Source organism: Mugil cephalus, chromosome 2 (genome assembly GCF_022458985.1).
Source record: "Mugil cephalus isolate CIBA_MC_2020 chromosome 2, CIBA_Mcephalus_1.1, whole genome shotgun sequence".
Classification (NCBI taxonomy): Eukaryota; Metazoa; Chordata; class Actinopteri; order Mugiliformes; family Mugilidae; genus Mugil; species Mugil cephalus.
The window spans coordinates 30,263,789-30,330,374 of record NC_061771.1 but is presented as its reverse complement, the minus strand read 5'-3'; the positions used below and the strand labels follow the sequence as shown (position 1 = coordinate 30,330,374).

The 66,586-nt window shown below is 45.9% G+C and overlaps 7 protein-coding genes across 11 annotated transcripts in view; 2 read left to right on the top strand and 5 right to left on the bottom strand.

The window, feature by feature from the left end:
* aars2 (alanyl-tRNA synthetase 2, mitochondrial (putative)) overlaps nucleotides 1–9,171 on the bottom strand; it is a 10,979-nt gene extending 1,808 nt beyond the window's left edge. Inside the window, exons 1-20 of the mRNA XM_047579286.1 lie at nucleotides 8,833–9,171; nucleotides 8,139–8,327; nucleotides 7,922–8,067; nucleotides 7,654–7,845; nucleotides 6,725–6,869; nucleotides 6,496–6,641; nucleotides 6,306–6,414; nucleotides 5,885–5,923; nucleotides 5,675–5,789; nucleotides 5,459–5,586; nucleotides 5,001–5,142; nucleotides 4,755–4,924; nucleotides 3,632–3,748; nucleotides 3,341–3,481; nucleotides 3,119–3,256; nucleotides 2,921–3,027; nucleotides 2,209–2,317; nucleotides 1,962–2,084; nucleotides 1,345–1,455; nucleotides 1,178–1,261 (exon numbers count right to left, since the gene is read on the bottom strand). Coding sequence (XP_047435242.1) covers nucleotides 1,178–1,261; nucleotides 1,345–1,455; nucleotides 1,962–2,084; nucleotides 2,209–2,317; nucleotides 2,921–3,027; nucleotides 3,119–3,256; nucleotides 3,341–3,481; nucleotides 3,632–3,748; nucleotides 4,755–4,924; nucleotides 5,001–5,142; nucleotides 5,459–5,586; nucleotides 5,675–5,789; nucleotides 5,885–5,923; nucleotides 6,306–6,414; nucleotides 6,496–6,641; nucleotides 6,725–6,869; nucleotides 7,654–7,845; nucleotides 7,922–8,067; nucleotides 8,139–8,327; nucleotides 8,833–9,066 — 2,685 coding nt within the window. The 5' untranslated portion in view covers nucleotides 9,067–9,171. The remainder of the gene's footprint in view (nucleotides 1–1,177; nucleotides 1,262–1,344; nucleotides 1,456–1,961; nucleotides 2,085–2,208; nucleotides 2,318–2,920; nucleotides 3,028–3,118; nucleotides 3,257–3,340; nucleotides 3,482–3,631; nucleotides 3,749–4,754; nucleotides 4,925–5,000; nucleotides 5,143–5,458; nucleotides 5,587–5,674; nucleotides 5,790–5,884; nucleotides 5,924–6,305; nucleotides 6,415–6,495; nucleotides 6,642–6,724; nucleotides 6,870–7,653; nucleotides 7,846–7,921; nucleotides 8,068–8,138; nucleotides 8,328–8,832) is intronic.
* A 1,532-nt stretch (nucleotides 9,172–10,703) lies between these two features.
* Nucleotides 10,704–23,268, top strand: alg13 (ALG13 UDP-N-acetylglucosaminyltransferase subunit). 3 transcript variants are annotated; one of them, XM_047575806.1, is made up of 25 exons: nucleotides 10,704–10,896; nucleotides 12,585–12,668; nucleotides 12,746–12,796; nucleotides 12,864–12,910; nucleotides 13,152–13,224; nucleotides 13,336–13,417; nucleotides 13,796–13,961; nucleotides 14,078–14,120; nucleotides 14,326–14,443; nucleotides 14,553–14,617; nucleotides 15,567–15,667; nucleotides 15,750–15,835; nucleotides 15,910–16,168; nucleotides 16,763–16,867; nucleotides 19,252–19,402; nucleotides 19,467–19,638; nucleotides 21,120–21,167; nucleotides 21,239–21,294; nucleotides 21,379–21,447; nucleotides 21,546–21,672; nucleotides 21,740–21,859; nucleotides 21,954–21,994; nucleotides 22,209–22,326; nucleotides 22,411–22,506; nucleotides 22,591–23,268. In XM_047575806.1, the coding sequence occupies exons 1-25, from the start codon at nucleotides 10,777–10,779 to the stop codon at nucleotides 22,965–22,967; spliced, it is 2,775 nt and encodes a 924-aa protein (XP_047431762.1). In that variant the 5' UTR covers nucleotides 10,704–10,776; the 3' UTR covers nucleotides 22,968–23,268. The 3 variants fall into 3 exon arrangements, with proteins under 3 accessions (XP_047431762.1, XP_047431770.1, XP_047431753.1); XM_047575814.1 differs by having other exon boundaries at nucleotides 16,760–16,867; nucleotides 21,135–21,167; XM_047575797.1 differs by having other exon boundaries at nucleotides 16,760–16,867.
* A 348-nt stretch (nucleotides 23,269–23,616) lies between these two features.
* Nucleotides 23,617–25,302, bottom strand: zgc:110222 (uncharacterized protein LOC550336 homolog). Its single transcript, XM_047575829.1, has 3 exons — nucleotides 25,251–25,302; nucleotides 24,406–24,666; nucleotides 23,617–23,968 (listed from the first exon to the last, which is right to left on the bottom strand). Exons 2-3 carry the CDS (start codon nucleotides 24,662–24,664, stop codon nucleotides 23,751–23,753), a joined length of 477 nt encoding a protein of 158 aa, XP_047431785.1. The 5' UTR covers nucleotides 24,665–24,666; nucleotides 25,251–25,302; the 3' UTR covers nucleotides 23,617–23,750.
* A 433-nt stretch (nucleotides 25,303–25,735) lies between these two features.
* LOC125004796 (wiskott-Aldrich syndrome protein family member 3-like) lies at nucleotides 25,736–34,466 on the bottom strand. The gene is made up of 11 exons (XM_047579697.1): nucleotides 34,318–34,466; nucleotides 32,373–32,512; nucleotides 32,016–32,150; nucleotides 31,318–31,471; nucleotides 30,901–31,018; nucleotides 30,780–30,824; nucleotides 29,157–29,281; nucleotides 28,792–29,085; nucleotides 28,125–28,243; nucleotides 27,830–28,036; nucleotides 25,736–27,031 (listed from the first exon to the last, which is right to left on the bottom strand). Exons 2-11 carry the CDS (start codon nucleotides 32,503–32,505, stop codon nucleotides 26,868–26,870), a joined length of 1,494 nt encoding a protein of 497 aa, XP_047435653.1. The 5' UTR covers nucleotides 32,506–32,512; nucleotides 34,318–34,466; the 3' UTR covers nucleotides 25,736–26,867.
* A 224-nt stretch (nucleotides 34,467–34,690) lies between these two features.
* Nucleotides 34,691–40,786, bottom strand: LOC125004797 (opsin-5-like). Of its 2 annotated transcripts, XM_047579699.1 has the most exons (6): nucleotides 40,358–40,786; nucleotides 38,742–38,947; nucleotides 38,261–38,360; nucleotides 38,072–38,176; nucleotides 37,769–37,992; nucleotides 34,691–36,727 (listed from the first exon to the last, which is right to left on the bottom strand). In XM_047579699.1, the coding sequence occupies exons 1-6, from the start codon at nucleotides 40,485–40,487 to the stop codon at nucleotides 36,257–36,259; spliced, it is 1,236 nt and encodes a 411-aa protein (XP_047435655.1). In that variant the 5' UTR covers nucleotides 40,488–40,786; the 3' UTR covers nucleotides 34,691–36,256. The 2 variants fall into 2 exon arrangements, with proteins under 2 accessions (XP_047435655.1, XP_047435654.1); XM_047579698.1 differs by having other exon boundaries at nucleotides 38,072–38,360.
* Nucleotides 40,787–42,925: 2,139 nt separating this feature from the next.
* Nucleotides 42,926–54,297, top strand: LOC125003923. Its single transcript, XM_047578191.1, has 20 exons — nucleotides 42,926–43,667; nucleotides 44,021–44,290; nucleotides 45,224–45,371; nucleotides 45,476–45,640; nucleotides 45,723–45,830; nucleotides 46,362–46,556; nucleotides 46,654–46,733; nucleotides 46,830–46,910; nucleotides 48,249–48,474; nucleotides 50,155–50,227; nucleotides 50,307–50,373; nucleotides 50,451–50,513; nucleotides 51,705–51,837; nucleotides 51,968–52,048; nucleotides 52,196–52,337; nucleotides 52,416–52,554; nucleotides 52,874–52,989; nucleotides 53,083–53,190; nucleotides 53,268–53,395; nucleotides 54,135–54,297. Exons 1-20 carry the CDS (start codon nucleotides 43,284–43,286, stop codon nucleotides 54,149–54,151), a joined length of 2,724 nt encoding a protein of 907 aa, XP_047434147.1. The 5' UTR covers nucleotides 42,926–43,283; the 3' UTR covers nucleotides 54,152–54,297.
* A 56-nt stretch (nucleotides 54,298–54,353) lies between these two features.
* soul4 (heme-binding protein soul4) lies at nucleotides 54,354–58,459 on the bottom strand. Of its 2 annotated transcripts, none has more exons than XM_047577941.1 (6): nucleotides 58,348–58,459; nucleotides 57,458–57,685; nucleotides 56,811–56,896; nucleotides 56,567–56,708; nucleotides 55,781–55,964; nucleotides 54,354–55,032 (listed from the first exon to the last, which is right to left on the bottom strand). In XM_047577941.1, the coding sequence occupies exons 2-6, from the start codon at nucleotides 57,615–57,617 to the stop codon at nucleotides 54,858–54,860; spliced, it is 747 nt and encodes a 248-aa protein (XP_047433897.1). In that variant the 5' UTR covers nucleotides 57,618–57,685; nucleotides 58,348–58,459; the 3' UTR covers nucleotides 54,354–54,857. The 2 variants fall into 2 exon arrangements, with proteins under 2 accessions (XP_047433897.1, XP_047433896.1); XM_047577940.1 differs by lacking the exon at nucleotides 58,348–58,459 and adding an exon at nucleotides 57,879–58,133.
* Nucleotides 58,460–66,586: the final 8,127 nt, after the last annotated feature.

The window sequence follows — 66,586 nt, the reverse complement described above, 5'->3', positions numbered from 1 at the left end:
AACACAGCTAGCGATGTTAGCAGAAGAGAAGCTAACAACACAGCTAGCGATGTTAGTAGAAGAGAAGCTAACAACACAGCTAGCGATGTTAGCGGAAGAGAAGCTAACAACACAGCTAGCGATGTTAGCAGAAGAGAAGCTAACAGCGCAGCGTGCAATGTTAGCGGAAGAGAAGCTAACAGCGCAGCTAGCAATGTTAGCAGAAGAGAAGCTAATAGCGCAGCTAGCAATGTAAGCAGAAGAGAAGCTAGCAGCGCAGCTAGCAGTGTTAGCAGAAGAGAAGCTAGCAATGTTAGCAGAAGAGAAGCTAGAAACACAGCTAGCGATGTTAGCAGAAGAGAAGCTAACAGCGCAGCTAGCAATGTTAGCAGAAGAGAAGCTAGCAGCGCAGCTAGCAGTGTTAGCAGAAGAGAAGCTAGCAATGTTAGCAGAAGAGAAGCTAGCAGCGCAGCTAGCGATGTTAGCAGAAGAGAAGCTAACAGCGCAGCTAGCAATGTTAGCAGAAGAGAAGCCAGCAATGTTAGCAGAAGAGAAGCTAGCAGCGCAGCTAGCAATGTTAGCAGAAGAGAAGCTAGCAGCGCAGCTAGAGATTTTAGCAGAAGAGAAGCTAGCAGCGCAGCTAGCGATGTTAGCGGAAGAGAAGCTAGCAGCGCAGCTAGCGATGTTAGCAGAAGAGAAGCTAGCAGCGCAGCTAGCGATGTTAGCAGAAGAGAAGCTAGCAGCGCAGCTCGAGATGTTAGCAGAAGAGAAGCTAGCGATGTTAGCGGAAGAGAAGCTAACAGCGCAGCTAGCTATGTTAGCGGAAGAGAAGCTAACAGCGCAGCTAGCTATGTTAGCGGAAGAGAAGCTAGCAGCTCCCATCAACATCCGTTAATGAGACAAGTTGTGTGTTTCTGAACAGGGTCAAACATCTAAACATGTCTCAGGTTCGTTTAAAGCAGAAACCTGAATCTGTCACTTTATTTATCTGCCAGTTACACACGCGGCCGCTCTACTGTGGTAAAAAAATAACATTTGAACCTTAGTATTATTTGAATAGCTTCATACTGGATGTAAAACTGATAATAATATGTATTTATAGTTTAATACAGAACATATATAGCTGGTGGGGGGCGGGGCTCCTGCGCTAAGGATTCATCAGGAATCAGCTGATCTGTTAACGGGTGCGTTTACGTACCGACAGAGAGTCCGTGTCCACCAGCTCCACCACAACCTCCTTCCCTCCGCTCCTCTCCAGCAAAGCCTGAGCTCTGGCTGCAGCCTGAGCGAAGCATGATGGGAAATCACGTCAGAGCGGAACCTCACCTTTGTCAGGTGTGTGTGTTTGTCAGGTGTGCGCTTCACCTCTCTGGTCTCCAGTTTCCTGACCGTCGTGTTGCTGGTCCTCTGCAGAGCTTTGAGTCGACTCTGCAGTTCCCTGCGCTGCCACTGGGGGATGGGGGTGTTATCTAAAGCCTGCAAGACACAGACCAGGGGCAAACGCCCCCGTTAGGTCCCGCTCAGGTCAGATTTACCTGAGGACGTCCTGCGATTCAGACATGACCTCATTATCCTCCTACGTCTGTGTCACGGTCTGATGGGATAAATAAACTCTGTGTTTTACTTTAGTTACTTTCTAAATTATAATAGATATTAATTAAAAATATATATTTTTGATGCTATTTATCCCGGGGGAAGAAACTACCAACGACCTGTCAGTATTTAAATCAGCTCCTTCTTTATTAATTAATGCTCGATTTGATTCGAACAGCGTCCTAATAATTATTAAGTGAAAATAGTCAGAAAAAGTAACAAAAGTAATTAAGGTTTTTTTTTTACTTTACTAATTACGGACGATTTTAAACAGGGTTTAAATCACTTACGACCTCCGTGATTATGGCTTTTCAGCGCAATAAGTCACGAGTGGAGCTTCAATTAGTGTCTCAGCGGCTGCAGCAGTGCATCGTGGGTAGTGTACTCACGTCAGAGAGGACGCCGACCTCCTTGGCGAGTCTCTGGGCGGAGTCGATGCTGGAGGCGGAGTCTGGGAGTCTGGCTGACAGAGAGTCCACGTCCTGAGACAACACCTGTCCGGCCTCTCGAGCCTGAGGACGCAGAGGACAGAGGTCAGAGGACAGAGGACAGAGGACAGAGGACAGAGGACAGAGGACAGCTAGGGCCAGGACCCCCTGTTGAAGCCCTACGATCCACAGTATTGTGATCTCTGACCCGCGCTGCTTCCCGTCCCGTCACGGCGACGATCCGACTGATCCCTTTCACCATCTGTCTCTCGGAGACAATCACCAGGTCCTGGACGGCTCCGGTCCGCAGTAGGTGACTGGGACAGGGACAGGGACAGGGACAGGGACACGTCCGTTAGTCTCACACGTGGGACAAAAAAAACGAAGCTAAATAATCTTAGATTCAATCAAATCATCTTGTATCAGGAAAAAAAAATAAAATCTCCCAGTGGGTTAATGGTTTTTCTGGACAAAACATAAGACGTGTGTCCTTGATTTGAGGCTTTTATTTTTCTTGAAAGTCGGTTTGTGCAGCGTAGCATCTTTCTTTCTTTCCCGTTACACAACAGTGGAGAAATACTCAGATCTCCATAAAATCTGACTGAGCTTAAAGTGGAAAGAGACGAGTTTAAGTTCATGTGATTTCTACGTTCATATTCTTGTTCTCTGACATTTGGTGTGAAAAACTATTACCAAGTTTTGTAACGTGCATCACGTCCGTGTCAGTTTCCTCATTAAATTAGGAAATTTCATTGATTAAAAAGCAAGAAAAAAGAGACGTTAAACTTTAAAGACAAAAGAGACACAGACGAGAAACAAACCACGGACTCACTGACAACTACAAACGACACGGAAGTTAGACTCTGTCTGTCCCCGCTGACCCCGTCTGAGTAAATGTAAAAGGTGGACAGGTGTCTCACGTTCCACAGCACAGCTCCACGGACGTCTCTTTGTCCAACGTCCGATTGTCCAGCAGCTCAGAGACCGGCACCTCCACGGACACCACCCGGACGGGATCAGGATACACCTGACCGGAGGACACGAGGACAGGACGGTCAGCACGCCCGGAGACAGGCGAGACCATCAGAAAGACAGACAGACGGATGGGGACAGGTCACCTCGTCCACTGTCCTCAGGCCCGTGATGCTCCTGGCTCTCTGCAGAGGGAGCTCCTGGCTGTGGACGATCTGATTGGCTGAGACGATGTCGTTAACACAGCTTTCCACCTGCTGCAGCTGCGGGACAGTCAGAGAACCCTGGGGAGAGACGGAGGGACGGGACGTCAGACAGAGACGGCCGCGGGGCCGTGGCGAGGACAGACGGAGGGGACAGAGACGGACCTTGGCGGTGAAGTCGAAGCGGAGACGTTCGGCCGACACGTGAGATCCTCTCTGCTGAACCGAGGGACCGAGAACTTTCCTCAGAGCAAAGTTCAGGATGTGAGTCGCTGTGTGCTTCACCATACAGGACAGTCTGTGGAGCTGAGGGACAGAGACAGGGACAGAGACAGAGACAGAGGACGTCACATCAGCCGGAAACTAAAAAACAAAATAGTCCTGTAGTTCTGCTAATATTCTTGGGTCGGTCTGAACTAAACCTGGAACAGATCCAGGTTGGAGTCCTGCACTCACCTGGTCCAGATGCAGCTGGACCTGGTCTCCAGTCTTCAGGCTGTCGGCTGCGGTCACCTGGTGGACCACGTAGCCCCCCGCCCTCAGCACCGCCTCCACCGGGTACGGCACCGGGTCCTGAGAGACAGGAAACACCTGGAGTCACCTGGACACTCGCCCAGACACTAGGTGGTGCTGTGTCTGATCTACCAGCCTGGTTTCTACTTCCTGTTTCACCACCAACAGCAGGCTGGGTGTTAATATACATTATTATACATTAATATACATTAATATACATTAATATACTGGCATATTTCATTACACAGTGTTCAGAATGTTACATCGTGAGATCGGAACATTTTCATTGAAGCGCTTCTACACACACGGTGTCACTGAGTCACTGGGAAAAAAGGTGACGCGTTGTTTTTTTTGTTTTTGTTTTTTTTTTTTTTGGGGTGACAAGACGTCCCCGATTTCTGGGGACAGTCCCCGTTTTTGAATGACCTGTCCCCGAAAATGTTCCCATTTTTAGATTCTTGTGAATGAAAAATGTTGCGCGTAGACTACAACTGTTACGGTAGCCGGTCGCTATTGACATCACAGACATAGAAGTTTAAATATGTTTAAATATAAATATGTCAAAATAAAAGAAACCTTATTGTCCATGTTCTTTCATTTGATCTTGATAACATTTCATCCTTTTTTTTTTTTTTTTTTTTTTTTTAATATCGGCAGTCAGTGCTAACATGTGGCCATGCAAACCTGTTTTACTACTAGCGTGGTATTATTTTACAATATTTACTCATCACCACAGTAAAACAGTCCATCCTTAGTCAATCTGTCGCAGCAATTTCTCTCAATCAGTAGAAAATGTTGTGAACAAGTAAAAAGTGATACGGTCAGAATTTTGAAAAATACCGTAATTTACATGTGTGGTCGTGCAGAAACTTTCAACACAAACAGTGCACGTGTAGCTGGACTATTGTTTACTCATCCAAAACAACGAATCGCAGCGATTGGAGGCGGTTCTGCAAATAATAAAGAGGAAACACGCTACTGCCAAGAAGGACCAGTCATAGTGTGGAGGTTAGCTGCGACGTTAGCATGCGTGAAGCATTAATTGCGGGTTAGCGGTTCCGCTGACCTGCAGCCCGTCCCTGGTGAAGTAGCCCCGGTCGTGGGACTGCCCCCCTTGCTCGGAGTAGAAGCAGGTGCGGTCCAGGATGACTCCACATCGCCGGCCCTCAGGGACCTCCGACACCAGGGTCTGGCCGTCGTGCAGCGCCAGGACCGTCGCTCGGCACGCTGGGAACACTGGGAGTGGGTTCAGGTCAGCGGTTAGTGGCGTGGACAGCGTCAGGATACCGGTGATGGCGGAACCGGTCCGTACCGTATCGGTCCTGGTCCAGTCGGTACCGGTATTTGAGGCCGTCGTCGGTGTGAGGAACCCCGAGACGCTGCAGCTCCGCCAGGCTGACGACGTCCAGCACGACCTGGGACTCATCGGCTGACTGAGACGACTCGGACGCCACCTGAGACACAACCAACCATCTGTTACCTCACAGACGATGCATTGTGTTTACTTGCGTTATCTTCGACTAATATTTAAATTAGTTTGATGATCTGAAATAGTGAAGGGTGACAAATATGCAAAAGGACTGGCTCTGATTGGACCAGAGCTCACAGGTGAGCTGACCTGAGAAGACTCCATGTTTGTAGTCTTTCCTGTGGTGTCTATTTCATGTTTTATGTAGGACTACAGATGGAAATTAGCTACTGCTAAATCTGAGACACCCATCTTATCTTTTTTTGTTTGTTTGTTTTTTAAAGGTTTAATGAGGTTGACACCTTCTGGCTCTCTGCCATCAGTCTCTCCAGCTCCGGGCGGTCCACCTGGACCCCCTTCTCCTCCAGCATCAGGTCCACCAGGTCCAGAGGGAAGCCCAGGTCCCTGTGCAGCGACCAGGCCACCGAGGCTAGCACACAGTCAGAGGAGATACTGTTACTCGGCAACGCTACACAGGACAGGCTCTGATTGGACGAGGAGCTCGCAGGTGAACTGACCTGGGAAGACTCCATGTTTGTAGTCCTCCCTGCTGAGCGTGCGCTGGATCAGCCTGCTGCCCTGCTGCAGAGAGGCCAGGAACTGAGCCTCGTTCTCGTTGATGACGTCCACGATCTGGAAGACAAAGACTACCAGCTGATCACTACTTCCCCGTCCATCGTTCACCTGGTTCCACAGGTGAACACACATCTGGATCCCACCAGACTCACCCGGTCCTCCTCCCTGTGCAGCTCCGGATACACGTCACCCTGCGAAAAAAGGGAACAATCAGTTACCCCCCTTTTCCAGCAAAAAGAACCAGGTGCCGGTTCAGTGCTTAACTGGTTCTGATCTGTTTCCTCTGAAGAACCGGTTTACTTTCCAGAGGCCAACAGTCATTGGGTTTCTTCTTTTCTTTTCGATGCGACCTGCTGGTTGTAGTTTTAAAAATGGCGGTTCATAACTTTAGCTGTTCCTGTTTTGGTCTGTAGCCCCGCCCACCTCCTTAGCCCAGCTCGATGCTTGACTGGAACCAATCTGGAACCAGCCTGGCTGGTGCTTATGCGGTTCCAAACCAGGTCTGGAACCTGTTTGGTGGAAAAGTGTGCGTAAGAGTTCCTGGTCAGAGGGATTGTGGGAAATGTATTTTACCAGTATGTGGGTGACGGTAGGAACCAGGCTGGCCAGCGCTCCCTGAGGAGCCTGAAGAACCTCCACACAGAACCGGACCGCCCTCCGCAGGATCCTCCTCAGCACCAGCCTGACCCAGGAACACAAACCGGATCAGATACAACCGAGACACATGGCGTCAGCGCCGGCAGCTGATTGGACGGAGACTCACTCTGCTCCGGACATGCCTGGATGGACTCCGTCAGCGATGCAGACCGACAGCGTTCGGATGTGGTCGGCCACGACTCGGTACGCCAGGTCCACCTTCCCCCCGTCCTCCGTCCCCGTCCTCCCGCCGTACGGCCCCACCCCCGATCTCTGAGGAAAGACACGTCGCCGTGACAACAGAGAAACGCATCGCCATGACGACATAGAGACACACCACGACAACGGACTGGTACCTGGTGGATGGCGTGCAGCAGCGGGGTGAACAGGTCCGTGTCGTAGTTGGACCTTTTGCCCTGCAGGACTCGGACCAGTCTCTCCAGTCCCATCCCAGTGTCCACACTGAACTGGGGCAGCAGCCGAAGACTGTGATCCAGCTCCCTGAGGAGACAGGACCAGACCAGGAACGGGTTTTGGTCTGAATTGGTCTTGACTCGTTTGATCTAATCTGAACTGGTTTAATCCAGTCTGGACTGGTTTAAACTGGTCTGAGCTGGTTTGATTTGGTCTGATCTGGTTTGATCTAATCTGAACTGGTTTAATCTAATCAGAACTGGTTTCAACCTGTCTGAATTGGTTTCATCTAGTTTGAACTGGTTTGATCTGGTCTGATCTGGTTTGATCTAATCTGAACTGGTTTCAACCTGTCTGAATTGGTTTCATCTAGTTTGAACTGGTTTGATCTGGTCTGAACAGGTTTGGTGTAATGTCAATTGGTTTGATCCCACCTGAACTGGTTTAACCTAATCTGAATTGGTTGAATTTGGTACGAACTTGTTCAATCTGGTCTGAACTGGTTTGATCCAGTCTGAACTGGTTTAATCTAATTTGATCTGGTTAGATCTAGTTTGAGCTGGTTTGATGTAATCTCAACTGACTGAGTTGATCTGAGTTGATTTGGTCTGATCTGGTTTGATCTAATCTGAACTAGTTTCAACCTGTCTGAATTGGTTTAACCTAATCTGAATTGGTTGAATCTGGTCTGAACTGATTCAATCTGGTCTGAACTGGTTCGATCCAGTCTGAACTGGTTTAATCTAATGTGAATTGGTTTAATTTAGTCTGAACTGGGTTGATCCAGACTGAACTGGTTTAATCTTAATCTGAATTAGAGTAATCCCATGTGAACCAGTTTGATCCGGTCTAAGCCGGTTTGCATATGAACCTGTTGTACTGCATGAAGACCAGGTTCCAGATCTCCACCACATCTGGATTGTCAGCGTTGACGAGCTTCGCGGCGTCTCGTCCTCCCACGTGGTCGTAGTGGATCTCGGTGCATGGGCCACAGGGGCCGGTGTCCCCCATCTCCCAGAAGTTGTCCTTCAGGCCAAAGGGCAGGACACGTCCAGGAGGAACCCTGTGGGGGGGTGACATTAAGTTAACCCTGAACCCTGAACCAGACGGTGTCCATCTGAGAACTCGTGTGGACTCACCCGACGTCCAACCAGATGTGTCGCGTCTCGTTGTCGGCCGGTAGCCCCGCCCCAGTGTCCCCGCCAAAATAAGACACATAGAGTTTCTCAGCGGGTATCCCATAATGCTCTGTGAGGAGGCTCCAAGCCATGCGACACGCCTCCTCCTGGAAACACACAGAAACTAAATGAGACTCCGCCCCCCTTTTAAACAGGAAGTCCCCGTCCCCTCTCCTACCTTGAAGTAGTCTCCGAAGGACCAGTTCCCCAGCATCTCGAAGAAGGTGTGGTGGTACACGTCCCGGCCCACGTCCTCCAGGTCGTTGTGTTTGCCGCCGGCTCGGACACATTTCTGGCTGTTGACCACTCTGCGGTATGAGGACATTTCACTGCGAGGGTCCGCGGTACCAAGGAAGATGGGCTTGAACTGACACCACAGAAGAAGAGTCAGCTGGAGGTCTGATATTAACACCACGTATGAACCTTCTCTCTTATTAAAGTCGTTTTAAATATTAAACAAGATGTATATAATAATGACAACAACAGCAATAATAATAATAATAATATCAGGTCTAAAGAAACATATAAACAGGAAGTACATGTTCAATGAGTTAAGCTCTGACCTGAGCTGTAAACACTGGTCCAGTCTCATATTAATTAATTCATCTGCCTTTCATGTAGCTGCCTGTGGTTCTTGTATTAATTTTAATTCTAGGTTCTATAGTTCCATCTGTCCTGTAGTTATTGGCTCTATAGTTGTGTCTCGTGTCCTGTCTAGTCTGTAGTTTTTGTCTCTGTAGTTCTACGTTCTGTAGTTCCACCTGTTCCATAGTTCTTGGTTCTATAGTTTTTGTCTCTGTAGTTCCACATTCCATAGATCCACCTGTTCTGTAGTTCTTGGTTCTCTAGTTCGGGACCGGGTCCGCACCCACCTGGTTCATGCCGGCGTTGACGAACAGGAGGCTGGGGTCTCCTCTGGGCCGGACCGGGGAGGACGGAACCAGCAGGTGTCCGTGTTTCTCCCGGAAGAAGTCCAGGAAGGTGCTCCGGACCTGAGCGGCCGGCATCTCCGGAGCGGAGCCGCCGAAGGAGCGGGCTGAGTCCGCAGACCGGAGACCCCGCGGCCCGGGCAGCAGCCGGAGCCTCCGGAGCAGCAGCCGCAACATCTGGATCAGAGTCTGGTAGAGACAAACAGGACCAGAGGAACCAGAACCATGTTGACCCTCAGAGTCCTGGTACTCACGGGGCGCATGCGCACTGTGAGCCGGTTCTTCTTCTTCTATGAGGATGATGAACGGGAAGATTCACCGCCCCCTGGTGGAGACTCATCAATTAACCAACCAATTAATTCACCAATCAATTAGTCAACATTACTGATTAAGTAATAATAATAATGATAAGAAGAAAAGGGATTAGGAGGAATATTTAGAAATAAATGATAGAATAAAGAATTAAAATTATGTTAAAGTCAGTTACAAATAAAAAAGAGTTAAAATATTGTGTTTAAGATAATAATAATAATAATAATAATAATAATAATATCCTTTGAAACACTCAAAGTCACCTTACATAAAATAACCACATGTAAAACACACACACACACACACACACACACACACATATATATATATATTTTATAAGAATAAAACACAGACTGCAATAGTATAAAAGCAGATTTAAGTACATAGCAACGAGGGAGTTAGGTGGAGTAAACTATTTTAAAAAGATGTGTTTGGAATCAAAATATGTCAGAAAGTCTATGTTTCGAAATAAGATAATGATACTAAGATAACATAAGAAGATAAAGCTTAATTTGTCACATGCACAGTCGTACATAGTACGATGCACAGAAAAACCTATCGTTGTACCTGCAGCCATTACAGTAATAATTCCACACAGCACATGATGTAAACGAAAGTATAGGTATAGATGTAGAACTGAGAAAAATAAAATAAAATGTCTGGGGACTAACCTGAGCTTGAAAACAATAAACCTGAATGCCCTTTTCCTCTATTCCATCAGGTTTACTCATTATTACTGTGCTCATTATATTTATATACAATATACAATAATTTGTTTATTTCATGGCTGATTTTTTTTTCTTACTTCACTGTGAATTTCATTTTATACAATACAGTCTACAGTCACAGTCACATTATATCATTGTTCTGTTTTTGTTTGTTTTTCTGTTCTAAATGTGTCAAATAAAAAATAAATAAATAAAATGAACCAGAACCTAATTCTACAGCCTTATCATCATTGCTCCCTCCATAAGTTATTATCATCATTTAATTTATTATTTATTATACAATATTTCACTACACAAATACATTGAAAAGAGCACATAAATCCGAAGTATTTTATATTAGTGGAATGTCTTACAGGATTAATATATTGCTTGACCTTATTTTCAAAGATGAAGAGGGGTATTTTTTGACCTAAAACATTTTCTATGATCCATACATCTCTATTCTTGGCGGGTCATATTTGACCCACAGATGTCACCTTCTTTTAAAGAGACCTTCAGAATTTAGTAAAATGGTAAAAACAAATATTTTGTTGTGTGAAAGTAGCTGTTCTTGGGGATATCATGAAGCCTTGTCCTCATAAAAATAAGGAAAATGTACATTTTACACATTTTAACCAGATAAGATAAGATACGAGTTAAACATAAAAGAAATTAAAAAAATTTAAATCTTTCCTCATTGTGTGTTTTTATTTGAATCCTGGGATGTCTGAGCCTGTGTGGGTCAGTAAACGCCTCACTACCGTTGAGGCCTCTGGGTTAATCAGACCTGATTAATGTCACCTGGGCACGAGGCGGCGCAGTTTACCGAGTCTACCGAGGCCGAGGATCAGCAGTCAGCGGCGGCGGGATGCACAAAGGCCTGAAGAAGTACTTCGTCAACATGGACGAATATCTGTCCAGTCTGGGCCTCTACCGGAAGATGGTGGCCCGGGACGCGTCCAGTCTGTTCCGGGCCGTGTCCGAGCAGGTGAGAACCGGAGGGGGGGAGGGGGAGAATTGGCGGTCAGTGGTGGAAGTTGTCCATTCAAGGCTCACCTGGACCTGGACCTGGACCTGGACCTGGAGTTCTCACCTGGACAGGAAGTTTTCTGCATGGTTCCTGTCATTTAGGTTGGTTCCTATGTTTGAAGTCGGTTTGTACTGATTGTGAATGGTTCCTGTTGTCATTGCGGATGGTTCCTGTCATTAAGGTTGGTTTCTGTGTTTGTAGTCGGTTTGTGTTGGTTGAGGATGGTTCCTGAGGTTGAGGTCAGTTATTATTGTTGAGATTGGTTCCAGTCATTGAGGTCTTTGTTGTTGAGGATGGTTCTTTTGATTTAGTTTGGTTCTTATTATTGAAGTCGGTTTGTGTTGGTTGCGGATGGTTCTTGTTGTTGAGGTCAGTTCTCGTTGAGCTCAGTTCCTGTGGTTTGATGGTTCTTGTTGTTGAGGTCAGTTCTTGTTGAGCTCGGTTCCTGTGGTTTGATGGTTGTTCTTGTTGAGCTCGGTTCCTGTGGTTTGATGGTTCTTGTTGTTGAGGTCAGTCCTCGTTCAGCTCGGTTCCTGTGGTTTGTTGGTTCTTGTTGTGCTCAGTTCCTGTGTTTGAGGATGGTTCCTGTTGTTGAGCTCGGTTCCTGTGGTTTGATGGTTCTTGTTGTTGAGGTCAGTTCTCGTTGAGCTCGGTTCCTGTGGTTTGATGGTTCTTGTTGTTGAGGTCAGTTCTCATTGAGCTCGGTTCCTGTGGTTTGATGGTTCTTGTTGTTGAGGTTAGTTCTCGTTGAGCTCGGTTCCTGTGGTTTGATGGTTCTTGTTGTTGAGGTCAGTTCTTGTTGAGCTCGGTTCCTGTGGTTTGATGGTTCTTGTTGTTGAGGTCAGTTCTCGTTGAGCTTGGTTCCTGTGGTTTGATGGTTCTTGTTGTTGAGGTTAGTTCTCGTTGAGCTCGGTTCCTGTGGTTTGATGGTTCTTGTTGTTGAGGTAAGTTCTTGTTGAGCTCGGTTCCTGTGGTTTGATGGTTCTTGTTGTTGAGGTTAGTTCTCGTTGAGCTCGGTTCCTGTGGTTTGATGGTTCTTGTTGTTGAGGTCAGTTCTTGTTGAGCTCGGTTCCTGTGGTTTGTTGGTTCTTGTTGTTGAGATCAGTCCTTGTTGAGCTCGGTTCCTGTGGTTTGTTGGTTCTTGTTGTGCTCAGTTCCTGTGTTTGAGGATGGTTCCTGTTGTTGAGCTCGGTTCCTGTGGTTTGTTGGTTCTTGTTGTTGAGGTCAGTTCTCGTTGAGCTCGGTTCCTGTGGTTTGATGGTTCTTGTTGTTGAGGTCAGTTCTCGTTGAGCTCGGTTCCTGTGGTTTGATGGTTCTTGTTGTTTTGGTTGGTTGCTGTTGTTGAGCTCAGTTCCTGTGGTTTGATGGTTCTTGTTGTTGAGATCAGTTCTCGTTGAGCTCGGTTCCTGGGGTTTGATGGTTCTTGTTGTTGAGGTCAGTCCTCGTTGAGCTCGGTTCCTGTGGTTTGTTGGTTCTTGTTGTGCTCAGTTCCTGTGTTTGAGGATGGTTCCTGTGGTTGAGCTCAGTTCCCTTTAAAGTTCTAGTTAAGTCGGACTGATCAGAGCTCTGTGTGGATCCAGTTCCGTCTGTAACTTCTCTGCGTAATGATCCAGTAACTGACTGATGACCAACAACGTGTCTTTTAGTTGTTTTTCTCTCAGAACTACCACCAGAAGATCAGACTGGACTGCGCCAACTTCATGAGAACCAACAGAGGCAACTTTGAGCCGGTGAGTAAAACAGCTGACGTCCCGACTGATGCAGCTTTAAACCAGCCTCGTGTCCACATCTGTGTTCTCTGCTTCAGTTTGTCGAGGGCTCGTTTGAGAAGTACCTGGAGCGTCTGGAGGACCCTAAGGTGAGCTGTGGCCTTGTGACCTGTGCGTCTGAGCAGGTGTGTTAATGGTGTGTTTGTGTGTTGTCAGGAGACGGCAGGTCAGGTGGAGATTAAGGCTCTGTCTCAGCTCTACAGGTGAGTGGACCAATCGGCAGGTTCGTGCATTTTAAGCTGCAGATATTGTTTCAGTGATGGATGAGGTCTTGTTTATTTATTTTATGGAGATGTTGCACATTAATAAACATCTATTCAGACGCAATAGATGTAAATATACCAGTTTATAGCAACAATGCTAATTAGCATCCTCAGTCCCTAGGCAGGTAACACAAAAACATGATATTGATTGTGGTTGGTTGGTTTGTCTGTGTGCATCCAGGCGTTGTTTCCTGATTTACCGTTACCCGGGGAAACCGGCCACTGTGATCTCGGAGGCCGACTTTGTGGACAAGGTAAGTGTTGAATCCCATACAACCGGCGGTCGTCGTGGTAACGCGCGTCACGCGACTGTTGACGTGCGACGTCATTGGACAGTGTTGACTGGTCGGTGTTGTGTTGCCTAGGTGACGCTGTGCTGCTCCATCAACGGCCACTATGACATCGTTTACCCGAGGAGTTACCCCGCCTCCGCCGCCCTCTGTCAGTGTAAGTGGTCTCTGATTGGTGGAGACGAGTGATTGACGGGGGTCTAACGAGAACTGAAGTCTGAACCCTGTGGGGGCAGCGCTATGATCTTGGGTTGGTGCAGTAGCTCAGGTCCAGGTTCAGCAACATTCTGCCCAAAGACTGAGGTCAGCTGATGCCTGAATATACTGAATGACCAGGTTATTCCATCCGTGGAGGTTTTCTCCCCTGATGCCATATTCCAGGATTCATGGGGCTCAAATAGTGAATTCAATTCAGATCAGTCCAGACCTGAACCCCACAGAGAATCTTTGGGTCAGACTCTGACATGGAAATAAACCTGTGACAGTGGAGATGTTGCTTATTGAAAGTGTGTGTGTCGTGTGTTGTGTTGTGTAGCTCTCCTGTACGAGCTACTCTACACTCAGGTGTTTGGGCTGGAGGAGGCGGAGCTTTGTCAAGCTATGGAGGCCTTCAGGGTCGGAGGTCGTCGCTATAGAAACAGTCCATCAGTGTGCAGTGATGTTGACACTGGCTACGACGCACCGGAGGACCGAGCACAAAGGTAACACACACACACACGCACACACACACACACACACACTCCAGTTGTTTCAGACCAGATAGGAATGAATTACTGGTACTTTAGCTTTGGTGTCATCATGTTTGTTTTCTCTGCAGGGAGGAGGTGGAGGCGGGTGGAGCTGTATCAGATGACACAAAGGTATGATGTGTTCACAGTCAACACGCAAATCATGTGACTTCAGAGTTCAACTCTGATAAACGTTTGATCTTCTTCTTCTTTTAATGACGACTTTATTTCACGGTGGTGTCGGTAGATTCCAGAGAAACGTCTGTGAGAGCACCTGGTGGTTGTAGTAATAGTTGATGATGATGTGGTTGTAGTTGTTATTGATGTTGTCGTCCAGCCTCCTGCTGAAGCCCCGCCCCCCTCCAGACTGTCATTGCCCTACAAAGTGATGAAATCTCTGGATGGGGAAGTATACAGAAACCTGGAGTTTGACGTCTGGCAGGACACCTGCAAAGGTAACAAATGGCTGAGTGGTGAGAACACTGGACCAATCTGGTTCCTGGGCCAATCTGGTTCCTGGGCCAATCTGGTTCCTGGGCCAATCTGGTTCCTGTGCTTTCACAGAGATGCAGAAGACGGACTACTTGGTGTTTGCAGGGAGACAGTACTTCCTGGGAGACAAGTGTCAGGTAAGAAAAAAAACCTGACTTTCACTGACCTGAGAAGAAGAGACTCTCTGACTTTTATTTATTTATTTTTAGAACTTTTTATTTAAACTTTTTACAAAACATTTCCTGATATATGACTTTATATTATAAATGAATGGCGTATATGCCTGGTGGGCAGTATATACAAAATACAAAATGGGGCAAGGGGGGGGATTAAAATATGTAAAAATAAATAGATAAAATTAATTACATAAAATAAAAATGGGTAGTAAAAGCAGACACATCCATACATAAACATCCACACACATGCATGCACATATAAACACAAATATGCATCTAAATTAAGATAAAGAGGTATATATAATTAATGTATAAAGATAAAGTATAGAAAATATAGAGCAAACTACAAATAAATACATAAAAGCTGAGGTATATGAAAAAATAAAGTAATTATGATATTAATAATAGTAACAGTGACCTGGAGGAGCAAATATCTGAGGAATTCAGCCAGGCATCTCTTCCCAGTTGTGCTCCATCACAACATGCCGTCCATCAAACACTCAATATATAAAAGTTGATCTTGCTCAGAAGTGTCCGTTGTCGGCTGCAGACTTGCCGTCATTTCCTCCATCATTTAAACATTTTTCAGTCTCTGGATCCATTGACTTATGGGTCTCACTGACTTTTACCAGCTGATGATAACTAACGTTACTGAAGCTCCTCTGGGATTCGGTTCATTTCATTTCATTTGAATTGTGTGAAAACACAGAATCTGAAAACTAAAAGATGAGTTTTGTCCAGACTGATAGTCCACAGCGCCCCCGTGAGGTCACGCTTTTTTAGTTCCTTTCAGATGTTGAAATAAGTGGAAGTGTTCCTCTGGACTGACACACTGAGCTCAATGCTAACGTTAGCATTCTAGCGTGCAGATGTGAGCCAGTTTGAAGCTCGGGTGTCCTCTGGGTTTTAGGTGCGCCTGGAGCCGAAGGGGAAGTACTACAACGCCTTCATCCAGGAAGTAGGAACTCACTCCACGGCTGTCACTGTGTTCATCGAGGAGCTGGGAGAAAAGTAACTCACCTAAACCCGACCCTGGATCTGGACTTGGACCCGTGTCTGGTTTGATCTGAACTCATGTGTCCTTGTCTGGCAGACACCTGGTTCCTCTCACTGACCTGAAACAAGTCAACCCGGTTCCTGCCTGGAACGTGGCTGCTCCAACCAGAAAAGGAGACCTGGGTAAGTTTTAGGTCTGAACCTTTTCACCTCCAGCCTCCTGACCTGTCGTGACCTCCTTTCTGTCCCTGGATCAGACCCGGACTCTCGTGGTCAACGCCACCACCGCCACCGGTTCTTCAGAAAGTCTCGGGGCAGCAGTGGCATGAAGCCGGCGGAGTTACTGATGCCGCCGCCATCTTCTTATGGATGCCCCGCCCCCTCTGCCCTGCCCCCCCGCTTACAGCCAGCAGGCCACCCCCGCCTACCCCCCCCATCTTCACCCATGACCTACGACCCTTATGCCCCCCCACACCACCACCCCACGGCCAGACCTCCTCGCTACGGAGCCTCAAGGTGGGACCTGATTAACAGCTAGCCTTGTTCTAAGGACCGGTACATTCTGCAACCATAATCTCTTCTTTGGCACTTTGATAGTTCAGGTCCTGGTAGTTCTGGTTTACTGTGGTAGTTCAGGTTTACTGTGGTAGTTCAGGTTCTGGTTTCCTGTGATAGTCAGGGTCCAAGTTTACTCTGGTATTTCAGGGCCTGGTTAATCTGGGTCCTGGTGTCCTCTGGAAGTTCTGGTTTACTTTGGTAGTTCAGGTTCGGGTTTTCTTCTGGAAGTAAAGGTCCTGGTCTCCTCTGGTAATTCAGGTTCTGGACCCCTTTGGTAGTCCAGGTCCCGGTGTCCTTTGGTATTCCAGGTCCTGGTTTACTCTGGTAGTTCAGGTTCTTGTTTCCTCTAGTAATTTAGGTCCTGGTTTCCTTCTGGTGGTAAAGGTCCTGGTCTCCTCTGGTAGTTCAAGTCTTGGTTTACTCTGGTACAAGTTCAGGTTTGGACCCAAAGATTTTGAGTTTTGTCAAAACAAAAAAAGACTTTGCTGGATAACGAGGAGTGTTTTTGTGTGTCTGTGTGTGTTTGTTTGTGTTTTCGGTTCTGGCCAGAAGCTCCACCCGTTTCCTGAACCGTCACCTGATTGGTCCACAGCTGACCTATTACCACCCTGGAAGACGATACTATCACGACTATGAGAACTATGCCTTCAGGTCCCGGTAAACACACACTGCTGCTTCTTCTTCTGTGGTGTTTAAACTGGTGTAGGGGAAATAAGTTTTTAAACAATTAAGTGTAATAACTGCACTCATCGAAAGGGGGCACCACCCACAGGTTTAGAATACACTGTGAGAATAAATCAATTAATATTGGATCAATATTAATTATTAGTAAATAATCATTCTCATCATATCTGAGGCGTCAGCTTTCAGTACAGGGGTCATCTATTTCCAGCTCACAAGGAACTTCTGACAACGACTCAAGTGAAATATGTGGTTTATTTACAAAATAGTGAATGGTGAATAATAAACAATGTGATGAATAATATAACAGTGTAATGGAAAATGATGAAAATACCAAAATAAACGAGTTCAACAAAAGTGAGAAGTAAAAAAATGAGGTTGAAACAGAACGTAATTTCTTAAAATTAATTATTTAGATTTAGATTAGTTTCTTTAGTTATAGCACAGTCATTAACTCTGCTCAAATATGAAGGTGATGGTCTATGTATGGTAACTCCTTGGATGCTGCTCCAAACAACTGGAATGGGTGGCAAAACGCTGTCCTAAAGGAAACTTGATCTTTTCTGCCAACTGGCAGTAAGTAAAAATATCACTAAGACAAAAATGAACTGAGAAGAGAACAAGAACTAGGAGAGAACTGAATTGAACTTAACAAGAGCTGGACTAAGACTGGCCTGGCGCTAGTTTATCACCATGTCTCTGCAGGGTATGTCTCTGGTCTTCGTGCCTTTCGATGATTTACACATGAATGCTTTCATAAGAGAGTATTAACTAACGGTTTTACTTCTCACAATGTTAAACTCAGAAGTAGGATGAGAGAGAGACATGAAATCAAACACTTTCAATGGAACATCATGTCGGCATGAAAACGACGTTATCAGAAACATTCATTCATTTGTACGACTTTCCTCAATATCCTAAATCATTATAAGTACATAATAATAGTAAGCAACACTAACTAACAATATCAACAAGAAAGGTACATTATATTTGGGCTAGACTAACCAGTCTTGCTTTGTATAATATAGGCATATTAAAATGCTATAACAGTATTACTTGTTAAAATTACATTCCAAAGACATTTCTTTAACTAGCCTCTGGATGGCAGTATGGTTCCATACTCGAAGCCTAACTTTATCAAATTTTGAACAAAATATGAACAAAAACGAACAAAACTGTAAATTGACACAAATCTGCACAAATCGAGTGGAGTGTGGATTAAATTTTGGTTACAAGTGTACATTTCATAGTTTGTAGTTCTAGTCAGAGAGAGATCTTGCAGTTAATTTATTTCCAGGCCCAGAGAAGTCTGGTTGTTCTTATCTGTAGATTACACGAAAAGTTTAAATCCTTGATCACTGGCACGGGAATGTGCTTAAAAGCTTGTTTTATGGCTTTACTTTATGGTCTCAGAAATTTGCAAAGGAAACAACAACAGTCCTGTCCATCATGGACTGTCCGACTAAGTGACCTCTCCTGGTGGGTCAAGGGAGAAATAAAATGTTCTCCTACACTGGGGCTGTCAACATTAACATGTTAAAATGGATTAATCTGATTAAACATTTTAACCTAATGAAACATTTGCAGCAGAATGACTCTGAACGTCTCTGTTTGTCCAAGTAGAGTTACTGTCACACGTGAACAAATGTGCAGTTGATCTGGTTGTGACAGGCAGCAGAACCAACCCATAAAGATGGAACATGCTAAACAGCACGTTGGTCCTCTCCATGGGACATTTGAGGACAAAAAAAAAACCAAGACGGACCAGTGGAACCACATAAAGTATTATCACACTCTGCAGGAAGGAGTTTTCTTTTCACTGAAGCACTTCCAGCTTAAAATAGCACATTAACACCAAGCATACAGTAGTCTGGGATTCTGGTAGCACTTGGGCTAACGGGGCTAACAGCTTGAGACAAACCAAGACAAAGACAAGCTGGTAATGTCGTCTTGTAAATATGCGTCCACTCCTGCAGCCACTGTTCACTGTGGGAGACTGTTCTCAGTTGCAGCAACATTGTAGATAAGAAGCGGTCAACTTAGTTTGTCTTAGTAGCTGCTGAAAGAGGAGGGACAGGGACACATTAATGTGGACAAATGTTGGCTTAAAAAAAGACAAAAAGTTGTTTAGTCGTGAAACTGTTGAAGATGTTTTAATCAACCATTGTCTCTTGAGTCTGTTTGCTCATGCAAAATGAAATGCGACTAATAAAGATTAAAAATGAATATGTAATCATGCTTAATCGAAATTAATCCTCAAACACTTTAATCCAATTGATCAGTGTTGTTAATTGTTTGACAGCACTAGATTAAATTGTGTGTTAGGCCTGAGGTCAGCAGAATCACTATTGTTGTTTCAGGCGTAGCCGTCGTCAGCTGGCGGCCGCCATCAATAAAGAGTGTCAGTTTGGGTTTGCAGCAGAGGCTGTGGAGGAGTCGCCTGATCTAGAAGCAGCCATGGCGTACTACCAGCTGGAAGACGCCGGCGACGCCATCTACCCTCCACTTCCGGTGAGAAACGCCACCAACTTCCTGTTTGAAGAGACGACTCCTTATTGGTTAACCTCTTCCACAGGGCCCAGCGGTGGCCCCGCCCCCCAACATGGGAGCCCCGCCCCCTCCACCCGGCTCCTCCTACAGAGTGCAGAGGGGCTCGGGGCCCCTATCCACCGCACCTCCAACCGGAAACACCCCCGTCTGCTCCTCGGAGGAGGACCAGGAGGACACGAGCACTGTGGAGGACCAGGGTGAGGACAACACACATTTCCTGTGGATGTTCCACAATAAAAGCCTACAGCGTTTTATATGTGAAGTCGATGTCTGTGAAGGTTCTCAGTCATCCAGGTCGTGGTTTATCCAAAAAGCGTTTAAAGAGGCAACTGGAAGAGGAGTTTTGAGAAGACGTTTCATCCGAGAAGTTTTCTTCAGTTCTAAACGACTGGTGGGAAGTTTGAGGTTTCAATAGGTAACTCTGTGAGGAAAACCCATCAGAAACTTGCTTCACTTGTTTCTGTTAACAACCAGAAACTGGTGCAGCTAGACCTCGTACTATTTCCCTAGATTCTGGTCTCCTCTGGTTGTTTATGGTTCTGGTTCCCTCTGGTTGTTTATGGTTCTGGTCTCCTCTGGTTGTTTATGGTCCTGGTCTCCTCTGGTTGTTTATGGTCCTGGTCTCCTCTGGTAGTTCAGGTCCTGATCTCCTCTGGTTGTTTATGGTCCTGGACTCCTCTGGTTGTTTATGGTCCTGGTCTCCTTTGGTAGTTCAGGTCCTGATCTCCTCTGGTTGTTTATGGTTCTGGTCTCCTCTGGTAGTTCTGGTCCTGGTCTCCTCTGGTTGTTTATGGTTCTGGTCCCCTCTGGTTGTTTATGATTCTGGTCTCCTCTGGTAGTTCTGGTCCTGGTCTCCTCTGGTTGTTTATGGTTCTGGTCTCCTCTGGTAGTTCAGGTCCTGATCTCCTCTGGTTGTTTATGGTTCTGGTCTCCTCTGGTTGTTTATGGTTCTGGTCTCCTCTGGTAGTTCTGGTCCTGGTCTCCTCTGGTTGTTTATGGTTCTGGTCTCCTCTGGTAGTTCAGGTTCTGATCTCCTCTGGTTGTTTATGGTCCTGGTCTCCTCTGGTTGTTTATGGTTCTGGTCCCCTCTGGTTGTTTATGGTTCTGGTCTCCTCTGGTAGTTCTGGTCCTGGTCTCCTCTGGTTGTTTATGGTTCTGGTCTCCTCTGGTAGTTCTGGTCCTGGTCTCCTCCGGTTGTTTATGGTTCTGGTCTCCTCTGGTTGTTTATGGTTCTGGTCCACTCTGGTAGTTCAGGTTCTGGTGGGGTTCAAACAACCCAACATCGGTCAGAGGCTACAGCCTCAAGGTGTGAACTTGAGGACAGGCGGTTTGGAGAAGGTTTTTCCAGTCTGACTTGGATGTTTTCTTTACTCTTTCAAATCGTCCGTCTTCTCTGGCTAAGATGTGGACATTGTTTGTGTCCTTCAGCTGTAGGTGGACCGCTTAAATGTTTCCTGATGAGTTTGCTCTCCTGTGTTGGCACATGTGTTTATGGATCCACTACCACAGCGTTTCCTGTTGAAACCTCAAACTTCCCTTCAATCCCTTTGAACTGGAAAAACCTACTTGGATGAAGCATCTTTTCAAAACTCTACAAGTCGAGCTGCCTTTTTTTAAAAAAAAAAAAAAAAAAAAAGTTTTAAATGTGAAGTGGATGTTTCACAATAAAATCCTGCAGTGCTTCGTGTTTCAGAGTTCTCAGAGGAGTTCATCTACAACTCTCAGGGTAAGTAACTGTCCTCAGGGTGGCCATGTTTGATGAAGACAGAAAGTGACCCAGTGTCGACCTGTTTTCAGATCAGAGCTACCAGACGTCAGGAGTCTATAGTACTGCTGAGCCCTCCACCAACCAGGTAACACACCTGACAACACCTGACCAATGTCACCTGAGGCCAAGGATTCAGGTGAATTTTGTCACGTCTGTCTCGTTATGAAAGGATGAACAGGAAGTAGGCATGAGTGACTCTCCAACCAGAGCAGACATCAACTACAACTACACCCAGCAGGTATGCACTCCACCGCCCCCTCCTGGGCTCTCCCAGTATTTTTTGATCTCGCCTGGGTCCCAGATCCGGGTCAGGTCCTGTCTGAACATATTTTCCAGGTGAAGCCCCTGGCCGTCATCTGCTCCTCACCCTCCTCCTCCTCCTCGTCCTCCCCGTCCTCCCCGTCGTCGCGGCTACCTGCAGCCTCTCACGTCCCGGCGCCGTCTCATGCTCCGTCGCGTTCAGGTGAGCTCTTGCTGAGGTTGGATTCTTCACCTAACCTACCTAACAAGGTGTCTTCTTCCATCTCCAGTTGCCGTGGCGATGCCGGCCTCATCCCCCTGGTTGGTCAACGAGCTGGGTGAGGCTCTTTGCACCGTGGTGGCTCCGCCCCCTTACTCCTACGACCCCAACGGGAATGATCTACCCAGAGGTCAGAAGTCAGACGTCAGATGGATCAGAGTTTCTGTCCAGGGTCCGTTTGTTGATGGTTTTTTTTTTTTTTTTTTGTGTGTGTGTGTTTGTAGATGCCAGAGTCCTCCAGTACTACTTTAACCTAGGAGTCCAGGTAGGACACGTCCACCGAGAAGACACCGATAAGTATTTAAATCTAATATGGTGGAAAGGTCAGTCCACAGAGACAGGACAGTCCTCACAATGTTCATTCAGAGACTGAGAAACATATTTAATAATAAATTAGCAATTAATATTTAATTATTTAATTGATTAATAAATAGTTATTGATCCTGATGTGACCCGTCTGTCTTCCTGTCTCTCCCCAGTGGTATCATCAGAGCTGTTGGCAGCAGCAGCAGCAGGTTTACCCCCCCGCCTCACCTGAGACCACCTACCCCTATCAGCACTACCCCCCCTACCTGAGCCATGACCCCACCCTCCACGGTAAGATCAGCACCCGTTCTGAATGACCGCTGCAGGTTAGTGCATCCGTCCTGGTGAGGTGTTATTATTATTATTATTATACAGGTGCCCCCCCCTCGTTCCCAGACGGCGGCCGAGGCCTCCACCAGCCCCCCTCCTCCTACCCAGAATCCTCCAGGGCGGCTGATGGACAGACCGAGGGTCAGTACTAATCTGATAGAAAACAATAAAATAATAATAAAACGCTCTCTGACCTGATTCTCTTGACTCCTCCCACATCCTTAGGCCCCACCCCCTCCATCGAAGCTACTTCCTCTTCCATTGGTCCCGCCCCTTCAGGCTCAGCCCCTCCCTCTGCTCTGCTGTACCCAGATCAGACACCCCTCCCCCCTCCCTCTCTGCTGCACCTGTCATATGAAGCTCCACCTCCAGCCGCCTACCTGACCTCGGCCCCCCACCCGATCCATCCTCACCCCACCCACCTCACCCATCACTCCTCTTACCACCCCTGCATCCCCTCCACCGCCCCCTGGGGGGCACTCCAGAACGGAGGCCACGCCCCTCGGGTCTACTGCCCTGCCCCCAACTCTGCCCACATGGTCGGTTACATCACAGCCCCGCCCCCCCACCACACGGCACACTACACTCCCTCCACCATGTAAATCCACCCATGGTTCACGTCCAAATAAAAGAATTAAAGATCTGAATGTTGAATGGAGATTAGCATGTTAGCATTAGTCTTGTTTTCTCATTAGTCGCCTGTTGGAACCTTTGTTAAGTCCTTTAATTGTTTAGCTCGTTAGTGGCATCATGAGGACCAGTAATTGTCTCTGTTTATGTGAACGACCATGTGTTGAGCCAATCAGAGGGAGGGGGCGGGGCCAGTCCCTGTTTGTTGATGGGACCTTTTTGTGTTGATGTTTTCTTCACTGTTCTGTTAGAATAAAGTTTGTTTCACCTGCAGACTTGATTCTTTTTCAAGTACAAGTTACTTTGTTGTCCCCCAATGGGGCAATTTGTACAGGGTCAGACTACGTGTTGTCTGTGGTGTTTGTGGGCCGTGAAAATGTTTAGGAATTAAAAGTGGGCCTTGAGTCGGAAAAGGCTGTGAACCACTGTTTTATAGCACTGAGAAGTAAAATGGCTGCAGGTATAAAAAGCTGTTTATATCTGTGGGTTCTGAATAGTTTGAAGCGTGATCCAGATGGCAACATCTCAAACTACCTGACAAGAAAGACTGAACCCTTCTTAACATCTGCTTCAGATAAAGTTCCTTCATGGCTCTAAGCCGTCTCCATGGCAACACCGAGATAACAGGAAATAAACTTTATTTTCAATAACAATAATAATGAAAAGAAAATGTCACTGAAATAATGAAACTAAACACAGTTGTTCTGTGGTCGTTGGCGAGCCGCCACCATCTTGACTGTCGCGGACGCCGGTCGTCAAGGTAACAGCTCATCGGGGATCTCCACAGTCCAGAGGTCACGACCTCCGTGGGCCCTCAAGGGCTCCTTCAGCCAGCGAGGGTTGGACAGGTGAGTCAGGTGTTTCTCCTGGAGACCAGTCAGAACGGCAGACTGCTCCAGGTGCTGTAGCTCCGCCTCCTGTGAGGAGGAGGAGGAGGCGGGGCAAAGCCAGGTCCTGCCCACATCCACCAAACCTGAAAGATGGTTTGAACAGGTGATGCATTCAGGGACACCTCAAGCTGCAAACTAATATTTGGTTAGAGCTCCTTTAGCCCTGATTCCAGCAGCGTTCTCTGTGTTATTGTTTCAAGAACCACTCTTTCCGTTGTTCCAGGGTTCAGTCTTCTGCTCCCTAACAAACTGAAGCCTTTTTCCCGGTTAGCCTCACTGACTAGTGGTTTTCTTAAGGCTACACAGCAGTTCAGTCCCAATCCCTTGGGTTCCTTTCACACTGCACGTGTGGAAATGTTGTTTCACTATTAAACTGTTAGACTGTTGTTTTTTTTCCATTTGATTACAAACATTTAATCGGGAACTATTTCGATCCCATTTCTTCCTGGAAGACAATCATCCTTGCAGTGATTATCCAACAGGATACCTAGTAGCTTAGTTAAATTCAGGTGATTCTCACCTGCCACCACTCCGCGGCCAAACCGCTCCCCAGACTCCAGGAGCGCTTGGATCTGAGCTCGGTTCATCCCCAACGGGCCGCTAAGCACCGCCCTCCACTCGTCCCCCTCCCAGTCCCTCCGGGCTATGTGGACGGCCAGGGTCTGGTTCTCCAGTGGGGCCAGCAGGGGCCTCCAGCGGCTCTCCACCGTCTTCACCCCGTCCAGGACCAGGCCAGCATACGGCTGCCGGAAGGACAGGCACCACACCTGCACCGGCATGTCTGCAAAAAAAACAAAAAAACAAAACAAACGCACCCTGGTCAGAGGTCTGCAAAACAAACGCACCCAGGACTCAGCTGAAACCCGTGTTTTAGCCCAGATTTATATTTGTGTATAATAGCCAACACATTTCTGTTGTATTACAAGAATTAAATTACTGTATGATTTATGTGAATCAGAAACATGACGGGTCTGGAAGCGAACCATACTTTATTCATATTTCTGATGTTTTTAACATCAGTTGATGATAAGTCGCTCAACACACAGAGGAACGTTAATTGACATATTTCTTCGCGTCATTTCAACTGAACACATTTAATGTTTATGCCGATTTCCAGAGAAAACTCCACTTTGTCTCTAAAGCGGTTTCATCTTCCATCAAACTAAACTGTTCCGCAGAGGGACAGTGAAACGTTAATTCTCAGGTTCTTTTAATGAAGTTTGGTCGGGCCGCTCTGCGAACACGGTGATCACAGCCCGTTCAGTGATTCTTTTCTTATTCTGATATTTGTTTATTGGGTTTTAACTGAAAATAAACTTCACACAAAAGTTCAGTTTTAAAGTGAGGAGTTAAAAAATCACTCACATTATAAACCGCCGCGCTTCCGCCTCTGCTTCTTCTTCGTTGGAAGCATTTAAACATGACTTCCGCTGTGCTGCCTCCACAGGTCAGAGGCGGCGCTGCAGCTAATTCATCAGTTTACATTTTAATAAATAAGATTAAAAATCTGTTATAAAATATGTAATAAATCTACGGAAGGGTATTAGGGCCATTAGGGTATTTTCAAATCAAAATGTCTAGAGTAAAGTCGATATTGAGAAAAAATTCAATCCTGTCTTCAACTTTATTCTCAACATTTCTACTTTAAATAATAATAATAATAATAATAATAATGAAATTTCAATTCTATTCCTGATAATGGTTGTTGATCTTTCTTTTTACCTGTGGTTCTTAAGTCTAAAATCTAAATCTAAAATAAACATTTACCTTTAAATGTAAATTAAAATGTATGACAATAGAGTAACATTTGCAAGAACAAAATAAATAAATCAATCAGACTTTTGTTTTTGTCAAAGTTTTCTTATTTCCGTTTTTTTTTTTCCACCAACATGCAAACAACCACAACCAATCACAGATCAATCTTTATCTACAACCAATCACAGATGGTACAGAGCAAGAAGTACACGCCCCCTCTGGTGACATCATCCCTGGCAGGGGGCGTTGACGTCACCAGGTGAGCGTTACTATGACGACAGCGCTTCACATTAATCAGTGACGCTTCTGTCCGATGAACAGAGGCATCATGGGACGTGTCCATTAAAGACATGAGCTTGGCTCCGGTTACTATGGCAACCAATGGACAGTTTAACGGGCAGCTAGTCGCAGATACAAAATAAAAACTAAAGAAACCACAAAAAAAACCCCAAAAAAGATTAATTAAAATAAGCACATAAATAAATAGTAAATAAACAGTGGGACTCCAGATTAAATCCTAGACATCACCTAATCCAATTCAAAGTCCTACACATAATCCATTACTCTTAAGTGGAGTTACACAATATTTTCTTCCTGAAATTTCCTAATAAAATGTAAGTTTACTGAAGTTGTCTTGTGTGCTAAGCTACAAGGCTTCTGTTTATTCATGTAAAGGCAAGTTACCAAGAAGGCCACCAGGGCGGGAACACGTTGGCACGATTTTAAGTGATTTTAAGTTATTTTAAGTGATTTTAAGTGACAGCCACATTTAAATAAAGGCTTTTTAATTGCACAAAATTGCCTCAGATCCCTAAAACTGAAGGGCAATATATTGTTACACCCGAGCAGCACTCCTGACTATTTGATTGTGGCTTTAATTTTCAGTTTATTCTCAAAAAATACACATCGTGAACTAGTCCTAATAATGTCAGACATGTCTACATCTTTAAGAGTTGAATATCGATCTGTGTATTGCCCTGAACTGGACCTCTGTTTTGGAAAATTAATAAAAATTATTTGAAACGACAAATCGTAAATAAATACCAATGTCACTGAACACAATTCATAGAAGAAGAAGAAGAAGCAGGAACCTCCTCATTTAAGGTCCTTATGAATTCAGCACAACACAAGGAGATAACTGTCTCATCATGAGGGGGGTTGGGGGAGCGCTACAGGATCACACCTGCATCACACTGACCAGAAAACCAGAAAACATGAATTATTTCTTTAGTCAGACCAGTCCTGGTCCTCGGGCTCGGACTCTTCCTCTGATTCGCTGTACTCCACGGCGATGCGTCGCGACAGGATGGTGGCGACGTCGTTCCCCGTCGGCTCGCGTTTCTTGGCCTCCTCCTGCTCCCGCTGCTCCTGAACCTTTCTCAGCTGGATCCCTGCAGAACGGAAAAAGAGACAGTGTATTACAGCGGCTACCGCTAACAGCTAGAGCTAACACCAACACACAGGTGTCCAAACATACGACCGGTGGACCAAAAACAGGCCGCCACAGGGTCCAATCTGGCCCACGACGGGTTGAATTCAGCAAAGTGCAAAAACGACATTGAAGACATTGACTGCAATTTTTTACAATTAAAGTAGACGTGTGGACGTAGACTGATCCACACAGACATTAAGGAGTTAAATTTTTCTGTAAATTTTGTCCACGGGGTCTAAGATAAAAAAAAAAGTCTCGATGTCCAGCACATTATTGTTGAATTTGAAGCAACACAAAAAATACGAACAAAACTGGAAAAAATTAACACAAATTGTTCATTTTGGAGTCGAACATAGGTCAAAATTACAAAATGCGAACTATGAATGTGAATTTTTTCAGTTTAATCTGCGCAAACTGAACTTTGAGCTTGTTCTAGTGTGGACGTGCACAACAACTAAGGCCTCGGACTACACAGAAATTGCACTTCTTTTTCTTAAGAAATGTCCTGTTGTTCATTACATGTTTTGTAATTGTGCAGTTCATTAAATGTAAACACTTTCATAACGTATTTATTGGCACTAAAACAAAAGGAAACGTGAAGTTGTCATTATTTATATGTTACTACACTAAACTAGTGTACTAACTAAAATGAGTTTGACACCCCAGCACTATAACTAATGCTAACAACCAGAGCTAAGAGTTAGAGCTAACGCTAAAGCTCTTGCTAGCATCTCTAAAGCATCATTAGCCCGGTGACCTCTGCGGATGGCGGCCAGCAGGTCGCTGCGGGCGTCGTTCATCGGCACGTTCGGTCCACCAGGAGGCTTCCTGCCATCTGTTGCCAGGGGTAACGGGGGCGCGGCAGAGGCCAGGGCTCCAGGGCGGGACGGGGAGGGGGTGTAGTTAGAAGGTGGAGGCGGCGGGGGCGAGGGGCTGTATGGGCGAGGGAGGGCAGCGGCGCCACCTGAAGACAAAACCAACGGGAGGTGTTTCATCTGTTTGCTTGCCTGTTTCTCTGTGTGCTGAGAGGAAGGACGACAAATGGCTGTTACCTTGGTTACCGGGAGGCGTGGCTACGGCAGCGTTGTGGGTGGAGCTGTTGGGGAACGCCTTCTGTCCCGACGGCATGAGAGGAGGTGGCGGCGGGGGGGCGGGAGGGATCTGATGGTCACTGTTGGGGAGGGGAGGAGCCACAAACACGCTTAACGAATAATTTTTATACCTTAGAATGCAAATCTAAAGTGTATAGTTGTTTACAACTGTTTACATTGAAATAGGACCATTTCCAAAACTATCAGGTGTCCCAATCAGTAATAATGTCTAAATGTCCCAAATCTGTCCAATCTCTAAATTGGCTTCTCTCAGTTCGGTTGGGCTGAGTGTATCGACCTAAACGTCAAATAGTATCGATACCAAGGCCCATATCAACATCGGATCGATACTTTTGTTTTATACTGTAATTAGTTCAGAAAAGATCAGTGTATTTGCCTAAATATTTGTCCTGTATTTTATTATAATCGAAACCATGTAACTAAAGGCAAAATTACAAAGTTCTTCAATGGTCACGACATTTCAAGAAAAAAATATCGGCGATACTAGTTTACTTGGTATCGGATCGATACCAAAATTCCAAGTATCGCCCAGCTCTACTATTTCGCTGCAGTCACTTCACAGACTGAATATATGTGAATAATTTCCCCTCTTTCTGTATGAGCTTACATGGCGTCCTTGGCGGCGTTGGTGCGTGCTCCGTTCTGATTGGCCGAGCTGAGCGGTGGCGGGGGGTGGTGGGGGTGGTGGTGGTGGTGGTGTTGCGGCTGGTTGCGGCCCAGAGAGTGCTGTCGAGCGGAAGCCGTGGCGGCGGCGGCGGCGGCGGGTCGGAGGGCGCGGTCCAGAGACTGAGTCTGACCGCTTCCACTGGTTGCCGCGGAGACGGGATCCTTCCCATCATGCCCATGGGCCTCGTGGCGGTGCGGGGTGGGAGGTAAGGAGGGGTCGTCCGTCATCCCTGACCTGTGGAAGGGGAGGAGTCAGACCTTCGGGACGGGGGGGTTTATGGGGACGATCTGATGAGGACGTCCTACCTGTCCGGAGACATGGAGCCGTCGGACATGTGGTGAGGGGAAGGCGTCACTCTGGCGTCCGGGCGGAGCTCTTTATCGTACGCCATCAGGTTCCACTCCTGGCGCCTGTTACGAGCCTTACGCACCTGGGGACAGAAGGATGAGGACAACCACCAAAGTATAAAACCAGGAATCATCATCCTCTGGTCTCAGGTCCATCTGTTGACCTCAGACCAGGACCCGTAGTCCTAAACATTCAAGGAGCTGCTCCTAGTGGCCAAAGTCTACGGAAAAATCTTGATGTTTTCTAAAAAAGTTTCCCCTCAAAGTTCAGAGGAGATCCTGGTAAAGACAAAAGGTATTCCTAAAGAATCCCAGCTCTTCAGAGAGCTCCTAAGGTGAGATCAGGTTCAGGAGTGGACTAATGCCTCCCAGTGAGAAGATCCGGGTTCGAGTCCAGCTCGGGTCTTTCTGGGAGGAGTTTGCATGTTCATTAGTCTGATTGGTGACTCTAAAGTGACCCTAGGTGTGAGTGTGATGGTTGATTGGTCGATTGTCTATGTGTTGGCCCTGTGATAGGCTGGAGACCTGTCCAGGGTGGACCCTGCCTCTCGCCCAATGACAGCTGAGATGGGCTCCAGCAACTCCCGCAACCCTAGTGAGGATAAGTGGTAGAAGATGAGGTGACGGTGCAGGAATCCTAGAAATTGATGAAAGCTGAGCTATTTTACCCTCGTTAAAATGACCCAACGTGGTAAATGAATGGAAGTAAATAAATCCAACTATCAGCATGATAGCAACACTGGACCGGACTTTACACACATTTGACTCATTAGCAGCAGGTTTTTTGAACCAATCAGAGCTCGGTACATGAGTTGTGATTGAGTAAATGCTGCCTGTCATTTTCTTCTGATTTCATTGATAAAAGTCATTATAGGATTCAACGCAACTTCTTCTTCTTTTTTAACTCTGTGCCAACTTTGATTCCTCAAGAACAAAACCACTTAGAGTGACTCTGTTTTTGTGACAGAAACTTCAGAGTCTTGGCTTTTAAAAGAGACCAAGACCATGAATGAGTTCCAAAATGTTCATGAACAACGTTCAGTTTACTTTAGATATGTCCTAAATATCCTTAATCCTATTTTTTTTTTCAAAACATCTGGAATGATGAGAGGTTAGCAAAGATTTTCTTTTATTTATAAATATTTACAATGACGCAGTCTTCATAGAGATTAGATTGTGTGATTAAGTCTATTGATTTGATTCTCCATTCTATGGCCATTGTCACCAAAAGTGTATTTTTGTCCAGCTTTTAGGATCAGTGAAATGATGCCTCATGCCTCATACCTCATACCTCATACCTCACAGAGTCAGAGGTCAGAGTTTCTGTCCATTTCTTTCTCTGAGTTAAAATGAGAATGTTCTGGAATTATTCCTAAACTAAAACACCTTGCTGTGATTTTTTAGGCTAAGTTAGCAGCTAAATGAGAGGACTCTCAAAATCTCTATGAATATGGGCCCTGGTCTAGAATCTCTGCAGAGTTTCTGCGTCAACCAGGTTCTTCCACCAGCTCCTAGAGAACCTCCAGTGGACCAGACTCTCCAGATAAAACGAAGTTCTGGATCAGTTCAGTCCAAACTTACCTTCTTCACCTCCCGTCCTGAAGACTCCTCCACGTTCTTCTGCTCCTGGAAACAAACGAGGAGGATCAGGATGAGTTGAGTTGATGAATAGATAAGTGAATGGATGGACTCGCTGACGAACCTTCTGTCGTCTCTTCTCTTTGCGTTTGTTCTCGGTGGCCTGCAGCATCTTCTCCTTCCACAGGTGGAAGAAGTACGACGGGTCGGTGTAGAACTTCAGGCCGTCCTTCTTGTCGTCCCTGCAGACAGAGGAGAGTCGGAGGTTCACAGGGATGCTGGCATGTTAGCGTGTTAGCCACAGGTGTGTCTAGCACATTTTTAGGGGAACTCAAGCTGTCTCTGTTGTCTCTCTGGCAGTGTTGCCTGTCTTCATTGACCTTCATATGTTTAAGTTCGTTTTACACTTACTGTTTTTCTCATTTAATTGCAATTTCTTTATTTTTTAAACCAAATAGTAGCTTTGTGTCATTGATAGTTTTACATGAGTGGACCCCTGAAGCTCTGACCCCAGATTTGCCCCTTGAGATTGGACACTGACCTGTAGGGCGTCAGTATGTTGAGCGGAGGTGGTTTGTCACAGCGATGGTACATCTCCAGTACTGGGTTAAGGATGGAGCTCCGTGACACCACCTGCTGGTCCTGGATGGTACTGCTCCTGAACGCTTTCCGCATGTTGATGTCCTGCAGGGACACTAGAAAGGACAACAGCAGGTTTGGTTTAGTTCTCAGGACGGCGGGAGGTCCAAATTAAGACTTAATCACATAGTTTAACCCTTTATAGAGCACTCATTGAAATACTTGGAAATTCTAAATTTCAACTCTAGAGTGTTATCACAGGATGTTAGAAGACTTTTTAACTTTTTTTTTTTTTTAATGGAGAAAATCAAGATGAATGAATTTGCTAAATATAGTTCCCTGACCTTAAGCTGTAAACTAATGTAAACATGGGTTTAGAGAATTAGAACATCAGAGACTTGTCAACATTATCACATTAGACAACATTAGGACACTTCTTCTTCTTCATGGTTCCTAATGAATCAGTTGTGCTCAGAGTTCATGCAGAGGTGGACCTCGTAGACCACATTAGACCCTGATTAGACCTGAGAATGTTTCCTTGATTTTCTCTCATTTGGCTGAATGAAAACCAGGGATGCAATTTAAAATTTGCTGAAGTGACTAAATATGGTTCCTCGCCCCACGAAGGGTTAAACCACGTGGCCATGAAGTGTTATCCACCTTCCTCTACGGTGGAGTCCAGCTGTGTGACCTTCACCGCCAGAAGATCCACCCTCTCCTGCAGGCTACTCATCCTCAGGTAGAAGCTGTTGGCCTCCGTAAATAACTCCCCAAAGATGTCCTCGGCGTGACGACCTGCACGACAGCAAACGCTGTCAACACCGAACCAGGACAAAGACACACTGTGGTGCAACATCTGTCTAGTGACCAGGAGGGAACGACCTGAGCTGACTCTGATGTATTTTTTGTAAATTTCAGTCAGAAATGTTCACAGAGTGGCTTTTCCCACTTCTTTGATTCTGTTTATGATTCTGTCAGTTCATCAGTGCAGCCAGGGTTACAATGATAACCACTCACTGAGTCCGCCCAGCTGTTTGATGACTGCAGCCAGGGTGCTGTTGGTGACACACTCCAGCTCACTGGCGACGCCATCAGGCAGAGCTCCTCGACACAGGTACCGGGGCTCAATGATCCGCTTCACCAACGGCATGGCTCACCTGCACAGAAATCAGAGGTTCGTCCTCAGAGGCCATTAAGAAGTGAAGTGGGCTGTACCGAACTGAACTCATCTGGACCAATGGGACCGAACGTTTAACTGAAGGAAACACCGTCGACCATTTTGGTTCCTACCACCAAATCCTCCAGAAAGATAGCAGCTTCGAGTCTTGCGTGAACCCCAGATGTAAGAAGAGCAGCTAGCTCAACCCACTCACAAGACATGTTCAGTAAGGGTTACCTAGGCAACCAGACTTCCATACCGAGACATAGAAAACCAGAGACTCGCTGTAGATGAAGACAGAGGCTGAGCCAATGTGAATTAACTGAAGGTTTGAAACTAATCTTAGATTTTATCCCAGAAAACATCCCGAGACCCATTAGTTCGGACACGTGGATCTAAATTGAAGTTGACGTCATGATGCAGTTCCTCTGGCGTCCACCAGGAGCTGCTGTGATCATCGGTCCTCGCCATTGACTGTATATACATGTAGATTGTGTGTGTGTGTGTGTGTGTTCACACTGAGCGTGAGCAGTGCGGCCTCACATTGCATCGCTATGGTAACGCAGCCTCTCAGGCTGGATACATGGTTACTCTCCACGGTTACTGTTGCTAGGAAACAAACGGAGAGGAAGGCATGGTAATCACATAGCAGCTGCTCCAACACCTGGGATGCTAGGAGGAGCTACTGTTAGCTGGGAGGCTAACAGTAGCTCTGAGTTAGTTGGGAGACTTATTGTTGTTCTGGTTCTTTTACGCCATGTAACTTGCTGGTTAATAAAAGTTAAAGAGATGAAACAAAATCAGCAGATTAATCACAGGGTTGAGATTAATCACAGGGTTGAGATTAATCACAGGGCTGCTGTGGATTAATTTTGACTAATCTCGATTAACTATCAGCCTATCCCAGCTACAATTAAATATCATTCATCTTTAATCTCTATAAATCGTGTTTCATTTTGCATGAGAAAACAGGTTTAAGAAATAGGGGGATATATCTGCACTTAACACATTTCTTCAACAGTTTTAACAAAACAACTTGAAACAGCTATTTGTGTCTTTTTTAAACCAGCACGTGTCCACATTAACGTGTCCCTGTTGGTACTAAGACAAACTTACTTGTTGACGTTGTTGAAGAGAGCTGACCACTTCTTATTTATAATGTTGCTAAAACTGAAGGAGCGGACACATATTTACAAGTCAGCATCGCCAGTTTGTCTTTGTCTTGGTTTGTCTCAAGCTGGCGATGCGTTAGGCAAAGTGCTACCAGAATCCCCAACTAACGTTTGCTTGGTGAAAAGAAAACTCCTTCCTGCAGAGTGTGATGATACTTTATGTTCCGTCTTGTTTTTTTTTTTGTTTTTTTTTTCAGATTAATCATGATGACGGATTAATCTGCGTTAACACGTTACCTTTGACAGACTTACTAGAACCACAACAAGAGAAAAATGTCTTTGGCCTGAACGAACCCTCACAGACCGGTTACGTGGACATGTGACGTCACATTCCACAGGTAATGACATCACTGACACCCACATTCACTCTCAAGCACCCACTCGCGCGCTGCTCCATCACACTGTGCAGAGATGACGTAATGCAGTAACATATGTACTGTGTGTGTGTGTGTGTGTGTGTGTGTGTGTGTGAGAGAGAGAGAGGGAGAGAGAGAGAGACACGCTTCATCGATCGATCGCCCGAACTGTCACATGATGACGTCAGCGCCGGTCTCCGATCGATCACTGATCGATGGTCGATAACGCATCAGCTCGAGGCCGATGGGCGCCATAACGGATCGACCGGACTCACCTGAGGACGGAGTCCGGTTCTGTCCAGTTTCTGTTCCAGATTCCGGTTCGTTCACGGGGGCGTCAGAGAGCGGAGAGCGGCGGAGTCATCCTCCTCCGACCGGGGACGGATGCTGGCGGAGAGGACTGGAGGAATCTGACTCGGATCCGTTCGTCTTCACTCGGCTGTTGTCGGGTACATTCGTCTATCCTCGGCTTCATTCGGCTCTTGTCGGCCTCATGAAGTTGCTCTCAGCCTCAAATGATCACAATCACCTTTATTGGCCAAATACACATATAAGGAATTTGACTCCGGTCGCTTTGTTCGCTTAGTACAAAAACACAGAACTTAAATGAGCGTAAAAAAAATAATAAAATAAATAAAAGCGTAAAAAAGACAACATAAATTGGACGTTAGGATATAAAACTTTGAAAAATGAAGAGCAAGAGCAGATCTATACAGCGGAGTTGAACTTTATGTTCATTCGGCTCTTGTTGGAATTAGATTCCAGGTGATTTTTTATCCTTGTCCACATTTTTTGTTCCTGTTATTAATAAAAATGTTGTAACTGTAAAGTGACTGAGGACTTGACTACCTACCTGATCACAAACACGATGTGAATCTGAGGGAGTCCGCAGGTAAAGTGGGCGTGGTTTAAATTGTAGGCAACAAAAACAACAAACAATAAAAACATGCGACCTAAGCAAACTCCAACCAATCAGAGCCATGAGGATTGTTGAGTTGCTGAGAGGTGGTTCCTCAGGGCTCCTCTATGTCGGTGCTGTTACGCCACATTATTAGGAACACATTGCTCGGACTCATCGTTCAGTCTAAAGTTTTATTTTGTGTTTATCATACGCTGACATGGCGACCATGGGCTCGATATCAACACTTTGAGCTGCAGAAATCTCAGCACTTAAAAGTCAAACCAGATCCTGATCAACAAAATAAACATGAATCATTTTAAATGTAAAATATAATATAATACAAATAAAAACAGTCTCGCAATTTAAAAAAAAAAAAAAAACATCTCAGTTTGGTTTAGTATTTCCATCCTGCTATTCTCCACCTGTCCACCAGGGAGCTCTGAGTCTCAGTCCTGTTGGACATCGTCCGTCTAGAAGAGCAGAGACAGAAAGACTGGCTGGTTTTACTTCTCAGTTTGAGAACAGTGCAAATGAATTTAACCAAAGGATGGACGAATAAAAAAAAAAAAGCATCTCCAAGGCCTCGTTCGGACGTCACATTAACCTCTGTCTTGAGAGTTCTGTTCAGATGATGGGTCAGAGGTTAGAGTCCAGATCCGATCTCAGACCACTACCTCAGTCTGGAATCTTCCAGGGTTCATTTCTAATCTGAGCTTCGTCTCAGATCAGGACGTTAGGACGGAGATAAAAATAAATAAATAAATAAATAAAATGAAGAAGAACTTAATGTGAGAATTTACATCGTGTTCCTAAATTTGGATCATGTCTCCAAGTCAACAACCATCATGTTCCTGGTTCTGGTCCAGTGGTAGGTAGAGATCCATCAGAGACAGCATCTGATACAATATTCTTCTGACCACAAGGTGGCGCTGCTGCTGACACTTTTTAATTTGAATAAATAAATGTAAAAATAAATAAATGTAAAATTAAAAGACGGAACGATCTGATGTTAATGTGACGTCTGAACCTGAGACCCACGGTTCTCAGTTACTTCAAAACGTTCCTGGACCCAGCAGCTATGAGAACTCTTTACAGGTGGATGGATTTTGATGGGGGGACAGACGAGCTGCTCAGTGTCTTCAGTCAAAGGAGAAGTTTGTCAAATCTACTGAACAGAAACCGTTCTACTATTGATTCTTCTTCTTCTTTGACTCTGGGCGTCGTTCTGATCGCAGACGTCATTGGATTCGTTGAGTTGATGAGTTTCATCGGTCGGTGGCGCTTCGGGACGTCCTCCGGGTGACCTGGACCCGTCACAGTCTTTCACATTCAAACTCGGAGCCAGTCTCGGAGGGGCGGGGCACTTCGATGTAGAACACCTCCTTATTAGCGGGTGGAGGCGTGCAGGGTGGGCTGCCCACGGCGCCGTCTGGACTAGGGGCCGGGTAGGGCTGGTACTTCTTCTCAGGCCGGTTCGGAGGAACTTTGAGTTTGCCTCCGGCAGCAGCGGGGCGGCCGTGGGCGTCGGCCTTCGGCTTGAAGCGCTTTAGCTTGACGGTGTCTTTGGTGTCGCGGGCGCAGGGCAGCAGGATGGAGACGTCTTTGCGGAACTTGGAGCTTAGGCCGAAGTAGATGAGGGGGTTGTAGAAACTGGCCGACTTGGCGAAGAGGCGGGTGAAGATGCTGGTGAGGTTGGGGACATGGAAGCCGAAGGCCGACCACATGGACACGACAGCGTACGGAGACCAGGCCAGGATGAAGGCCGTGCAGATCACTATGGAAACCTGGAGGACACAAATCAGAGTTAATGTCGGAGACAAAGGCCAACTAAAACTAACTTCTGATGGTAAAAAGTATACGGAAATGTTAATGAGACGTGACTAGAATATTATTTAACCCTTCAGAATTACCGTAACTCACAAAATTCCAAGTGTGGCTGAACACTGGGAAGTTGTGCTTTTGTCTGGAAGACCTTCATGATTAACTTAATTTTCACCTCAACCCCCCAACCTGCAGCCAACAGCAGCGATGTGACATCATTACTGTAATGGCAGCTTTTCTTTTTTCTTTTTTTCCAACAATGGAAAGAGATATGTGGAAATGAACAAGTGCTAAGAGAGCAGTGTAGATACAGGCTGTTGCCTGGATGCTACAGATGGAAGCTTTATAAAGTTAGAAAAATTCAGCTTAATATTTTGTCTAAAGGCAACGTATAGAATTAATGCTGTTTGACTAAAAGTTGACGAAAACTTCAACTGACACTATGGAAGCTAAAAATAACTAAAATGTGACTAAGACTAATAAAAATTTTCATCTGAAGACTAAAGGCTCTTTTATAGTAAAACTGGAAAACATTTGTACTTGTCAGTCTGTCTCAGCTCCCCCCAAACACTAGTTGGCACCGTGTCTTTTGTTGTCAGTTGGGTTCATTTTTGTTTCTACTTCCTGCTTCACTTTAAATTATGGCGAGTGACTCTTGTTTGCTGAAATTTCACTGAACACGAGTCGTACATATGTTTGTACCTCCAAAACCTCCTCAGTTACCAGTTCTTTATTGATCCAAAACAATCAGTTTGAAAATTGTGGAAATGGAGAAGCAGCCGTTAATACTAAAGAGGAAACCAATTAAAAGCTCTTATGTCACATTTCTGGGGAGGTACACGTCAGCTTTGATATTATGACCTAAAGCAGAAGCCCAAACTGTGGGTACAACTAACTCATAAATGTCGATCTTCATTCACACTGGTCACTGACACTAACACTGTCCAGGCGTTACATGCCGCTGAAGCTCCTCACTGGAAGAACATGTGGTCTCGAACACTCACAATGGTCACGTCTCTCTCGATCTTCCTCTGGCGGTCGGTCAGGTCGCCCTCTGACGACAGAGCGTTGCCTCTCTTCACTGTCTTGATGATGGACACGTAGCAGAAGAGCATGATGAGCACCGGCACGAAGAAGCAGAAGATGAAGATGCAGATGATGTAGGACCTGTAAACGCTCGAGTAGTTGGCTTTAGTCCAGTCAATCTCACAGGTGCCGTATCCTCGATCTGCAGAGAACCACAGGTCAGGTTTCAGAGGTCAGCGAACACACCACCGTCAACAGAACTTAATTTCATGGCGTCCTGCCTTTGTAGCCGCCCCAGCCAAATAACGGAGCTCCAGACCAAAATCCGGCCGTGATCCAGATAAGCAGCAGACACACGAACACACTGGTCCGGTTGATGTGACGCGCTGCAACATAAACGTTCATGTTTAGAGGAAGACCCGAGGAACACCTGGTCATTACAAGCCTGTTAATGGAGTTCAGACGGAAACCTTTGCTTGGGTGACAGCCTTTGATGTAGCGCGTGACGCTGATCACTGTCAGAGTGTTGATGCTGCTCAGACCAAACACCAGCGTAAAGAAACCGTCCACCTACAGGAGACACAGCATAAATGAGTCACAGACATCAGAAGATGGAGTTTCTGATCATCTGAGACACTCCTCAGTTAGTCTCAAGTTAGTCTCAGCAGAGTCTCAACTGAGTCTCGGGTGAGTCCTAAATGAGTTTCGGGAGAATTTCAAATGAGTCTCAGGCAAGTCTCAGGGGAGTCTCAAATGAGTCCTAGATGAATCTCAAGTAAGTCCTAGATGAGTCTCAAATGAGTCTCTGGCAAGTCTCAGGAGAGTCTCGAATGGGTCTCTGGAGAATCTCAAATTAGTCCTATGTGAGTCTCAGGTGAGTCCCAGGTGAGTTCCAAATGAGTCCTAGGTGAGTCTCAAAGATGAAGCTCAGGTGAGTCTCAGTTTCCGTACCTGGCAGGTCCAGATGGACGAGATGAGGTAGCCACTGTCCTGGAAGACATTGAAAATCTCGATAATTCCTCTGGAGTAGCCGAACACAGAGATGCTGGCGTCGGAGACGGCCAGGTTGAAGGTCAGGTAGTCGGTGGGCTGCAGCGAGGCTCTCTGGCGGTAAAGGACGAAGAGGACGATGCTGTTTCCAAACCAGGACAACCAGCCTGCAGCACAACACAGGGGTTCATGTAGAGAACAAAGGCAAGTCTGAACTTTTATCCTGAAGGAACCAGAGACCAGTGAAAGTCTGAATCTGAACAGGCTGCTTCTAAATATTAACCTCCTTCAGAATTTTCTACATTTCTTCATAAGTCCTGAAAGTAGATATAGAGAACCCAATTAAACACATGAAAAAGAAGTATTATACGGTTGTTTATTCTGAAAACGAGACAATATTACATATATGTGAGGTGCATCTCTAGGATTACAAGTTAATTTTAAGGTTAAACCAGAGTCCGTGTTTTCAGAAGTGTTTCCATCAATGTGATGGGACCGATGACTTGAATGATGAGAATAGATCAAAGGAGCTTTGTGAGGAGCTCAGATAAAAAGAGTTGTTGTTGCTCATCAGGCTGGAAAAGGTTCCACAACCATCTCTAAAGAGTCTGGAAGCCACAAATAATCCACAGAGAGTCAGACAGACTGAAGACGACTGTTCCCCTCCACAGGAGTGGTCCACCAACAAACATCCCTCCATCATAGTGGGAGAGGAACCAGAGGAACCCAGGGGAACTTCTAAGCAGCTAAAGGCCTCTCTCACATTGGCTGATGTTAATGTTGATGAATCCACTCAACAACCAAAGACACTGCTCTCTGTCCACAAAGAACATCTGGACAATGTTTAGTGGACAGATGAGACCAGAGTAGAATAGTTTGGGTTAAATGTTTGGAGATGAACCAACACTGCATTCCAGCATCAGAACCTCATCCCTCCATAAAACATGGGGGCGCTAATGTCGTGGTTTGGGCCTGTTCTACTGCATCTGCTCATCATTGATGGACCAATGAACTGTGAATTCTACCAGTGAACTCTGAAAAGAAGAAAATGTCAGGACATGAGTCCATGAGCTGAATGTGAAGAGAAACTGGGTCATGGAGGAAGACAAGGAGCCCAAGAACACCAGTGGTTCTCCAGAAGAACCAGATAAATGTTTAGGAACAAGTCAATGTCCTGACCTTCATCCAGTAGAAATGTTGTAGCATCAGTTGATGAGAGGAAACTGTTGTAGACCACTGATCAGCAGTTACCACAAACATTTAGTTTCAAGGAGATACGAACAAAACTTGAATAAACACATACAAACGCGTAACATTTCTGGTTGATTTGTTTGTTCTTTGTGTGGTTCTAGGATTTCTGTAAAAATCATCTGATGTTTGAGTCCTTGAGAAGGAATAAAAACCTTTAAGCAGCACCGTGTGTGTCCATGTTATCACATCAGGCAGAAAAACAACAAAATCCATGAGAAGTTTCCATCTGGAGTAACAGTAACTGCAGTGCACAGAGTCTGTGTATCCTGTGTGTATCTAGTGTGTAAGTAGTGTTGTTTATAGTGTTGTTTATATTGTGTACTGACCCAGCAGCAGCAGATAGACTCCGATGATGGTTTCTCCCTGGTCAGACAGAGGAGGGTCTCTTCCTCCTCCCAGGATGAAGCTGTGGTTCCTCCAGGGGAGGGCACGTCCGGCGGCGCCGCTGAACGACATGTTGTATGTTGTGTATTGTGCGTTGTATGTAGTAGCCGTGCTCTCTGCTCTGAAGAAACGTCTCTCCGCTTCTAATCTGGGTTAAATATAGAAGCTGATCCTGGTTCAGCTGAACTGGCGTGGAAGCAGCAGACAGCAGGGAGGGGTCAGAGGTCGGCACAGCTCTGATTGGCTGATTGATCGGTGGTTCCCTGCTGAGTTTATTGATCAGATCGAGTCTGGTACCTGCAGAGAGTCACTGTCAGAAGTTACCGCAACTTCTCCGTCTTCCTCTTTGTCTTGATTTCCGTTGGAAGAACCTGGTCTGATTTTTGTTATACCCAACCAGAAGTCCAAGGTTGTGTTTTTTTGGTCTTGCCCACATATTTTATCTTTCTAGAGAGATGTGGGGAAACTAATTGCTGAGACGTCGAATGTAACGCATTCACTTCCCTGCATCTGTCAAAAATTCCAGAAGGCCTCAGCATCTTAAAGAGTTTCATGGTAGCTACTGAAAAAGGAAAAAGGATATTGGGAACTATCTGTGTGATGGAGAAAATTACCTTTACCCTGCGGCTTTTGGAGAAATGGGATTGTTATGTACCACACATTGACTCTCAATATCTTTTTCAAGTCAGAGTGTGCTGTGTTATGTAATATTTTTCATTTTATTTTATTTCCTAGCTCTCGTTTGTTTTGTGTCTGTACATTTTATTTTAAACATCTCCAGTTCTTCGTTAAAAAGTTTAAATGATTATTTATTCCAGCTGTTATTAATGAGTTGATTGATAACCGAGCTCAGTGACCTCTGACTGGTCCGATCAGTGATTCTCATTCATGATTAGTTTTGATCCATGTTGAATTTATTTATTTATTTGTTTATCATGGATCCCCATTCGCCCTCACAGCAGTGAAGGTTATTCCTACTAGAGGCCAAGTATTCATATTTCAAACTTAAAACTTAATATAATACACTCATTGCAACTAAAACACAACTAAATCAAACAAAAATGATCTGAGATCAAATGAAAATGCAAACAACAAAAAATTTTATATTCTACACACTGAGAATTTCCTAATCACTGCTTCTCTTAATTTCCTTTTGAAGCGCGCTTTACTGCGTAGTTAAATACGGTGGAAGTGTAAACCAGTATATCTCTGCTCTATACATCCGTGTTGAATGAGTTTGACCTTGGATGAACTTTGCTAGCTTAGCTCAGGAGGGAGCTGCCAGGTCTGATCAGCTGATCTCAGGTCATCAGGTGTGTTTACAAATCCTGTTTCAGACGGATAACCATCGGCTGTCTCACCTCTGACCCCACAGCTACTGGGGGCGGGGTTGTTTATTTGCTTTGTTTATTCCATTCATGCGTTCCGTTGACTTCATTGATTAATCTGCACGATCCATTGATCAGCTTGTTTTCTGTTGGTCGTCAAAATAAAATCTTGGGATAAGACCTGGTTCTAGGGTTAGACCGGGGTTCCATGGTTCAGACTTGGTTTTATGGTCTTGACCTGGCGCTGGTTGCCAATGCTCTCCTGTGGGAACTCTAAAAGACTGGACAGACTGGTTAAGAAGCCTTGGTCTTTGATCTGATTGGCAGAAGTCTGGACTCACTGGGGACTGGTGTTGAGAGACACACTTGCAACAAAATGCAGTCCATCCTGGACAACACCTGGGACCCCCCTTCATGACATCCTCGACGGGCAGAGAAGCAGAATCAGTGGGAGATTTCTCTCACTACGCTGCAGGACTGAGAGGTTCAGGAGGTCCATCAGACTGTCCAACGCCACAGTGTAATGTTCCCTTTTAAAAATGTCTGGTTAACTGAACCACTACCACTCAGACAGACTTTTTTGCACTCATGTTGTTCCTGCGGTTTTATTTTTCACTCTGCACAGCCGTATTTCTTGTATTTTTTTGCACGAACATGCATGTTAGTACATTATTATATTATGTTGATGTCTGTGTATGTTTGTATACAAGCTACTTCTATTCTATTCTATTTTATTGAACTGTTTTTGCTCCTTCATGCCTCATAATTTCGACTTCGTTAAACTTCTTTTCATTATTATTATTATTATTTTATGTTCTACTGTAGATATTAAAAAGGTCCCGGCAACAAACGGGTTTCCGTAGTTTCTTCTTCTCTCCACGTGTTTTCGGTCGCTTAGCCGGAAGTCGTTGACCATATGAGGAAGAGGCTGCACCATAAAAGGAGAAAAGTAGTCCCTCCACATGTCATACAAACACGTCGGCCTTGGTATCACTGCGCACAACCTGCGTTAACTTGTCACCGTTCCTATGAAACACGGCACGGAATCCGTTAGCGTGTCGTTTCTGGTAAAATGGTTGATGTTTTAAAGCAGGAACACGGGGATAATAAGCCCAAAGTGAATCCCTATTTTTTCTCGCGGACGGATACCTGTGGGTGTTACCCGTCATTTCCTTATGTGGCGCGGAGTGATCTAAGGGGGGCGGGTGTCGCGGATTCCCGGAGAAACATAACTTTGTAACTTTTTGTCCTATTTCTGGTTGAATTCAGTCAGTTTATTGAAAACATTTCTCCAATTCTACGTGGATGATCCGTCGTCTTCGATGAGGGACACTCGGCTGGACTTGTTGCTAAAGTAACGGTTAGCTGTTAGCCACTTAGCTCCGTTAGCCGCTGAGGCAGCGGCGCACAGAGCCGAGTTTGCCCGGATTGGGACATCCGGGCGGCGGGGCGGAGCTGCTGCTCTCACCGCTGAGAGGAGGAAGCTTCCGGGCAGGTCCGGGGTGGAGGGGAGGGGCGCTGCGGGGGGAACGGGGCGGGTATGGGCACCAGAACCGGATCCGGACCGGGACCGATGAACTCCGAGGCGGACGGAGGCCAGTTCGAGGACCGGGAGTTCAGCACCGAGGTGGTCTACAGCGGCTCCGACCAGGACTCGGACTCCGGGGATGACGAGGACACGGTGGGCTCTGGCGGGGACAGGAGGGGCGTGAAGCGGGTGAGGAGCAACAGGGACCCCGAGCGTCAGTCCTCTTCCTCCGGAGGCCTGATGGCCGGGGGTTACGGTGGGCTCAGCCCCGGGGTACCGGGAGTCAAACCCGGAAAGAAGACCAGGGGCAGAGTCAAGATCAAGATGGAGTTCATCGACAACAAGCTGAGGCGCTACACCACCTTCAGCAAGAGGAAGACCGGCATCATGAAGAAGGTGAGACACCTGGCAGGTAGACACCTGAGGCCACATCACTTCTTCTTCTGTGGTGTTGTTCTGTCAGAGATGCTGGGTTCCCTGATGAGCCGGTTCTCCTGTGTTGGGACATGTGTTTGTGGTTGTTTGGTTTCCCCCAGTGTCTAAGTCCGTACATTCCTCATTTCACTCCACATCAGTCTGTTTTTGTTTGTTTGTTTGTTTGAAATAAAATGGGATGTGGTGTTTTGTTTGTTTGATGCGTTTTTTCCTTCCTCGCCATCCGGTCCTGCGTGGGCCAACGGTCTGTGCTCGGCGCACGGTTTCGGTCCAGAGTGTGATCGAACCGGTCGCCCTGTGTTTGTTCCCTGCAGGCGTACGAGTTGTCCACGTTGACCGGGACCCAGGTGCTGCTGCTGGTCGCCAGCGAGACGGGTCACGTCTACACCTTCGCCACCAGGAAGCTGCAGCCGATGATCACGTCGGAGACGGGCAAGGCCCTGATCCAGACCTGCCTCAACTCCCCCGACTCGCCGCCGCGCTCCGACCCCTCCACCGACCAGAGGATGAGCGCCACGGGCTTCGAGGAGACCGACCTCACCTACCAGGTCTCCGAGGCGGAGGGCCTCCCCGAGGGCGCCAAGGTAACGCAGACACCGGCGTCACAGCTGACGACCACCTCCCCAGAAACAAGTAACTACGCGGTTACAGTTAGTGGTAGTGTTTTTTTTCCTCTTTAGTGTTTCCGGCTTTTTCAGTGGAGAATCCGTGAGGTTTGGAGATAACAGACATTTTGTACGAATCGCGTTCCTCAAACAAGAGTCGGCCTCCGATGCTGAAAGTGAAACAGGAAGCAGAAAGAAAAAGTTAACATGACTGGCAAAAAAAGACCCAACAGCGACGAGTGTTTTGGGTGGAGTTGTTACAGAACGAGCCAGAGATGTTTCTCACCGGGGGAAGACTAACGCAGAGTAGCTGACTGGTCACGATCGCATCGACTGTTACTGTTTTTTGAAGCTTGGTTTTTCTCTCTGAACCTCCCACTGCTTTTCTGTCCTTGACGCTCAGTGGCGTTAATCTCTAGAACTCGTCTTTCATGGTGAAGCACGAGCGTCTGAAAAGGAAACACAGCTTCTGACGAAGAGGAACAGTCGTCTCAGTAATTAAGCTATTTGGCTAGTTAGCTGCTAACACCTCTTACTTATATAAATATATATATATATATAGCTGTAATCATCATCATTAGCTTAAGGCTAACATTAACGGTTTCATTAGCCTTAGCACGCAGAGGTTATGTGTTAAAAGTGTTAAAGGTCAGAGTTGTGCCTTCATTTTAATTTACACATCACATTTAAAGAAATTCTGGTACAAGCTGCAAAGTTCATTAGAAGATGAATGTACCATCGTCAAACCTTAAAGCTAATGTTGACTCTGCTTCGTGCTGGTGTGTGATTTCGCAAAAAAAATAATCGTCGACTGGTCGACCATAAAAGCTTAAGGTGGCGCCGGGAGACGAAGGGGACGGACAGACCGGCGTTTTGTCCCTCTGTGCTCAGTCCGTCTCCGTGTCCCTGCAGGACCTGATCAAACCGTCCTTCAGCCTGTCCGGCTCCGCCCAGCCTTCGTCCTCCACCTCCTCCTCCTCCTCCTCCTCCTCCTCCAACGGGACGCTGCTGAAGACGTCGGCGGGCGTCGTCCTCCCTGGAGGCTTCACCTTGATGTCAGGTAGGTGGGCGGGGTTTAGATCGGCCCCCTCGGCTTGTTCTTCCTGCTTGTGCACAGCTTACCTGCCTCTGGCTCCACCCCCCGGTCCCTCCACCTCTCCACAGGTGCCTCGCTGCCCCCCGGCACGCACACCATCCCCCTCAGCCAGCTGCAGGGCCAGTCCCTGACCATCCAGGGCCCCGTGGCCCCGGCCCCCGCTGCCACGCTGCACGCCACGCCCACTCAGTCGACCACGCTGCTCCGCCTCCCCGCCACCGTTTCACTGTCAGGTCAGAGCCTGTGAACGTGACTCCCGGTGTGCGTTCACACCTGGAGCCTCCTGGTTCACGTCCATGTTCATGTGTTCATCAGGGTCTGGAGTCTCTCAGCAGCTACAGACCATCCAGGTCCAGACCAGCAGTCAGCAGGGCTCCACCATCCACAGCAGCTCTGACATGCACTGCCCCGCCTCCTCTTCAGGTGAGAACATAGCCCCCGCCTCCTCGTCACTCGCCTTTTATTTCGAAGGGCTAATCGAAGGCTGCGCTAATCGACACAAAGGCTCATCGCGTAGCTAACGCCCACCTCCTCCCCGTAAATGGGACTGCATGGTGGCGGCGCAGAGAACGAGAGCTGCGATCGGTCGTCTCGGTAGTAGACGTCACGCTTGAAAGTGAACCAGGAAGTAGAAACAACAATTAACCCGACTGGTAAAAAAAAAAAAAAAGACACAGTGCCACCTAGTGTTTGGGAGGAGTCGTTACAGGATGAGACTTAAAAAGGTCGTAAATATTTTGCATCACAGTCATATCCGTGTAGTTCTTTATGGAACACAACTAATAGCAGAAATAAAACAATAAGCGAGACCTGGAAGTGGAATCCAGAGTTTGTTTTGTTGTTTTTCAAACTAATTCTGGGTCCCTGGTTTGTACTTTGGGTAGATCTTTGACCGTGCACTACTATACGTTTCAGATCATCCTGTCTCTCTCTCTCTCTCTCTCGTCTCTGCAGCCAGTCTTCCCGTCTCCATCGTCTCCACCTCCACCTCCTCCTCCTCCTCCTCCTCCTCCTCTGTATCGGGTCACATGATGTTACCCGGCGGTCACACGGTGATGTACGCCACACCGACGCCGTCGCTGGCCGATGGCGGCCTCACCGTCCTCAACACCTTCTCATCCACGGGTCACGCTCAGTCACACGACCCCGGTACCCGAGTCCATTTAACTCGTATGCTAATTATCACGTGAGTCTCTGCCCGTTAACGGATCCGCTCTGATGACTAATGAACGTTTGTGTCTTTTAGCTGCCGTCTCTCAGGTCTTCCTAACGTCTCTCCCTCCAGTTGCCGCTCAGATCCCTGTGTCTGCGGTCCAGCTGCACCCGGTACTGATCAACACACACTATGATCAACTATTGATTATATTATCACACATATATATATTTATACTTTATTTTTATTATCATTCTGTTCTTGTTTAGATGGTGATCAGTCAACAGAGCAGCAGCAACCTGACGGAGCTGCAGGTCGTCAGTCTGGACGTCCACCAATCAAAAGAGGACTGAGAGTCACATGATCGGAGCCCAAAAACACACTTCACTCACACACACACACACTCACACACACACACACACACACACTCACACTCAGCTGGACTTCATCAGTTTTATTTTGTTTTCAACTCGTTTACTCTTTGTTCGTTTGTTATGACAATGTCAACAAAAAAACACGCTGCGACTGAAAGTAGATGAGGATTGTAATGTGTGTTTGTGTGTGTGTGTGTTCACGTGTGTTAGCGAGTGTGTTTTTTTTCTTTTTTTTTTATGTTGAGATAATAAAAAAAAATCTCAGCAGAAATCTTCCAAGTGCCAAATCGACAATTCGCACGTCGTCGTCATCATGTTCCTGCATCAGAACCGATCAGCCGGACGCATCGGGACCAGGCTGAGTGTAATAAAGTACACGGAGTCGTCACAGTGAAACATGAAACACACAGAGGACACACACAGAGGACACACACAGAGGAGGATGTTCAGAGTGGACCGTTGATGACTGATTGACAGCGGTGGGTTCAGCGGTTGGAGATGTACAGATCCCTGATCAGGTCATCGATCAGTCATCAAATGAACTGTGTCCCCGACGTGGGTGAAATTAAAGAATATTTTAAGGCTGTGAACGTGTTCCAGTGTTTTTATCAGCGACAATAAACTTTATTTATAACGGCTTTGTAACGGAGGCAACGGGTGTTCCAGTGTCCTTCATCGGTTCATGTTGAGATGGTGTCGGGTTGATTTTAACATCACATATATATAATTATATATATATAACAAGGAGATTTCCCATACGTGTTGCTCCTGGACAACAACTCCCACCCACTCCACAACACACTGGTCAGTCTAAAGAGAACAGTACCTCAACAGACTCATTAAAGGAGCACATTAAACTTTATAAACGAGTGTTGGTCTCTCTTCACTCTTCAGACTCTTCCGTAACTTATTTGTAACTGTTTACTTCTGTGTATTGTGAATATTTCTGCGCTATTTGATCTTTTATGCATCGTAGGTCTCATGTTTTATTTTATTTATTATTTGATTGGATAATTACCGCGTGGCAACAAGTTATTTAACATCAACGGATGCGAGGAGTAGCTACTCATTTCTTCCACAAACCATGTGGAAAGACAAAAACACGCGGTGATGGAGAAGCTGTTAGTTTGGCTGCGTCAAGCAGAGAAAACACTGAAGCGGAAACTACTAAGAACTAGTTAAGAACCGTGCTACAAACCGGACAAACCACACCCAGTGCCCGTATGTTATGACGCCCCGCGTCTCGTCGCCGGCTGCTGACGTCACCCGCGCGACACATGCGGCGGTCTTTCTTCTCCCGTTGCTAGCGTTTAGCAGTTAGCAGCTGTACCGAGCGGCGCGCGGAAAGTTTCGAGTCGTCGTCCGAAATTAAAATCTTCGAGAAAGATGGCTGCTGGAGGGACGCAGGGCAGGAAGAGGCTCCTGAAGGAGGAGGACATGACCAAGGTGGAGTTCGAGACCAGCGAGGAGGTGGACGTCACCCCTACGTTCGACACCATGGGGCTCCGGGAGGACCTGCTCCGCGGCATCTACGCCTACGGTAGGCCGGGGATCCAAGCGGCCTCCGTGGTGGAGGAGTTAGCACACGATGCTAATGCTAACGGTTCATCTCCGCAGAGCTTTTGGAGACATTAAATGGATCAATTTCATGAAACCTGGTCCTATAATTAGATAAAGATTAAAAAATAAACATGTTTAGAGTTAAGAATATGGTGTGTTTTTAAGTCGGGGGTTTATTGAGGTGACCAGATTTCTGAAATGAAATCCGGGTATATTTACAGCTCGGAGATAAAAAAAAATGATGTTATCAAGATGAAATGAAGAAACGTGGACAATTACGGTTTAATTAATTCTGACATATTTATTCGTATTTAAACTGTAATGTCTGTATTGTTAATAGCTACCAATGAGCTACCATGATAGTTTTACTCTGTGCTCAACATGTTCACTACTAGCGCTTCTTATCCGGCGGATTCCGTTAAAAATGTTGTTTTTTCGCTAAAATCGGGGACATTTTCAGGGACAGCTTTAGCCGTGGGGACAAGTCACACCAAAAAAAAAGGGGGCTGTTCGCCGTCTGGTAACCCTAAAGTTTATCATGTTTGTTAGCATTAGCCTCCTGTACTAACGCTAGTGCGCAGTTGCGCCATAGCTCGGAGGAGATCTGGGTTGATGGATGGGACATAAAGTTGGCCTGTTGATGTTTTCATTCACCGGTTGGTGATTTTTGAAGACGTTAAATAAACTAATATCAGATTTGTTTAAACATTTTTATTAATTAGCATCCTCAGTGTGTGCAGCACTGACATGTTATCTATTATAAAACCGCCATTAGCGTCACTATTAGCATCACCACTCTTTTTTTAAAAAAAAAAGTTTATTGAACAAATTTTACAGAATCAACAGGGTACATTTATGTGGAGCAGCACCAGGCAAACACAAAGGGACAGTAACGTGATAGAGTAAATTATATAATAAGGCTTGAAAATAAAATAAAGTCAGAAATGTGTACAAGGATGAAAAATACGCCAAGACACATAAAATAAAAATAATATTTTGTAAAAAAGAGAAACAAAGTAGTCATTAATAGAGGGTTGGTCAGAGGTTTTGGGGGAAAATTTTTTTTTTATAATTGTCCAGTAATTTATTGCTCTTTTTTTATTATTGATCAAATAAAGAGAGTTAAACAGAGACTTTAGTTCAAGTAAAAAAGGAGCGAATTTAGATACTGAATTAGCAAATTTTTGATTGTGAATAAAGAATTTTGCGTAATTGATGATAAAGTTCATCAGGTGTTCAAGAGCACGATCGTCTGGATTAACGTGGTAGCAAATGATGTCTTTAATTAGCAGCACCATTAGCATCGCCTCTGGTCCGTCCATTACATCACCATTAGCGTCATGATTAGCATCAACTCTGATTTTTCCATTAGCATCACCATTAGCATCTCTACTGGATTGTCTGATTGATCTGCGGTCTGTTATTAGCCTGTTTGTGAGTATCTATGATTAAAAATCACCGAGATCAATTATTTATTGGATTTCTTTTTCTTCAGTCCCACCACAAATATACATTATTTACAGGATCTGTAAATTAGATATTTTTTGTCTACTGTACCCGCCTTTTTCATTATTTTTTCCTCTTCCTTTTCCCATGTTGTTGTTATTGTTGACATATCTGTCATATAAAATCAAATCAAAGGTCACGTTTTGCGTTTCAGGCTTCGAGAAGCCGTCGGCCATCCAGCAGAGAGCCATCAAACAGATCATCAAAGGCAGAGACGTCATCGCTCAGTAAGTCTCAAATCAGCTGATTGTCCTCTGCCCTCCCCACCCCCCCTCTTGTCTAACAGCTGATCTGTGCTACATTCAGGTCCCAGTCCGGAACAGGAAAGACGGCCACCTTCTGTGTGTCGGTGCTGCAGTGTCTGGACATCCAGGTCAGTGTCGGCCATGTTGGATCTGTCTCGTTGTGCCTGAACAGGTGTGTAATATGTGATGTGCTTCCTGTCTGCAGGTGAGGGAGACCCAGGCGCTGATCCTCGCTCCAACCAGAGAGCTGGCCGGACAGATTCAGAAGGTAGCATCACAGTTAGCATCACCACTCTTATCACCACTGGTCTGTCCATTAGCATCACTACTGGTCTGTCCATTAGCATCACCATTAGCATCACTTCTGGTCTGTACATTAGCATCACCATTGGCATTGCCACTGGTCTGTCCATTAGCATCACTACTGGTCTGTCCACTAGCATCACCACTAGCATCACTTCTGGTCTGTACATTAGCATCACCATTAGCATTGCCACTGGTCTGTCCATTAGCATTGCCACTGGTCTATCCATTACCATCACCATTAGCATCACTACTGGTCTGTACATTAGCATCACCATTAGCATTGCCACTGGTCTATCCATTAGCATCACCATTAGCATCACTACTGGTCTGTACATTAGCATCACCATTAGCATCACTACTGGTCTGTCCACTAGCATCACTACTGGTCTGTCCATTAGCATCACTACTGGTCTGTTCATTAGCATCACCATTAGCATTGCCACTGGTCTATCCATTAGCATCACCATTGGCATTGCCACTGGTCTGTCCATTAGCATCACTACTGGTCTGTCCACTAGCATCACCACTAGCATCACTTCTGGTCTGTACATTAGCATCACCATTAGCATTGCCACTGGTCTGTCCATTAGCATTGCCACTGGTCTATCCATTACCATCACCATTAGCATCACCACTGGTCTATCCATTAGCATCACCATTAGCATCACTACTGGTCTGTACATTAGCATCACCATTAGCATCACTACTGGTCTGTCCACTAGCATCACTACTGGTCTGTCCATTAGCATCACTACTGGTCTGTTCATTAGCATCACCATTAGCATCACGACTGGACTGTCCATTAGCATCACTACTGGTCTGTCCATTAGCATCACCATTAGCATTGCCACTGGTCTGTCCACTAGCATCACCATTAGCATCACTACTGGTCTGTACATTAGTGTCACCATTAGTACCTGTACTGGTCTGTCCATTAGCATCACTACTGGTCTGTACATTAGCATCACCATTAGCATCACTACTGGTCTGTACATTAGCATCACCATTAGCATCGCTACTGGTCTGTCCATTAGCATCGCCATTAGCATTGCCACTGGTCTGTACATTAGTGTCACCATTAGTACCTGTACTGGCATTTCCATTAGCATCGCCACCATGCGCGGCCTGTTTCTGATTGGTCGTCTGTGCCCAGGTGCTGCTGGCTCTGGGAGACTACATGAACGTCCAGTGTCACGCCTGCATCGGAGGAACCAACGTTGGAGAGGACATCCGCAAACTGGACTACGGCCAGCACGTGGTGTCCGGCACACCTGGACGAGTGTTTGGTGGGTTGTCACGACAACGCCCGGTGACTGACTCCTCCCCCTGGCGGGAGGCGGGCTTCAGGTGATATCTGATTGGTCGTCTGCTCGGAACGTGATGTTCACTGGAGTGTGTGTGGTTGTGTTTCTTCAGACATGATTCGTCGCAGGAGTCTGAGGACGAGAGCCATCAAGATGCTGGTTCTGGACGAGGCCGACGAGATGCTCAACAAAGGTGAGTCGCACCTGAAGACACCTGTAGCTGTCTGATCGTCTAGAATAGACTAAACTGTGAATGGAGTCTGGTGTAGGTGGTTCGTGAGGTTCTGTTTGTGGTTCTTGGTCGTCACTGACGTGGTTGTGGTTCCCTCTTACTGTCCAGGCTTCAAAGAGCAGATCTACGACGTGTACCGGTACCTGCCTCCGGCCACTCAGGTGGTTCTGATCAGCGCCACCCTGCCTCATGAGATCCTCGAGATGACCAACAAGTTCATGACCGACCCGATCCGGATCCTGGTGAAACGGTGAGAGACGCCCCCCTCCCTCTCCCTCCCCCTCCCTCTCCCCCTCCCTCTGTCTGACTGGATGTCTCTCGCCCTCAGTGATGAGTTGACTCTGGAGGGCATCAAGCAGTTCTTCGTGGCCGTGGAGAGAGAGGAGTGGAAGTTCGACACTCTGTGTGACCTGTACGACACCCTGACCATCACACAGGCCGTCATCTTCTGCAACACCAAGAGGAAGGTCAGACAAGACACTTTGCTTTCGTACTTTTCTTAAAATGCTCCTAATCAGCACACACCAAAATCCAGCAGGTGGAAAAGTCTGACCAATAATTTTATGATAATGATCCTCAAATGAGTAGAGTTTTACTTTGAGACATAAAAAGATAAAGTTAACAGAAAAAAATAACGTCTGAAAGGGGCTAAAGGTAGCAACTAAAAAACTTGCAAACAACACAGCTGCTAGAAATGCTAAACTAAACATTTTATACGGCCTGACTCTGACGGGTCCTGTCAGCACGGCATTGTGGGAAGCGTAGTCTGAGTGTGCTGTTTTTCAGGTGGACTGGCTAACGGAGAAGATGAGGGAGGCCAACTTTACGGTGTCGTCGATGCACGGAGACATGCCGCAGAAAGAGAGGGAGTCCATCATGAAGGAGTTCAGATCGGGAGCCAGGTAACGCTCTGATTGGTCGATCGCCGATTGATGACTTGTCTGTTGATTGATTGATTGATTGATTGATAAACCTGCCGGTGTCTGTGTCTTCAGTCGCGTTCTGATCTCCACCGACGTCTGGGCTCGTGGTCTGGACGTCCCTCAGGTTTCCCTGATCATCAACTATGACCTGCCCAACAACAGAGAGCTCTACATCCACAGGTACGTATCCCTACGCAGGAAGTAGTCCCTCAGCCCGGTGTTCAGTAACCTGACCTCCGACCCCTCGCCTCCTCCAGGATTGGTCGGTCTGGTCGCTACGGCCGTAAGGGTGTGGCCATCAACTTTGTGAAGAACGACGACATTCGGATCCTGAGAGACATCGAGCAGTACTACTCCACCCAGATCGACGAGATGCCCATGAACGGTACGGAGACGGGAGCCAGAGACAGGAAGTGCAGGAGACAGAGACAGGAAGTGCAGGAGACAGAGACAGGAAGTGCAGGAGTCAGACACAGGAAATGCATGAGACAGGAAGTGCAGGAGACAGAGACAAGCCCTAGAGACAGGAACCAGAGAAACCTGTACGGAAACACCATGTTAGACAGGAAGTGCAGGAGCCAGAGACAGGAAGTACAGGAGACAGAGACAGGGAGTACATGAGACAGGAAGTGCAGGAGCCAGAGACAGGAAGTGCAGGAGTCAGAGATAGGAAGTGCAGGAGACAGAGACAGGCCCTAGAGACAGGAACCAGAGAAACCTGTACGGAAACACATGTAGACAGAAGGCAGGCCAGAGACAGGAACAGAGAAGAACCGACGGAGTACATGAGACAGGAAGTGCAGGAGCCAGAGACAGGAAGTGCAGGAGTCAGAGATAGGAAGTGCAGGAGACAGAGACAGGCCCTAGAGACAGGAACCAGAGAAACCTGTACGGAAACACCATGTTAGACAGGAAGTGCAGGAGTCAGAGACAGGAAGTACAGGATTCAGAGACAGGAAGTACAGGATTCAGAGACAGGAAGTACAGGAGCCAGAGACAGGAAGTACAGGAGACAGAGACAGGCCGTAGAGAGACAGGACATGGAACCTGTACGGAAGCGCCATATTAGCTACCGTTAGCTTAATGTTAGTCTCTGACCTGTGATGTTTGTTTTCTCTCTGCAGTGGCTGATCTGATCTGATCCGATCTGACCTGGATGACATCACACAGAAGCCCCGCCCCTTTCTTCCTGTTGTTTTTAGTGTTTTTTTTTTTTTCTTAATTTGACGTTGGAGAGTTGACCGTCAGCTTTGTTTTTGTAAATAAAGATGTTTTGGTTTGAAGAAATGAGACTCAGGTTGATTAATCCTTCAGCTAAGTTCATTAATTAATCAGAGATGATGTATCTTTAAATAGGATTTTATTTCTCGGATAAACAGAAGGAAAAATAACACAAGACTTTCATCTGAAGAGAGTCACTGGTCAACAAATCAAATGCAGCAGGAAAAAAAAAAAAGAATCTAAAAACATGATTAGATCACTTCCAAGATGGCTGACAATCACCATCCGGTTGTGGTGACCTGAGGTGGAGGCTCCGCCTCCGCCTCTGCGCCGCCATCTTGACTGATTGACGCTGCGTGCTGACCAGGGAAGGGGGTGGAGCCTCAGATGGGCGTGTGCATAATGACACGTACACACACACACACACGTAGGATCAACGAGGACATGGACAAACCGACCAACCAGGACACCTTCCCTCGACACCAACGGGTCCTGTGACTGGATGGGGGCGGGGCTTGGCGCCGCCTGCACTGATTGGCCAGTTTGAGACAGGAAGTGTGTGAATGGACAACCAGTAGGTGGTGGTGGTGGTGGAGGAGGAGGAGGCGAGACGTGATGCGGTGAGTCTATGCGTCGCGGCGGATGAACCAGATCTCGTTGCGGCGCCGCGGCACGCCGGGGTTCTCGTACACGGCCACCAGGTAGCGCTCTCTGTGGAGGTCTTCCCTCGCGCCAAGCATCTCCCACAGAAGACGGACCTGATGGGACACCGTCTCCTCGGTGGTCGTCCCGAAGAACACCCTGACGGCCGATCAGAGAGCAGTGTCAGTCACACGACGCAGGGATTAGTGACATCACAACATTAGCGAAGCAGCTGATCAGTTTCTATTGGCTGATGCAGATCGAAGAGTTCGATTATAAACAGACGGGCCAAAAAAAAGAGAGAAAAGGCTTCATTCTAATATTTGGTTGGACGCATTCGTCCAAGACCACACGACCTTCTTCCGTGTCTCCAGAGCCTTTTCCCCGGTTTTATTCACTGATTAGTGGTTTTCTTTACACAGCTGTTCAGTCCCTTCAGTTCCCTTCACATTGTTCATGTGGAAATTATCTCATTTTCACTATTAAACAGTTCGTCTGTTGGTTTTCTATCCATTTGATTTCAAACATTTAATCAGGGAGTTTTTTTCCGACCACATTTCTTCCTGGAAGACGATGGTTCCTCACCATCCTTCCAGTTTTTAATAATGCAGCGTCGGACGGTTTTTAACCTAGTTTTAGTAGTTTCTACTTTAGTCTCCTTAGATATTTTCTAAGCCAATAATTTGAAACTTCTCAAACAGACAAACATCTTCTCCATCACCACATGATGCGTCTTTCCACGTGGTTGTTTAAGAAATGAGAAGCTGCTCATTGCATCATTGCTCCTGGTTATTTAATTAGTTAAATCCAGGTGGAGGCTTTTTTTTTTTTTTAGGGCCCAATCAGATGATCAGGCGAAAAACGCTGCCTTCAGGGACGGTGATGACAAAGGTGAAGGTTTTGTGACCTGGTGACGACGTTGATGGGCCCTCTGTGGACGATGGACACGTCCGGGTCAAAGGACCGGGGCGGGTCGTTCTGGAACTGGGCCGGCAGGTAGAACGCCGTCTCCACCTCCTTGTGGAACGCGTGTCCGTCCGCCGTCACCTGGATGTTGCTGAGCACCGGCACCGTCATCCCCAGGTACCGACCTGCACACCATCGACACCCCATCAGCACCCTGGTCCACACTCTGACCGAAAACTAACCACAACTCCAGACTTTTTCCATTTGATTTAGAAGAAGAAGAACAAGTAAATTAGAAGAATGTTCACAGTTAATAAACAACCCTTTTAAAAAAAAGTAAAAATGCCTTGGGTTTGTTGCTGTCTGCTGTTTAGTCCTGGGTCTCAGTGTTGTGTTCTGTCCACTTCTCTGAATGAAACAGTGGATTGCAAATTAGGGACAGAAGTTATTTTCATTGAAAAACTACAGTCTTCTGTGTAACTTTGGCAAAATTCAGGCTGCCGGCCAAATTAGAGCCTCTAGCAGGCCGCTTTTGGCCCACGGGCCGTATGTTTGCCACCTGGGAATTGGACATTTAAGGTCACTGTACAAAGCTGTTTCAACAAAACACAATGAAAATGAAACACATACGTATTTGTGAAGCATATGTGGAAATGACGGCAGATGAAACTCTAAGCTGGGATCTGAAGGTGGTGACAGAGTCTGAGAGGAGAGCTGACGCTTTTATGTGCATCAGAACAAATATTTGTCAGTGCGACATCAGAACGTTATTGATTTGGGTGAATACCTGCGGAGTTCTCTTTACAGATGAAACGCATCAGCTTCATGAACCCTTTGGAGATGCTCTGTTCGTACAGCGCTTCACTCTGCGTCACACAGGCCCAGTGGCCGGCCGCGTACTGACGCTCCTCGAACACAACCTCCCCCATCTGATGCAGGGAGGGAGGGAGGGAGGGAGTAGGGGGGGAGACAGTGACTGGTCGGGCACCGACACTTGAACACAACCCGTGTGTGTGGTGGGTGGCGTTTACCTTCTCGTGGCAGGAGATGGAGGTGTAGGGGAGCGCCTCCCTCTGCTGGCTGTTGCGGGTCATTTCCTGGATGGGTCCTGTCATCTCTGTAACACAGGAAGTGGTCAGCGGTCACCAACGGGAAAAGAAGCGTGTGGTTTTTTTTTTGTTGTTGTCCTTGTTGTTGTAATGTTAGTGATATAAAACCGTGCAAAGGAGTCGCTCTTAACGGTTTCAGACTCCAATCCCGGAAAAAAAAACGGCGGCGGCGACTCCGGGGTGAAGCTTTGGTGAAATGGTGCCGAAAAACACTAGCTGCTGTTGGTGTTACCGTGAGCCGAACGTACCGGGACATTCTGCCGTTACCGACGCGACTAACGGCCTGAACGCTTCAGCCTGCTGCTCCGTTACATTTACCGGCGTTCCTTAAAAGTGGCAGATCTGTGAATGGAGCACCAATGTGAACAAACAGTCTTTGACCCTAAAAATGGCGCTTGTGACCCACAATGCATCGCGTGGCCTTTCCAACCCCATAGAAAAACATCATTTTTTTTTGTTGTTTTTTGTTTTTTACTCTCTGCTCTAATTACATTTTCTGTTTATATTATTAAAAAATAACATCAGAGGGTTTATCTCGCCATTCAGGCTACGTAACCCCGCCCCCTCACCTGGGGGGACTGACACCTGGTGGGTGCTGGCCACAGCCTGCCAGTGGGCCAGCAGCCGGTCTCTCTCCTCCTCATCCATTGGTTCAGGGTTGTCTGTGATGTCATCGTCCAGCTGCTCCTCGTCCAATCCCTCAAGGTCTTCTAGGGAGATCAGAGCCATGATGCTGCAGACGACCTTAGACCTCCGACCTCTGACCTCTGACCCGCAAACAGCAGCTTGGTTTGTTCCTGCAGAGACAGAGACAGGTGAGACAGAGACAGACAGGTGGGGCAGACAGGTGATTTCAGTTTTAAATGGTGTCACACTTCCGGTAAAACTAAACTCGGGTCTTGTTTTGCTAAGCCTTTGTTTATAGTCAGTGAATAAACACGTGACCCGTTCGGGTCGATACTGATCAGTTCAGTTAATCGATCACCGAACCTGTCCCGGGTCAGCCGGTTCACGTTCGCCCAGGAGTGAAAGTAGGTCACCGGGGACCCGGTCCAGACAGCCTACCGACCCACTCGGACCCGTCACAGGTTGGTTCTACACACGTCAGAGGTTCCAGGCGGACTACACCGACCGCAGTGGACCCGGGACGGAACCGGACCGGCTGCACTTAGCACGGTACTGACTGTGCTAACAGTGGTAGCCGTTCTGGGCTACCAACGTCAGCACCGTTAGCACCGTTACCATGGTTACTACCGTTAGTACCGGTACCAATGTTAGAACCTTTACCACCTTAACCACCGTTACCAACGTTACCACCGTTACCATCGCTACCACCGTTAGCAACGTTAGCACAGTTACCATCGTTACCACCGTCAGCATGTTTAGCACGCCTCCGGGACCGAAACCGCTCGGTCAGAACCGGGAGCCCGTGGGTTCGGCCCGCAGGAAGCTGTCTTACCGTGTTCGGGTCGCACCTGTCCGCCAGGTGAGTCTGTACTGTCGTCGTCAACAACAACAACAACAACAACGGTAAGGTTCCTTCTTCTTATTCTCTGTTTCCGGTCAACGGCGTTTCAAAATAAGAGTCTACAGGGCGACGAAGACGTCATCTTTTTTTTTTTTAGAACTTCTTTTCCGTTTTTTTTTTTTTTTTTTTTTTTTACATTAATCTTGGCACATAACAAAAAATGGCAATTTCACATTCATTGTGTTAACGTGGCATACATTTAAGGGAAAATAATTGACAAGGAATAAATTAAAGCACAAAATCAGGAAACCGGAAGTCTTGGAAATAAATAATAATACTTATATAAAAACGTGCAAACCTCTGCACAAGGGGGAAATTATAGTATCGATCTCTATGGGAAATTTAAACTTCAGATTTCGGTTCTGAGCTCCGGTTTCACCAGAGTCACGGTGATGGGTCACGTCACAGAACATTCCTGTATGTGGCAATAGGTGTCAACAAACACTGTCCTGTCCCTGGTTCTGATTCTGGGTTGATGTTTCCAGGACTCTGTGATTTTAGATTAGATTAGATTAGATTAGATTAGATTAGATTAGATTAGATTAGTACTTTATTTATCTTTAGGGATCAAAGGTTTATCGTCAGCCAATCGACTGCATTTATGTCATTCGTGATTTTCCGTGCCGAGTTAAATTAGTAGATGTTAACATTTTACACATATTTATTATCTTCTGTTGCATGTTGATCATTTTGGGGGTGCCGCAGTATCAGAAGTTCATCCCAGATTCAGATTCAGAAAACTTTATTTGTCCCCAGTGCTCAGGTAAAATAAGTAACACAGAATAAACCAACTGGAAAAAAAATATATAAAATAATTTAAAACACAAACCTGGTAATGGATAGTGCATCCAAGAGGTTGAAATACAGTGTTTAACCAGCAGGAGGCGCTCAAGACTGATCACAGGAGACACTGTTCTTTCTGCTGACATCACTTCCTGTTTACCTGTCTCTGAGGGGTCAGAGGTCAGAGGTCAGAGCGGCAGTAGAAGGCGTCAGCTGTTTTTTCTCCAGCGTCAGCAGGTCTTAAAGAGCTCTGCTGCAGCGTCTTTAAATTTTCATCAGTGATGAATTATTCACTAGAAGCTCTGCAGAGCTCAGCCTCTCTTCTTCTGTGGTTCTGCCTGACTCAGGTCACATGACCCCACCAGTCGTCAACATGTCCTCGTCCTCGTCCTCCACGGGACACCGGGTCTCTGATCAGCTGATCACTGGACATGGAGGCAGCTGATTGGTCGACTGCTGCTGAGTCAGAAAGAAAAACTGAAAAGGACCAGTTTGTCTCTGATGTCTCTGTTTGTCTCTGATGTCTCTGATGTTGCTGATGTCGCTGATGTCTCTGTTTGTCTCTCTCTGTTTGTCTCTGATGTCTCTGTCACTGATGTCTCTGTTTGTCTCTAATGTCTCTGTTTGTCTCTGACGTCTCTGATGTTGCTGATGTCGCTGATGTCTCTGTTTGTCTCTGTCTCTGTTTGTCTCTGATGTCTCTCTTTGTCTCTGTCTCTGTTTGCCTCTGATGTCTCTGTTTGTCGCTGTCTCTGATGTCTCTGTTTGTCTCTGATGTCTCTGTTTGTCTCTGATGTCTCTGTTTGTCTCTGATGTCTCTCTTTGTCTCTGTTGCTGGTGTCTCTGATGTCTCTGTTTGTCTCTGATGTCTCTGTTTGTCTCTGATGTCTCTCTTTGTCTCTGTTGCTGGTGTCTCTGATGTCTTTGTTTGTCTCTGATGTCTCTGATGTCTCTGATGTTGCTGATGTAGCTGATGTCTCTGTCTCTGTTTGCCTCTGATGTCTCTCTTTGTCTCTGTTGCTGGTGTCTCTGATGTCTTTGTTTGTCTCTGATATCTCTGTTTGTCTCTGATATCTTTGTTTGTCTCTGATATCTCTATTTGTCTCTGATGTCTCTATTGTCTCTCGTGTTCATCATCAATTATATAAAACAATCAAAGTTTTACTGATGATGAGGTTCAAATCTACCGGAAATTGAAGAAGAAGAAGAAGAAGAAGAAATATCGTCTCCTCCGTGTCCTTCTCTTAGAGTCCTAGAAGTCTCTGTCTCTGTCCACATGGATTCCAGCTTCAGTGCTTCAAAGACATGAAGACGTTTTCAGTCCAAACCAGTCCTCACCTGTCCCCTCACTGGACACCTGTCCCCCGGCTGGACATGTCTGTATTTCTATTGGGTAATAATAATAATAATAATAATAATAATAATTTATGTTTCCCTCCAGCTGTCCATCAAACTGAATATTCTGTCTGAACCTGGAGGTCATTAATAATTCACCTGCTCCCTGATTGGATGCATTAATATTACATCACTGTTTCCATGGCAACACAGACAGATCGACAAGATAGATAGATAGATAGATAGATAGATAGATGGATAGATGTAACTGGTGACGACACTTACGTCTTGAAACTCGTGTACACAAACCTATGAGGCCATGACCACAAGATGGCGCCGTTCATGTGCAGCTTCATGAACACGTTAAACACGATGAACACATTAAACCTGACCCCATCTGAAGCTGCAGTTTGAAGCCGTTCAGATCGTTATCTGCCTGCAGGGAGTCGGCTGTGGTCAACCTTGGCGTCCTCATTTTCTGGTGGTGGGGTGGTGGGGTTTATTATCTGAGCCCAGCAGTGTGGTGGGTGGTGGGGTTTCAGAGGTGTGGGGGGGTGGGGGTTGGGGGGCCCAGGTCACCCTGCGCGTTGCTGCCGAGGTTTAATGAGGCCGAGCTGCTGAGCGTCCACCATTTCACCACTGGGCCTCATTAAACCTCGCCGACGCCCCGACACCCCCGGCCTTAACGAGCCACGAGGAGACGGCGGCGTGGGCGTCGTCATGGCGACAGGGACAGCCGAGGGTGGACGGAGAGAAAACGTTTCACAAAAATGGAGACTGAAGGCTCTCATTACCGAGGTCAGATGTTCTAGCGCAGCAGGAAGTGGGAATGTTTGCTGAACAAAGAGTCAGAGAAGAAGCAGCTTCGACTTTTAACTCAGTAAACCTGAACATTTATGCATTCAGTCATCATCCTCCCGTAAATGCTCTTTATGTCAAACATGTACTGGTGTAGAGAGAGTCTGAGGCCATCCTTTACTCATTCAACAAATACATTTTTGTGGTCTGAAGAACTAATACAAGGTTCATTAGACTTAGACTTTGATAGACCTTAATGGGAAATTGCTTGGTCACAGTAGCTTAGTTTCACATAAGGAAAAACTCTTACATACATCTACATATTTGTCACTGTTGTTATTTTTGTATTTTTCCATTAAATTTGTTATTATTTCTTGCATATATTCTTGTCAGAATGTCTGCACTACTGTGATTTCCCATACATTGGATAAATAAACAATGTCTTATGTCTTAAGAACCACAAGTAAAAAGAAAGGCATAAAATAAAAAGTTATTGCCATGGAGTTACTTGGCGCTATGTCCTACATCTGTGGTGTCCAAACTATGGCCTGTATGACAAATGTGGCTCGTGGTCCATTTTTAATTGTCCCGCAGTAAATTCTAAACATAATAGAAAATGGCCCACACATGGACACTTGCACTTGACTGTGTTTAGTTTTAAGGGTAGGTGGCGCTAGCAGCTTAAACGCTGCCGCGTCTCCACAAAACAAAATGAATCAAGAAGACCCAAAGGAACCCAAGACTCCCAGTGGATTTAGAACATTGTGAAATGAATGAATATTTCTTTGCAAAAAATAAGGGGACATCTTTCAGTTTGGTATGAAATGTGTAATCTGATGGTTTTCCAGTGTAATCAGATGATATTTCAGTATAATCTGATTGTGTTACAGTGAAATCTGAAGGTTTTACGATGGAATCCAGTGCTTCTACAGTGTTATAATCCAATCTGACTGTGTTATAGTGTAATCTGATGGTGATGCTGTAATCTCATTGTGTGCCAGTATAATCTGATGGTGCTCCAGTGTAGTCTGATGATGTTCCAGTGTTCCAGTGTAATCTGATGGTGTTACACCATAATCTGGTGATGTTACAGTGTAATCCAATGATGTTCCAGTGTAATCTGAGGGTTATACAGTGTAATCTGATGGTGTTCCAGTGTAATCTGAATGTTTTACAGTGAAATACGGTGCTTTTACAGTGTTATAGTCCAATCTGACAGTTTTATAGTGTAATTTGATGGTGGCGCTACAGTGTAAACCAATAGTGCTACAGCATTACAATGTAATCTGATGATATTACAGTGTAATATGATGGTGTTGCAGTGTAATCTAATCATGTCACAGTGTAATCTGATGGTGTTCCAGTGTAATCCAGTCATGTTACAGTGTTCCGATGTAACATAACGACGCTACAGTGTAACCTGAGGGTGCCACAGTGTAATCTGGTGATGTTCCAATGTAATCACATGACATTCCAATGTAATCAGGTGATGTTTCAGTGTAATTTGATGGTGTTACAGTGAAATCTGAAGGTTTTGTGATGAAATCCAGTGCTTTTACAGTGTTATAGTCCAATCTGACTGTGTTATAGTGTAATTTAATAGTGATGTTGTAATCTGTCCAGTTTAATCTGATGATGCTGCAGTGTTATCTGATTGTGTTCCAATGTAATCTAATGATGTTACAGTGTTACAGTTTAATATTGTGTTCCAGTGTAATATAATGATGCTACAGTGTAATCTGAGAGTACCACTGTGTAATTTGGTGATGTTACAGTGTTACAGTGTAATTTTATGGCGCTACAGTGTAGTCTGATGGTGTTCCAGTGTAATCAGACGATGTTCCAGTGTAATCTGATGATGCTACAGTGTAATCTGATGGTGTTATAGCGTTACAGTGTAATCTGATGGTTCTACAGTGTAATCTGATGGTGCTCCAGTGTAATCTGATGGTTCTACAGTGTAATCTGATGATGCTACAGTGTAATCTGATGGTGTTATAGCGTTACAGTGTAATCTGATGGTTTTACAGTGTTCCAATGTAATGTGATGGTTCTACAGTGTAATCTGATGGTGCTCCAGTGTAATCTGGTGGTTCTACAGTGTAATCTGATGGTTCTACAGTGTAATCTGGTGGTTCTACAGTGTAATCTGCTTGTATCCAGTCTACCTTGGGCTCAGAGCTTGCTGATGAACAGTAAAGCTCGGTGTCGTCAGCTGATGAGCTGCTGTGTTCTGTCTCTGCAGTGAATGTTAATGTTGAACTCTCAGCGTCTCTAGCTGCTCAGCATGCAGACTGCGTCCGGTAGGTTCTGTTATTCTGTCCATGAAGGAACGTGTTCATCGTGTTTGACTCTCAGGGAGAACAAAGATGCTTCAGGCTTATGTCAGATGATCAGGATAAATATGGAGGATTTATGGAGCAGCTCATTAAAAAGACTGAGAGTGAGAGAGAGCGTCTCACTCTGCTGTTTCAGTTAGATATGTTCCTCTTTTTTTTCCGTGAATAACGTTTCTGCAGAAAAGACACCATCAGAATTCTTGGCATGAGTTTTGTTTTCCACCTGCAGGATGATCATGAGATCACTGGTGGAAATCAAACACAGTAAGATGAGAAACTGATCTGCAGGCTGAAGGAGCTGTCGACGATGAAGGTGATGGAGTGATGTATTTCTTGTAGCGGTTGGTGAACATGCAGGACAGAGGCTGTTTGAGTCCTACCATGTCTCACCTGATAAGGACATTTTAGAAACGTCTCCGTCTTCAGTCACATAGAGTCTGGTTGAATTTGACCTTGACACAGATGGTCGATTAGTTGAGTCTGATGGTTCAACACTTCCCGTCCAAACTGATCAATAATAACCTGATCAATAACCCGATCACACAAACAGAGTCAACATGACTTCAGAAAAACAATAGATATAATTAAAGTTAAAGAAACAAATCACTGATACTGCTTTAACTAACAACCCATCAGCTCTCATCGGGCTTTTATTGTGAATCAATAAAAGGAAGTCAGCAGATCAATCAGTCAATCAACAGTTTATCAATAAATCCATCAGTTTTCATCTTGAAGGTTTAGAAACAGTGACGGTGACGGTGAACTAGTCTGCAAGGATTCAATGCACCAATCAATAACCCCCCCTCCCTCCCCCCACTCTGTGACCTCTATCATCAGCAGTTTCAACACAGCGATTATATTCACACCTCAGAGAGTGAACAGTCGCTCTGACCGAGCGTTAATTAAAACTCTGGTCATGATCATCATCTCCACCCCCCCCCCCCCCCCCCCCACCCACACCCACCCCACCTCAAAGTCCTCCCGCCCCCTCCTGCCTGGTGGAAGGTGAGGCAGCAGTATCTGTCCTGTCGGTCGATACGAACTGATGGAGGACAGCGATCAATAACTTCTGATGATGGGGGTGGTGGGTAGATGGGGTCTGATGCAAACAATGCTAATGACACGCAGAGAGCTGAGGATCGTGGGAAATATTCCACCCAGGTATTGATTGTGGGGGTTTCTGTCTCTGAGCAGCTGGTGGAAGACTGAGGAGAAACATAATTATTGGTAATGTGAATAGAAGCCGGTGGCCTCCTGTCCTCAGACTGGAAACACCTGGAACTCAACGCCTCCTAGACGCCTGTGTTCCTGTGGAGTCACTCAGATATTTCCTCCTCTTTAGTCCTGATGATCAAACTGTGGTCGTTCCTCTAGTTCCATGGTTTTCAGTCTAAAAACTGCCACTGTTCCTTTCATCACTCATGTTTACTATTCATGTCGTGAAGATGTATGAACCTTATTGGTTCCATGCTGGTTCTATATTACCTCCCAGTTGGTTCCATGTTTGTTCAGTGTTGATTCCATGTTGGTTCCATGTTGGTTTCAGGTTGGTTCCACGGCAGTTCCATATTTTGGTTCAATGTTGGTTCTTTATAGGTTCCATGTTGGTTCCATATTGGTTTCCATGTTGGTTCCATGTTTCTTCGCATGCCAGTTGCATATTTGTTTTTTATTGGTTCCTTGTTGATTCCATATTGGTTCCATGCCAGTTCCATATTGGTTTCCATGTTGGTTCCATATTGGTTTCCATATTGGTTCCATGTTGGTTCCATGTTGGTTCCATATTTTGGTTCAATGTTTGTTCCCATATAGGTTCCATGTTGGTTCCATATTTTGGTTCAATGTTTGTTCCCATATAGGTTCCATGTTGGTTCCATATTAGTTTCATGTTGGTTCCATGTTTCTTCTCATGCCAGTTGCATATTTGTTTTTTATTGTTGATTCCATGCTGGTTCCATATTGGTTCCATGTTGGTTTCATGTTTGTTCTATATAAGTTCCATGTTGGTTCCATATTACTTCAGTGTTGGTTCCATGTTGCTTCCATGCCAGTTCCATATTGGTTTCCATGTTGGTTCCATATTGGTTTCAGGTTGGTTCCATGCCAGTTCCATATTGGTTTCATGTTGTTTCATATTGGTTCCATGTTGGTTTCCATGTTGGTTCCATGTTGGTTCCATGCCAGTTCCATATTGTTTCCATGCCAGTTCCATATTGGTTTCCATGTTGGTTCCACGTTGGTTCCATGTTTGTACAGTGTACGTTCCATCTTCTTTACATGTAGCCGGTGAATCAGCTGATCTTCAAATATTAATTTTCAACACGGAGGCCCGGAGGTCACTGAGCGCGCTCAGATGACTTCCAGATCAATATTTATTTGATCAGGTTTCATCTCACAGCATTAAACACAAGAACACGTGATCTGGTATGTCACATGGTTCTGTTTCACCGACTTGTTCCCTGTCTGGTTCTCTGTGAGTTGTTTGTAAACCACACCAACATAACGAAATGGAATAAATGTATTTCTGTGACACGTCAGTTTTCAGTGATCAAAGATGAAAGGTGCTTAGTTTGTCTGAAATTCAGAACATCGGTAGAGATTAGATTAGATTAGATTAGATTAGATTAGATTAGATGACTGAGGCCTGACATGAACCAACATGAACCCGATATGTGCAGTAACACACTATTTACTGCTCTGGTTCTATTCCTGGTTCTCTACCTGAGAACCAGGAATAGAACCAGAGTTTGAATGTGTTTCCCTGTAGAGCTGCAGTCACCCTGAACAGCAAACAGAAAAGCTGACGCTGTAGAATCTGACCCATCTGAAGCTTTAATCGGTCTGTCTGAGTCTGTGGATCAGTAAACGATTTTAACGATCAGTCGTTTATTGATCTGTTTTCTTTATTCTTTATT

Excerpts from the sequence above, each read along its gene's own strand:
- alg13 (XM_047575797.1), top strand. The coding sequence starts at position 10,777 with ATGCACAAAGGCCTGAAGAAGTACTTCGTCAACATGGACGAATATCTG. Across the intron at positions 14,444-14,552 it reads CTGGCAGGACACCTGCAAAG|AGATGCAGAAGACGGACTAC; the intron begins GTAACAAATGGC and ends GTGCTTTCACAG. Across the intron at positions 21,168-21,238 it reads GTTCATCTACAACTCTCAGG|ATCAGAGCTACCAGACGTCA; the intron begins GTAAGTAACTGT and ends ACCTGTTTTCAG.
- zgc:110222 (XM_047575829.1), bottom strand. The coding sequence starts at position 24,664 with ATGCCGGTGCAGGTGTGGTGCCTGTCCTTCCGGCAGCCGTATGCTGGC. Across the intron at positions 23,969-24,405 it reads TGGCCGCGGAGTGGTGGCAG|GTTTGGTGGATGTGGGCAGG; the intron begins GTGAGAATCACC and ends ACCATCTTTCAG.
- LOC125004796 (XM_047579697.1), bottom strand. The coding sequence starts at position 32,505 with ATGCCGTTGGTGAAGCGGATCATTGAGCCCCGGTACCTGTGTCGAGGA. Across the intron at positions 31,472-32,015 it reads GGACTCCACCGTAGAGGAAG|TGTCCCTGCAGGACATCAAC; the intron begins GTGGATAACACT and ends TGTCCTTTCTAG. Across the intron at positions 28,037-28,124 it reads CACGCCTCCCGGTAACCAAG|GTGGCGCCGCTGCCCTCCCT; the intron begins GTAACAGCCATT and ends TTTTGTCTTCAG.
- LOC125004797 (XM_047579698.1), bottom strand. The coding sequence starts at position 40,487 with ATGTCGTTCAGCGGCGCCGCCGGACGTGCCCTCCCCTGGAGGAACCAC. Across the intron at positions 38,361-38,741 it reads CGTCCATCTGGACCTGCCAG|GTGGACGGTTTCTTTACGCT; the intron begins GTACGGAAACTG and ends TGTCTCCTGTAG. Across the intron at positions 36,728-37,768 it reads TCGAGAGAGACGTGACCATT|GTTTCCATAGTGATCTGCAC; the intron begins GTGAGTGTTCGA and ends TGTGTCCTCCAG.
- LOC125003923 (XM_047578191.1), top strand. The coding sequence starts at position 43,284 with ATGGGCACCAGAACCGGATCCGGACCGGGACCGATGAACTCCGAGGCG. Across the intron at positions 46,911-48,248 it reads TCCACCAATCAAAAGAGGAC|CAGTTAGCAGCTGTACCGAG; the intron begins TGAGAGTCACAT and ends GCTAGCGTTTAG. Across the intron at positions 48,475-50,154 it reads CCGCGGCATCTACGCCTACG|GCTTCGAGAAGCCGTCGGCC; the intron begins GTAGGCCGGGGA and ends TTTGCGTTTCAG.
- soul4 (XM_047577941.1), bottom strand. The coding sequence starts at position 57,617 with ATGGCTCTGATCTCCCTAGAAGACCTTGAGGGATTGGACGAGGAGCAG. Across the intron at positions 56,897-57,457 it reads CCAGGTGTCAGTCCCCCCAG|AGATGACAGGACCCATCCAG; the intron begins GTGAGGGGGCGG and ends CCTGTGTTACAG. Across the intron at positions 55,033-55,780 it reads CCCATCAACGTCGTCACCAG|GGTGTTCTTCGGGACGACCA; the intron begins GTCACAAAACCT and ends ATCGGCCGTCAG.